Source organism: Hypanus sabinus, chromosome 2 (assembly GCF_030144855.1).
Source record: "Hypanus sabinus isolate sHypSab1 chromosome 2, sHypSab1.hap1, whole genome shotgun sequence".
Classification (NCBI taxonomy): Eukaryota; Metazoa; Chordata; class Chondrichthyes; order Myliobatiformes; family Dasyatidae; genus Hypanus; species Hypanus sabinus.
The window spans coordinates 61,309,320-61,381,408 of NC_082707.1; positions in this window are offsets into that span (position 1 = coordinate 61,309,320).

The following is a 72,089-nucleotide window of genomic DNA, read 5'->3' on the forward strand; positions in this document are numbered from 1 at the left end:
AAGGATGTTTGGTAGCGTCTGCTGAAACTGAACGAAACTGGGATTATCATTGAGTCCACGAGTCCCTATGCATCACCCATAGTGGTGGTGAGGAAGAAGAATGGGAAGGTACAAATGTGTGTTGACTATCGGACTCTGAACTGAAGTACAGTCACTGGCCAGTGTACAGTTTCATGGATTGAGGATGCACTGGTCTGCCTGAGTGGAGCAAAATGGTTCAGTGTGCTAGACCTAAGGAGTGGGTATTATCAGATACCCATGAATGAAGCTGACAAAGAGAAAACAACATTCGTATGTCCACTTGGATTCTTTCAGTTTGAAAGAAAGCCCCAGTGCATATCAGAAGCCCCAGCTACTTTCCAATGTGTCATGGAGAAGACTGTTGTGGACTTGAGGTACTGGTCTACCTAGATTATCTCATAGTGTTCAGGTTCACCCTGGTAGAGCATGAAGCAAGGCTAATGAAGGTGTTAGACCATCTGAAAGCTGAAAGATTAAAACTGTCATTGGATGTGCCAGTTCTGCAAGACGTCTACAAACTGCGTTGGGCACATAGTCTCATAGATGGAATAGCTATAGATCCGTCCAAGATGGGGGCAGTGACCACGTGGCCAAGGCCCAAGGATATAAATGCTCTATGCTTGTTCCTTAGATTCTGTGGGTACTACTGGTGGTTTATGAAGGACTACTCCAAAGTAAGACACCCTTTGAATCAAATTCTGTGTAGGTACCCTCTCTTGGTGCAGAAAGAGAGGAGAAGATGGTAAAAATTAACAGCCATTCAGAGCCTTTTGGAGCAAGATGAGATGCAAAATGTGAAGAGGCCTTCCAGATGTTGAAGGAGCTGCTGACTAAAGCACCAGTGCGGGCCTTTAGGAACCCCAAGTTGCCACAGGTATTGCATACAGACACCAGCTGAGATTGTTCTGTATCACAATCATGGCACAAGGTTGAAACTTGTCACTTCTGTCAGCCAGAGTCTGTCACCCTCTGAGCAAAACTACCCCATGCACAAATTGGAGTTTCTGGCATTGAATGGGCTTTGGTTGGATAAGTAAAATGATTATCTATATAGTGCCAAGTTCAAGGTGAGGCCAGACAACAATCCATTGACTTATACCCTGACCACAGCAAAATTGGATGCCACAGGCTATCATTGGTTGGCGGTGTTGTCTGCCTATGATTTCAGCCTGACGGACCAATAAAGTGGATGCAATGTCCTGACGTTCGCATGAAGGGCTGGAAATGGATGGAGAATTGGAGAGAATTCCTGCATCTGAAGTTAAAACAATGTCCCAGTTTTCTGCTGCAGGGAAATCAGGGGCAAGAACTGTGGATCATTTGGTAGCTTCTGGTTGCACCATTGCACAAGCTTACTGCAACCTGACCGCTGTGAATATGAACCAGTTGCCTGCATTCAGTCCTGGGGAAGTGGCAGCCACTCAGTGAAATGACACTTGAATAGGTACCATTTGGTCAGCTATTACAAAAGGGTATATGACCCAAGTTGAAAAGACAAAGCACACTGCCATAGCTTTACTACTGAAAGAATGCAGCAAACTGGAGTTGAGGGACCAGATTCTGTACAGGGTCACATCTCCTCCTGACAGACCTCGGCATTCTCAGTTGGTTTTGCCTGAGAAACACTGGAGGATTGTGTGGAAGTGACTACATGATGATTGGTTCTACTGGGTCTGAGTGAAGCCTGAGGTTCAAAAATACTGTAAATTGTGCATTCAATGTATTCAGAAGAAGATGCTGCTGATGAGGGTCACTCCCTTACCCCATTTACACTTAATCTAGTATCCTGTCCATAGAAACTGATTCCAGCAATACTGATTACTACACCAGACATGTTAAGCCTTATCTACAAAGGATCAGAGGGTGTCCACCATGGCCAGAGAGATATGGGAAAAAGTATTTTGTTCATGATGTCCTTTCCAGATGGATACACAGTGATCAGGGAAGGGATTTTGAGAGTAGGCTCATACATGAGTTACTGGGCATGCTTGCAGTTGAGAAGTCAGGGACTATACTTTATCAACTTCAGGGTGTTCTCCTGCCTGAGAGGTTCTACTTGACATTGCTAACATGTTTGGAACACTGGATCTCAGTAAGAAGAACAAATGGAGTCAGCATATTGGGTATCTGATCCACTGCTATAACTGTACACAGAATGAAGCTTTTGGATAGTCACCATACTATTTGATTTTCGAGCTCAAAGCAAGTTTGCCTGTAGACCTCTGTTTTGGGACTGATGGGAGAAACTTGCCAAAGAGGACCTATTTATGTATGCATCTGACATGAGGAAGATATTACAAAAGGCTTATGAACTAGCAGAGGTCTCTGCTGCCAAGCAGAGTCAAGAAAACAAGAGGAGATATAATCAAAAGGTTAGGATCTCTCAACAGATGCCTGGAGAAAATCAGTGAGAACGTAGAACATAGAAAACCTACAGCACAATACAGGCCCTTATATCCACAATGCTGTGCCGCACATGTACATACTTTAGACAGTACCTAGGGTTACCCATAGCCCTCTATTTTTCTAAGCTCCATGTACCTATCCAAGAGTCTCTTCAAAGACCCTATTGTATCTGCCTCCACCACAGTCGCCAGCAGACCATTCCACGTACTTACCAATCTCTGCATAAAAAACTTACCCCTGACATCTCCTCTGTAGATACTTCCAAGCACCTTAAAACTGTGGCCTTTTGTGTTATCATTTCAGCCCTGGGAAAAGCCTTTGACTTTCCACACGATCGATGCCTCTCATCATCTTATACAACTCTATCAGGTCACCTCTCATCCTCCGTCGCTCCAAGGAAAAAAGGCCAAGTTCACGCAATCTATTCTCATAAGGGATGCTTACCAATCCAGGCAACATCCTTGTAAATCTCCTCTGCACCCTTTCTATAGTTTCCACATCCCTCTGGTAGTGAGGTGACCAGAACTGAGGACAGTACTCCAATTGGGGTCTGACTAGGGTCCTATATAGCTGTAACATTACCTCTCAGCTATTGAACTCAATCCCACGATTGCCTTCTTAACCCCAAAGCCAACCTGCACAGCAGCTTTGACTGCCCTATGGACTCGAACCCCAAGATCCCTCTGATCCTCCACACTGCCAAGAGTCTTACCATCCATACTATATTCTGCCATCATATTTGACCTACCAAAATGAACCACCTCACACTTATCTGGGCCGAACTCCATCTGTCACTTCTCAGCCCAACTTTGCATCCTATCGATTTCCCTCTGTATCATCTGACAGTCCTCCACACGGTCCACAATTGCCCTAACCTTTGTGTCATCAGCAAATTTATTAACTTATCACTGCACTCCCTCATCCAGGTCATTCATAAAAATCAGGAAGAGAAAGGATTCCAGAACAGATCCCTGAGGCACACCACGGGTCACCGGCCTCCATGCAGAATATGACCTGCCTACAACCACTTTCTGCCTTCTGTTGGCAAACCAGTTCTGAATCCATAAAGCAATGTCCCCTTGGATCCCATGCCTCCTTACTTTCTCCAAAAGCCTTGCATGGGGTACCTTATCAAATGCCTTACTGAAATCCATATACACTACATCTACTGCTCTACCTTCATCAATGGGTTTAGTCATATCCTCAAAAAATTCAATCAGGCTCGTAAGGCATGACCTGTCTTTGACAAACAAATGCCGACTATTCCTAATCATATTATGCATCTCCAAATATTCACAGATCCTGCCTGTCAGGATCTTCTCCATAAGCTTAACAACCACTAAAGTTAGACTTACTGGTCTATACTTTCCTGGGCTATCTCTACTCCATTTCTTGAATAAGGGAACAACATCTGCAACTCTCCAATCCTCTGGAACCTCTCCCGTCCCCATTGCCAGAGGCTCAGCAATCTGCTCCCTCACCTCCCACAGTACACCGTCCGGTCCTGGTGACTTATCCAACTTGATGTTTTCCAAAAGCTCGAGCACATCATCCTTAATGTCTATAGAGTATGATTTTGCTTTTCAGTCCACTGTAAGTCATCCCTACAATTGCCAAGGTCCTTTTCCGTAGTGTATACTGAAGCAAAGTATTCATTAATTACCTCCACTATCTCCTGCTATTCCATACACACTTTTCCAATGTCACACATGGTTGATCCTATTCTCTCACATCTTATCCCCTATTCACTTATTTGTAGAATGCCTTAGGGATTTCCTGCTCGCCAAGGCCTTCTCATGGTTCCTTCTAGCTCTCCTAAAGCTCCTTCCTGCTAGCCTTATAATTATCTAGATTTTTGAACCTTTTGTAAGCTTTTCTTTTCTTCTTGACTAGATTTTCTACAGCCTTCGTATACCATGGTTCCTGTACCCTACCATCCTTCCCCTGTCTCATTGGAATGTACCTCTGCAGAACACCACAGAAATATTCCCTGAACATTTGCCACATTTCTGCTGTATATTTCCCTGAGAACATCTGTTCTCAATTTATGCTTCCAAGTTCCAACCTGATAGCTTCATATTTTTCCTTACTCCAATTAAATTTTTCCTAACTTCTCTGCTCCTAACCCTCTTCAATGCTTTAGTAAATGGGAGAGAATTTTGATCACTATCTCCAAAATGCTTTCCCACTGAGAGACCTGACATCCGACCAGGTTCATTTCCTAATACCAGATCACGTATAGCCCCTAGCTGGTAGGCTTATCCACATATTGAGTTAAAAAACCTTCCTGAATACACCTAACAAACTCCACCCCATCTAAACCCCTCACTCCAGGCAGATGCCAATCAATATTGGAGAAATTTATCTACTCCTCAATATCCCTGTTACTATTGGGTGGTCTATAAAACACACCTGGTAGAGTTATTGACCCCATCCTGTTTCTAACTTCCACCCACAGAGACTCAGTAGACAATCTCTCCATGACATCTTCCTTTTCTGCAGCCATGACACTATCTCTGATCAGCAGAGACCACACTCCACCCCTTTTGCCTCCCTCCCTGTCTTTTCTGAAGCATCTAAAGCCTGGCACTCCAAGTAACCATCCAAGTCTCAGTAATGCCCACAACATCATAGCTCCAAATATTGATCCACACTCTAGGCTCATCCACTTTGTTTTTGATTCTCCTTGTATTAAAATAGACACATCTCAAACCATCAGTCTGAGCACATCCCTTCTCTCTCACCTACCTATCCTCCCTCTCAAACTGCCTACAAGCTTCTTCTATTAGTGAGCTAATTGTCCCTTCCTCCATCTCCTCAGTTTGGTTCCCACCCCCCAGTAATTCTAGTTTAAACACTCCCCAATGGCCTTAGCAAACCTCCCTGCCAGGATATTGGTCCCCCTCGGGTTCAAGTACAACTATCCTTATTGTATAGTTCACACCTGCCCCAAAAGAGGTCCCAATGATCCAGAAATCTGAATCCCTGCCCCCAGCTCCAATCCTTCAGCCACACATTTATTCTTCACCTCACTCTATTCCTACACTCACTGTGGTGTGGCTCAGGCAGTAATTCTGAGATTACTACCCTTGTGGTTCTGCTTCTCAGCTTCTTTCCTAATTCCCCAATAATTGATGAAGGGATTCCCGAACTTCCCAATGCTGACTCAGATGTAAAGGGGGGAACTTGCAGTGGACAGGCAGATTTGCAACTGGACGATGAAGGGAAGCTGGGCCCCAAAGTAACTGGGGATGAAGCTGAGCTCAGTCAAGTGGCAGGGGTATCTGAAGTGCCAGAAGGTATGAGTACTTGAGAGGGGGAGGCATCTCCAAAAAGACAAGAAAGATCCCAAGGAGTGTCTAAAACTGAAGATGCAGAAGGAGGGATAAGGAGGTCTCAAACAGTCAGGAAACCCCCAGATAGGCTGGTCTATGATGCCTCCAGGGAACAGAGTTTTGTGTCTATCCCACTAGTGAGAAATGTCACTACCATATACAAATGGATTGGAGGTCATGGCATCACAAAACGCCTGTGAAAACTGTATTAATGACGTGTTGGTAAATTTCAAAGTCATGAGGACATGCCTATTTTTGGTTGCGGGAAATTTTAATACCCTGGTTAAAATTTTACTGCTAATATTGTAGGGTACTTTACTTAATGGCTTTCCGTAGAAGCAATGTGTTCTGCTGGTAATGTTTGAGCTACCATTAAAGATAAGGGGTTGTGATGTTCATGCCTAGGAAGATAGTGTCATCCAATCAGGGTGGTGAAATTGGGAGAACATTCTAGAGAGTATTGGGTGGAGAGATTTTGTGATGGACACTTAGGTGGGTCGAGGTCTTTTTGCTGGGAAATGGAAAGCAAAGCTTGAGAGAACCAGTCGTAGGATTCAATACAACCGGAATGCGCAATTGGATGGAGTCCAAAAGGGGAAATCCTACCGGTGATCAGTGAATAGGAATTCATGCCGTGGGTGCCTCGTGCACATTAGCTTTTGGAAGATTTGAGCTCCAACCTGTGTACATTTGACTGTTTTAATTATGATGGGCCCTGTTGTTTTTCCTTTTTTTTTCTTTTTCTTCTTTAGTAACGGTTTGCTTAAGCAGCATTCATAAATATAGTTTCTCTATAATTGTGTGCAGTGTATGGTCTGTTATTTCTTGCCGGTGGATGATTGAATGGGGGCAGGAATTACACAGGGTTTGCATAGATCTGGTTTTGGTGGGACCAAAGTCACATCAAGTACAGAGTTTGGAAAGGTGATTTTCTCACTGCTGAGTCCGGTCACTGTGAGGGACTAACAAGCCACAACTCTAGAGTTGCCCGTTAAAATGGGATTTTAATAATGCCATTTGTTTCAAGGTAGTTATGGAAAAGGATTGGTCTGGTCCTTAGGTCGAGATTCTAAACTGGAGGAAGGCCAATTTTGATGATATTAGAAAGGATTTGGCAAATGTGAATTGGAATCAGTTGTTTTCTGCAAAGATATACTTGGTAAGTGAGACTGGAAGAGGGCAAAGAAAATTTACAGAGATGTTGCTGGGACTTAAGGACTTGAGTTATAGGAAAAGATTGAATAGATTAGGACTTCATTTTCTAGAACATAAAGACTGAGAGGAAGTTTAATAGAGGTACACAAAATTATGAGAGGTAAAGATACAACAAATGCAAGCAGGCTTTTTCCACTGAGGTTGACTGAGACTACAACTAGAGTTCATGGGTTAAGGGCGAAAGGTGAAATGGTTCAGGGGAACATAAGCGGGACCTTCTTTATTCCGAGGATGGTGAGAGTGTGGAATGAGCTGCCAGTGCAAGTGATAGATGCAGGGTTGATTTCAACATTTAAGAGACATTTGGATATGTATATGGATGAGAGGGGCATGGAAGACTATAGTCTGTCTGCAGGCTGATGGAACTAGACAGATCAATGCTCTAGCACAGATTAGATGGGCTGAAGGGCCTGTTGCTTTGCTGTAGAATTCTATGACTCTATCACTTTAACTCTGTATAAGAGTTAAATTCACTGCCTTCTCTTTCAACAGAGAGTAGCAAGCAGACCTTGTTTGGGGTTTCATAAACACTGCGGACCCCCTGATGTTTTTGGCAGTGACTGACAGTGACTTTCAGCACACCATCTCAGAAGACAAATCTGTACCAAAATCACCAGGCTTTCACTCATTAAATATTCGAGCAGTCTTCACCCACACACAAAAAATCCTAGACACCTGAGGAGTTCAAATGACACATCAATTTTGTGAAGCTCAGCTGTGTCCTTTATCTTTCAATCAGCACGCCAGAACACCAGGTGGCTACCTGGGGAATTCACTTCTCCACTGAACACCCGACTCCAGATGCCAGTGAGAGCTTCACAGTACATAGCACGTTCAGCTTGTAGTTACAAATCTAATCACACATGATAATATCAAGAACACAATCTTTGTGCTGAAGTGACTCTGTTATCTGGAGAAACATTCCAGTACGGCCACAAGGATCACTCAGTCATGGTGAATTGCTGCATCCTCAGCATGTGGTCATTATATGGACACAGCACTTGCATGCAACTGGAAGAAGAGCATGGAATGCAGGTAAGGGGAGGGCTGTCCAGAGCCAGGGGTCTTCCTTTCTGTGCCAAGCTCAACTTTTTAACATAGCAGCTGTAACTTCTAGAGATCAAAGTGTTTTTGAGTAAGATAAACTTCCAATTAATATTCTTTGTTTAGTTTCTTGTCATAAACAAGAGCCAGTTTTCAATTCTTATTGTAAATGGCAAGCAATAATCAGTCTGAAGTTGAAAGGACAGCTTTTTAAAATAATCACCTGGACTGACTTCTTAAGATTTGCAGTGTAAAACAATGGGGTTATTTAATTGTGCTTGTTTCAAACCAGACAATGTGGCTGAGTTATTTCGTTCAAGGAAGCTCGCAGACCAGATTAATACTATTGATCAGCATATCAAATAGCTGATCTGTTAATATTTGGAAGATTTGTGCACTCAGAGAGTAGATTTCTCAGCATTAATTGTGGGCACCAGGGAACTCTGTCTCCAGGAGCTTTTAGACCACTTGTGTAAAAAGATACCTGAAAAAATATCATATACATATGAGGGCACTCAAGTGGTAGAAATATAGTCTAAATGTTGAGTGCGGTCAGGCTTACTAAAAATTGTAAAGAGACAACAGGACTGATGGAAATATGAGTGACTAGAATCTATTCCTTTACCTTCAAGTTCTGTGACAGACAATATGTTCATTTGCAACTAGTTGGTTTACTGTTTTTACTTATATGCATGAATGGTACCTGTGGTTTGGAAATCCTTTCTGTTTTAAAATTGTTCCTAATCTGGAAATCTCTTTTAACATAGAAAACTTCACTGTTTTAAATATGTTTTAAAAGTTTATCTGGATTTAATCATCTATCACAAATTGTTAGCTGGAAACATCTCCACTTTGGTAGGAAGGAGGGACCCACTGCTCAACTTGTGGTAGAGGATAAACACCAGAGTGAAATACTTTTAAGAATCGGTAGTTACTGTATAACCTCCCTTTAGTGAGGGTACCCATAGCTATCTATGTCGGATAGGACTTAAGGTCTTTGTTTGAGTATAGAATTTTGCAGTCAGTAATCGAGCATCGACACAGAAAGACGGAAAGCAAGGTAGGAAGAAGTTATATGATTCTTACTCAGCCAACACAGTGAGGAAGGAATAGGCCATACAACTCGAGTTTCCAGTGAGAAACAAGATTCAAGCCATTATGTCTCATCTCGTGTGGGAGAGTCAGTAGGTCCAAAGAATACAGGATTTGCCCATCTAATGCATTATCAGGATTGCTTGAGTTGGATTAAACAAATTCCATGTACAAACCCCATTTTCAGAATATACTATGTCAGTTGTATGACTAGAAATATTGGCACATGGTTCACTGCTTGAAGCAGATGAAACATAAAATTCCTGCCGATCTGACTAACACATTTACACTTTAAATTATGTTGAGCTGCATGAACTCATGCTAAACCAGATACTTTCTTTTAAAAAATAACATATTCAAATTATTACACATCTTCATTAATTGGTTATAATTCACTTTAAAAGCACCTGTTCAATAATGAAGAATAAGGTGAAAAATAAAGAAACAGCAAAGAAGTTTCAAACTTAAGAATTTTTAACTGAGTTGTTAAAGTGATAAAAGTCAATGACAACTCTTTATTTGCTAAAGTTCTATTTTAATCTAATTTGAACAAACTTTTAATGAAAATATAATTTAACTTCTACTGTCAATCATGAAGATTTACAGCAATTGTCCCATCTCACTTGGACTATTGATTAAATTCGGATTATAACTATAAAGGAAACTTCAAAAATTGATATTGCAGCAGCCCTGCACAGTAATTAAGGTTTGCTTTTCATCAATAGGTGAAAGAAAATACAATTCATTCAGAATGATTGATGGGACTAGAGTCAGAAGAGCACGCTGTGATCTAATGGTTTTCTAATGCTTTGATCAGGAGTCGAGCTAATGAAGGACTAACAATCAATGGTGTCAAGCAATGAAGAAAGCTTTGAATACTGGTAATTATTCAGAACCAGTGACATAAAATTGAACTTACTCACTAATTTGACTCACAATTTATTTATTCTACATTCTTATAGGTTTATTTTACTTTCTATTAAAAATGCATCTATGCTATAGGGTATTTCTGCAAGACAAATGAAATACCCTAATTTTGAATTTACTGTCCCTTTCCAAGAAAGAATGGCAACAGAAAGCAGGAAGCTATTGGCCAATTTGTTCGATGTCTTTCACTGGGGAGAAACTGTAATCCATTATTAAGGGAATAATATCATGTACAGCACTTAGAAAACTATAACATAAGTAAACAGAGTCAATATGTTTTTTAAAAGGAACTTCTGTTCAGCAATTTTATTAGAGAACGTTGAGGATGTAATGAGCAGGGTCGATAAAAAGGAACAAGTGTATTTCCAGAGTAATTTGATAACCTCAGCATTATTGCTTGAGGTAAGCTCTTTCAATTTGAAAGTAAAATAGCATAGATAGAGGACTGGTTAACTAACAGGAAACAAGATCATACAAATGGATTGTTTTCAGATAGGCATTGTACAATGTTAGAGCTTTCTTTTTCCTGCTTATATCTTTGGCTTGGAAATTACCGCATATTTAAAATTCCTTTTCCACCTCAAAATCTAAAACCTCTTCTATTCTCTTTAGACATCTTTCACGGAAGTTGTTGGCATGGCATCAAGTATCTCAATATGTCCACTCTACTCACTGTAACCTAACCCCGATGAACTTGCAACATCACATTCTCTTGAGTTCAAACCTGAAATTGCTCACGTTGTAACAGGGGAGAAAGCAGAGGGAATCTGATATTTTTTTTAACCTCCCTTATTGAATTCAGTATGGCTTTAGCCAATTCGATCTGTCACTTTGATGTGCAGCATAGAATCACATAAGCATACAGTGTAGGAAAAGGCCATTTGGCTACAAGCCCATACTTTTCAATTATGTCCAACTGTGCCCAAACCAGCTCTTGATGTGTAGCTTAGAAGAATACAGAACATAAATGCTCATTCAAGTATCATGATGATGGATTCTGAAAGGCGGACAATTCCATCGAACAGTGATGGTCTTGCCTTCCACACCATCTCTCATTCATTCTATTTATTCCAGAGGATGCAATGTCTGTGCAGCAGGTTGCACAACACCAATTCCATGTTAAAGAAGTTCACCCACTGGCATCTTCAGTTCCTCAGAGCTGTAAATGAAACAATTCAATCCTGAAGGATTACCAAAGAGAAAAAGAGAAGAAACAGTTTTACTCTGTAAAACAGAGTACAGAAACAGTAAACAAATTTTACTCTGTCTTTGATTGTAGACAGGTTTTAAAAACATGTTTTTACATTACAGCAGACCAACAAGTAATTTGATGGAGTCAATCTGTACTGAAATTAAGTATACTGTATGAATTTTACTCTTTGAGGGTCATTAATTAAATTACGTGTAAACAAATGAAGAATCATACTATTAATAAGAAAGCTCCAAAATGGAGATTGAAAGAATGCCAATTAGACCAATTTCACTTTTAGATAAGCTGACCCTTCAAATGATCAGGATGAGGATAAAATGCTAAAAAGATGAGCATAAGGAATCAGGCTATTTTAGTCATCATGATAAATTTGCTGCCAAAATGCCAAGGAAAATTATCCTTGGCTAATAAACCTGCATTTGGAATATAATCCTTCAGAAAATCAATATTGTGTGTGCCAGCACACAACATTCAGAATCATAATGAAGAGATAATAATTTGTGTGTGATTAAACTAAAATCAGGTTTTCACATACTGTGTAGCAATAACAAATGGCAGTGGACCTTACCACTGGTGAGGAAATGAATCTGTGAACAAGAGAAGTTACAATTTCTTCAGTTGGTAATTTCAACTTACCTACACAGCCATGTCCTCAGAAAATGTGCTACCAGAAAACCCCCAGTTTATCATCACAATAGTCTGTCTGCTTTGTTATTTCAGATAACAGTCTACTAGAACAGGAGCCACTTTTGATTCAATATCTATGATTCCAGAGGCTGCTGGCAGGAGTTGCAAAATATCTCATATACTAAATGTAAAAGAAGTATTAGTTTTACCTTATCCATCAGCAATTTAGGTAAGATGAGTTGAAACTTGTACATATACCAATTATCAATTAGTATAAAGCAATAATTTTAAAATATGCAACAAATGTGAAATAATGACGTTATGGAATGTAATTTTCAATAACTACTGTAATTTGTGTCCAGATTGTAAATAGTGCAAGGTTGCTTAACAATATTTCATTAAATATGTATGTAATATCCTTTAAATAAAAGTGCCAAGCATAAAGAATGCAAACCATTCAAGGCCAATCCTGCCACTAGCTGGATTTTAATCAATCCACCTCTGTGAGCTTGCCTTCAGCAGCCAAAGTGTAATCCACTCCCTATGCTTTTCTGTCATCTACACGCTCTCACATACTCCCTGTTCTTTCCTAATAGTTCTTCCTGTAACTGCTGTCAATTTTAGTTTGATAACATTCCTCTAAAGTGCATGAGATATTTTTTAACTATTTAACACAATTTGCAAATATGAGCCAAATTATGTGGGGGAGAAAAAGACAACTGATAAATAAGAAATTTTGTGAGGTGTCAACAATCATGAGGGAATCATGTGCCAGTAGGAAAGTGCCTAATATTAGAAGCTAAAGTAATAATAATAATCGACTTTAAAAACTAACAAATCACATGCAGAGAAATTACATTATATTCTTAGATTTTGTGAAAGAATGTAGAGATTTGAAATGTTTTGGTAAAGGGATTTCCAACCAAGACAACTTATTGCTGAGTACTGCTGCTGCAGCTGCCCAATTTAATTTCCAGTCAGTCTCAGAGCTTATAGAAGTTCCTGATGCAAGCAAATGACTTAAAGATTAACTTGAAGGTTGAGTCAGTGGTCAGGAAGGCAAATGCAATGTTAGCATTCATTTCAAGGGGACTCAAATATTAAAAACAAGAATTTAATTCTGAGGCTTTATAAGCATTGATTGGGCTGCACTTGAAGTGTTGTGAGCTGTTTTGGGCCTCTTATTTAAGAAAAAAATGTGCTGGCATTGGAGAGGGGCCAGGGAAGGTTTATGAGGATGATTCCAGGGATGAAAGGGTTAATGTATGAGGACCATTTGATGCCTCTGGGCCTGTATTTTCTGGACTTTAGAAGAATGGGGGGGGGGGCCGCAGGGAATCTCATTGTAGTCTGTGGAATATTGAAAGGCTGAGATAGAGGTGATGTGAAGAGGATATTTCCTGTAGTGAGTGAGTCTAGGAGCAGAGGGCAGAGCCTTAGACAAAAGGGTTGTCCTTTTAGAACACAGATGAGGAAAACTTTCTTTAGTGAGGTGGTGAATATCTGGAATTTGTTGTCACAGATATCTGTGGAGGCCAAGTCATTGGGAGATAGATACTGGAGGTTGATAGTAAGGACATCAAAGGTTAGAGGGAGAAGGCAGGAAAATGGAGCTGAGAAGGATAATAACTCAACCACAATGGAATAGTGATGCAGATTCGATGTGCTGGATGGCTTAATTTGCTTCTATGTTTCATGGTCTTTATGGTCTTATGATGTGTTTCCTTCTGAACTTGAGATCAGTCACCACCACTTTAGTAAGGTTCAGTTTCTCAGATCATCAGAATGTTTCCGAGTTTCTGTGAAGCTATTGGAACAGCGGAGGCATTGCAACTATTCTTCCACTCAGGATGCATTCTTCATTTAATTTACTTCATGATAATGATGTAGCCAGGATTTGAGGACCCTGCACTTAGCTCCATGACAAGAATCAAAATTTACAGGAATCAGAGGCAGGAGGAAAAGAGGATCATTGAAATTGGCAAAGAAAGCTGAATAAATCCAAAAGTCAGTTGGTGGACTCAAGTTATGGCAACAAGACCTATCAGTCAGGAAGCAAGCATTTGGCACATTGTATGAAATCTTTCTGAGCAGTTATGTATTAAGTGGCAGCAGCCAGAGCTGTGACCAGGACCCATTGAACTTACAGCGCTTTACTATGTCCAGCTCTACAATGATGTAACACAGACCCATTCCTTAGAAAATAGTATGCCATTTGTTGTAATTGATGTCATCATCAGTGTTCTCTTGTACGTGTCTTGTCAGTACTTTTGAATGCCATCACAGAACCTTCAGGCTCAAAATATTTGAGCTCTCCTGATTGTACCAATGTCATATCAGGTAGCTAAAATGTATAAACCATATTCTATCAACTGAAAATACTTCCAGTTCATTAAAGATTCATCTCATTCACAATAACACTTAATGATTTTGCCGTAAGTTTATTAATAATGTGACTCACTTTTATTTCAAACAAAGGCAAGCTTAGCATATCCTCCACTGATGGTGTCTCTTTGCAGGATCATCATGCTACAGAGGAGTGTTACAATAAAGGAAAAGAGATTTTATTAGCACTTAAATAGTGTCTTTGAAGACTGCAGGAATTAACAAAATATTTACATCCTCACTATGCACATGAAAGCAAAAGTAAAAATTGATCAACCTCTTGGAGTGTTCAAAGGAAAATCTATGTTCAGAATGCCTTACCATATTTGCACACTGCTGCCTTATGAATGATGATAGAATCATTGTGTATTTCATAACTTTAAGGAGCATATCAGCGATTGACCTTCTACAGCTTGTTACTACTGTTGCTATGGTTCTGATCTACAAAAAGCAAGAACTGTTAAACAATACCATTGAAGATTCAAAATTCAAGGCAGATTAATGTCATTTCCAGTACACAAGTGTAAAGGAGAACAAAGTAATTGTTCCATCAGATCTGATGCAGCTTTAAAAAAGCACACCGAGGCAATAAACACAATTACCATTACTCAAGAAGTAATTCAGGTTCAGTATCATCATCGTAGAAATAATTATGAACATAAGCACACATTAAAATCAAAAATAATTGAAAAATCAGCAAAAGAACATAAATTCATAACAGTGACAAAAAGTCTAATTACTATTAAGAGAACTATTTTCCCAGGAATGCCACAACAATAATATAGTTCCTGCCCAGGATGAATGCCAATTGAGGCTTTTTTCCTCAATGGTTGTCCCAAATCACCTTTAACTGGAAACTTATCTTTATACATTTCTTTACTGTGGCTCCCATGGGCAGATAACTGGTAGCCTTTCTCACCAATTCTATCCCTTTCTGATTTTTGCACTCTGAGGGTCAAATGAGATATTCCTTTCTTTTAAGGGCATATTTTTCTTCTCCTGAACATATCAGAGACATCCAGTATAAGAATCTCAAGGTGGAAAGAAAGCTAGATACAGACATTTTGCTATCAAAAGAGATACATAGTTCAGGGATATGTTCAGGATGAGGAGTTCTGTTTTATTTAATCCTTCTTAATTTTTGAGATGAAAATGGAATGGCCTAAATATTAATCCTTCAACAACACTGCAGTAACTGCTCCTTCTTCTCATTATGATCTTAATCTAATATGCGGAACTGATGATTGCACTATTGTTGTGCCTCATATAATTGCTAATAAAATTCCATGAGATAGTTCTACTTTAGCTACCAGATCTCTGCTGGTGCATCTGTTGTCTCAGTGAATCTTGCAAGACTTGATGACTTTCACCGTGATTTCCTTGCTGAACAGCAAATGGTCAAGTCAATGTAACTCCATGAAAATTCAGACCAAAGATCTCTTATTGATCTTTTAATAGTCTAAGTAGATATTTTGTGCTTTACTGGAAGCCCTGACAGTCTCAACCTACGTCTCAATATTATCACATTATGTGTTCATTGCTGTTATACAAGAAAATTAACTCTATGTATCACTTTAAAACCAGCACTAATTTCACAAGTTGAAATCTTCACATAGTTACGTATTACAGCTATTTACAAGTCTGGTTCTATCATCCCATACAAGGTTTTTCTATCATATTGTAACATTGCCTCTATATACATCCTGAGTGTCCATTGAAGCACAAGCCCCACCTTACCAAGAACTTCATGATATCTTGCACCAGTCAAATCTAGATGGCTGATGCAAAATATCAGGAAGTTCTTGGTAAGGTGTTGTGACAGGAGATGTAGGCAAGGATGGTTAGAAGCTAAGTACTGGAGTATCCGATACAAGAGTTGAGACACAATACAAGACTGAAACAAAGACTGGGTTCTAAACTAGACACTAGATGTGAATCCAAAACTGAGCTGACGATTGAGCACCAAACTTCAGTTCAGGTGCTCTTTAAATATTAAATCCTAGTGTGCCAAAACATGACCGGCGATTAGCAGGGTGGGCTTGAATATTTAAAGGGGCTGTGCCAGCTCTCCATATTGTGGAGAGTTATAGCACCTAAGCCCCAGAGGCTAGAACAGTTGGGTGAATGCCGTCACATGTATGGTTCCTGCTCAAAGACCCAGGTTGGACTCGGGAAGAACTGGCTGTGGGCTCTGATATTTCTGTCAATATGAAGACTTCCACAGGGAGTTAATTGAAAGCTCTCCTTGCTTCCTACACAGTGACAAGTAGGCACTGAGACATTACCTCCAGATTTTCTGTTGATGTGGGAAAAGGATTCAAGTGAAACAGGCTTTATGGAAAGGAGCTGATTGTTTATATTTGGGGGAAAAATCCAACCAAAAGCCAACTTAAATATTAGCATACAATAAGAATATGGAGTCTAAAATACTTTCAGCTATTTTCTGTTCACCTTGGGGGGAGTTGCACCGAAACTCACTTCGTAGGAAACAATACACTAAAGAATATTTTCATTGTGGTTCTCCTGAGATATCACCACAGTGGGCTGCAGTGAACATGTTTAATGGCTTTTATTTTCAACTCCATTAAACTCAACTTCCACAAATTACATTTGACTCTTTTACAGTCTGTGTCTCATCATATGTAAATTCTTGCCTATATTTATGTGAATCCTTTTCAGTAGCTATATTTGGGCAGTTGAATCCAAGGAACTGGGTGTATGACAGGCTGGGTGAGTGGTTTCTAGAGATTTAGGCAGCTGTTTCTGCTAAAATCAAATTTACGTACAACCTCAGGGAAAAATATCTCTGTTCATGATGATCTGATTGAACAGTATTTTGTCTCAGATACTTTATGGGATTCTAATGAATTGATGCATTTAATAAGATGCTAGATAATGCAAAAGGGGAAAATGAAAAAAAAATAGAAGAATATATTCACAAACACGAGGAAATCTGCAGAAGCTGAAAATTCAAGCAACACACACACAAAACGTTGGTGGAACGACGAAGGGTCTCGGCTCGAAACGTCGACAGCTCTTCTCCCTATAGACGCTGCCTGGCTTGCTGCGTTCCACCACCATTCTGTGTGTGTTGCTAGAACAATATATTGAGAGTTTGAGGTGAAATAAAGTCAAAGTGAAAGGGCTCATTAAATACATTAACATTAGCACAGATCTCTCGACCCACTTCCATACTATAAATGTCTATGTGATTTTGTGTGAATATGAGAAAACTCAGAATCAGAATCAAAATCAGGTATTATCACTGACATATATCGTGAAATTTGTTGTTTTTTTTAGCAGCAGTACAGTGCTATACATAAAATTAACTAAGTTGCAATAAGAAATATCAAAATAAATAAACAAATTGTGCCAAAAGACAGCAAAATAATGAGGTAGTGTTCATAGTATCATGGTCCTCCAGGTTTGGGGGGATCAGCTCAGGGCTAGCAACCCTGACCGGTAAAACAAAATTGTTACGGATACAACAATCAAGAATCCTTCTACATTTGAGTGCAATGGCATTCCTGAGTCTCCACCTAGAACTTGTGTGACTGACAGCAGTGAAAATCAAGCTGCTGACACATTGAAAGAAACCCTGAGATGAAGGAGCCTAAACACCAGGGGGGTAACAGGCAGCAGATAGGTCATAGGTTCATGGATTGTTCAGAAATCTGTTGGCACAGGTGAAGAACTGTTGCTGTAATGTTGAGTATACATCTTCAGGTGCCTGTACATCCTTTCTGATAGTAGTAATGAGAAAAGTGCATGCTCCTGGATGGTGAAGATCCTTAACTTTGAATGCTGCTTTCTGGAGGTACCTCGTTCTGAAGATGTCCTTGATGGTGGGGAGGCTAGTGGCCATGATAGAACTGGCTGAATCTACACCCCTCTGCAATCCTATGCATTGAAGCCTCCATACCAGAAGTTGATGTAACCATTCAGAATGCTCTCCATGATGCATCTATAGAAAGTTGCTGGGATCTTTGCTGACATACTAGATCTCTTCCAACTCCTATGAAATATAGCTATTACTGACCCTTCATGATAGATCCTTTGAGATGTTAATGCCTGGGAAGCAGAAGCTGCTCAACCTTTCCATTCCTGACCCCTCGGTGAGGATTGATGTTTTATCCTCCTGACTTCCCCTTCTTGAAGTTCAAGATCAATTCCTTGATGTTACTGATGTTGAGTGCAAGGTTGTTGTTGCAAACTGTGTGAATATGAGAAACTATAGCCAATGAAAGGACCGATCATTTAAGAGAAAAATGTACGTCTGCTCATTGTCTCATAATGATTTACACATCACCATTATCAGGCTGCACTACAAGACAATTTCCACTTCATCAACTTGAATATTGGTACATTAGTCTCCAGGATGTCTGACATTCCCTGCCAAAGTCCACTCCTGCAGGAGAACGGTATAAAGTTAATTGGTTGCAGCATTTTTCAGAACCTGCAGTCATAATAGAGCATGTTTTATAGAATCAATGGCAATAATGATGGATGTCAGAGAGCAGCAACCTAGGGTAGAGGCTGCTGTATGCTTGCACATGTTACCAGATATGAGACATTTCATTCAAGTACATTGCTTCTGCTGCTGGAATCTGCTGTCATGTAATACCTTTCATGTGGAGTTAAATACTGGGTATTGGCAGATTTTCTTGTCTGCGATTCAGTGAAGTATTCCCAGTCATGGCAGTAAATGTAATTTTCTTGCCTCGGGGTCTTGCTTTCAGATTAAGTGTGAAGCACCCAATAAGGGAGATCTTACATTAAACTTAATTGGCTTTTGTAATACTATGATTATAAATCACCCTAAAGGGCAATCCTTGAATATTTTCCAAGGGACTACGAAGGTGGTTTTCTGTGATTAATTTTTCTCCCTGATCTTTTAAAAATGTTCTTATTTTCTTCTGACAGCATAAAGGTCTCTCTGAGGGCATGGATCACTTCGTGCTCCAGAATCCCTGGAACTAACCATTAATTTCCAATATTCACTAATTTGGGCCAGGCTTGTTTCCATATTATACTTCAGAAAAATTAGAAGCTAATCTATTTTAACGTATTTCAGCTCCAAACTCTGGACATTATTCCATCTCAGCTCTTTAAATAAAACAGCTACAACCTTAGTATATATGAAGCCAGAATGTCCGGTCTTTTTTTCAGGTATATTCCCTTTCCTGCTGATAGTAATTACTCCCTTAGTCTAGCAGAAGTTTTTGAACTATTTAATTCAGAAATTCTAGTCAGGATAATTTCTCCCTGAATTCAGACAGCATAGTGCTGTTCATCGTCAGTAGAACAATAGAAACTCCATATGGGCTCAGCCTTTACCTCTCTCTTTCTTTGATACATGGAAGAACCCTTGGTCCATTTCTGTTTAGATGCTTTCCACAATACTTCTGTTACAGTGATTACTGTTTTGGATCTGTTTCCTGCATTCCTTCAGAAATCAAGCATTTGATTAAATTGTTGTCATGTTCCACCCTGCATTCACGTGGTTGATCATTGACTCTAACTTTCCTGTCTCAGATGTCTAACTTGACATCTCAGGGGACAGGTTAGCTACCAGTATACATTGTAAGTCCATTGTCTCTCACAGCTGGTTCTCCCACATCTCCTCTCAGCTTGCTTCTTGTAAGGACTCTGTTCCATTCTTCCATTTTCTCCATCTTTCATTTCTGTTCTGGTAACACTAACTTCACATGTCCTGTTTTGTTTATCTGTGGTTTCCTTTCTGCTATAAACAACAGGGCTCCCAACTATAGCTCCTCTACCTCCTATATTTCCGTTCTCACCCCAGTTTCTCTCACAGTCCCCCATATAAATAAGTAAAGGGTGCCCCTAGTCCACACCAGACAATTGCCCATTCAAGCATATGAGATACAACCTTTCCCTTCCTGAAGGAAAGAAAGATACACTTTCATCTCATCCTTTTCCACTTAATGCTGTTTCACTTGAAAACCTGGAACAGTAATACCAGTGAAGAAACAATTCCTTTCAGTTCTTCCAATTTAACATATTGCATTTCGTCCACACAATCTGGTTTCCTTTACATTGGAGAAACCAAACATAGATCAGGTGACTTCTTTGAAATCATCGCTCTTTGCTTGGAATTTGTGACTTCAAGCTTGCAATCACTTGTTACTTTACATATCTGTCCCACTCCCACATTGACCTCTCTATTCTCGTCCTCCCGTATTGCTTTGAGAATTATTTTGATCCCACATGTCTTGCACTTTTCCCTCACTGTTAATTCTTCCCAACATGTGTTCATATGATGAAATCTTAACAATTTCCTCAGTCCATTCCCTCAGAGTAGGACATCTGTTTTTTTCCAGATGTAACCCTGCAATACGCATTGGGAAAAGAATGGTGTATTGGAAAGAATGGAAGATTAGGGGTGGTAATACAGTAGGTGATCTCTTTGAGAATGGGATTTTTATGTTGTATGTGGATTTGCAGAGGAAATATAACTTCGTAGATAAAGGGAATTTCTGGAAATATTTACAAATAAGACATTGTGTTAGTAGCATATTCAAGAATGGTGACCCACAAAGTAACCCTTTAACTGAATACTTTACATTACCACAGGAAGTTCATAAATCATCAGTGTTTTGTAAAATGTTCAAGCACTCTGTGGGCGAATTGTGTAACAATCTCAAAGCAGTATGGCAGAAGGATCTTGGAAGCAATATTGAAGATAATGACTGGTCAAATATTTTAGCAAGTGTGGGTAGACATATTAGGGTACCGAAATGGAAGCTTATTCAGTATAAGATAGTACACAGATATTATTGGACACCAACTAGACTCTATAAAATGGGGACTGTTGATAATTTATGCTGGAAATGTTAAAATGAGGTGGGTACATATTTTCACATGATTTGGGAGTGTTCCATGGTTCATCCATTTTGGTGTAAAGTTCTTGATTTGTTGGGGAATTGGTTGGGTCCTATACTGCCCTTGTGCCCACGGTTTTGTTTCCTTGGTGATAGGACAGTGATACCTAATGTAAACAATGACAAATTTACTATTTTAAAGGTGGGTCTCATCACAGCTGCAAAAGCATACATTTTTCTTTACCAGCTTTGATGGCGTCATCAGACTGAAACATTAACTCTTTCTTTCTCCACTGATGTTGTTTGACCTTCTGAGGGCATTCTTTGTTTGCATCCCTCAGCTATTATACTGGCTGAGCAACATCCCAGAATTTTTAAGCCATCCTCAATATTATTTTCCAAATTTCATTTTCTATCATACTGTAAATATCAAGAAAAAGTATAAAAATAAATTCATGAAGAGCAGTGTTCGTGAGTGGATTCATTTCGCTTATAAGTTTGACCAGGTCCTCCATCTCCGACAGCTGACATGCTCAGACCAGTGCAGAGGGGCTTGTTCACATCCCAAATTCCAATGGCATATTATCAAAATTAACAGAGGCTTGGTAAGAGCAGGAAAGAGAGTCTGTTTAGAAGCACCCTTAAGATATAGCCGTGGGCTTTCCCAAGTGTAATAATCGTTGATTTCAATTAGTTTTAAAGAACTCTATATTTTTAAATGAAAGAAGTTTAACTAAAAGCACAAAAAATGTAAAAGGATAGTTTTATAATTAATATGCCTTCCAACTCTTTGTTTTCTAAGCTTTTGTCCTAATTCCTTGGTGGAATCAATGCAGTTTTGGTTGCTACAATAGGCGTGATTTTGCAGGATTCAAGCAGCAAATCCCAATAATCATGTCAGGTAACATGAGTAAGACTGGATTCTATATGGAGAGGAGAAGGGGTTAAAAAAAACTAAGACTCTTAAATCTTCCAAGTCCATAAGGGGGTTCAAAAGTCTGTGTCTGAAGTGTGGGAGCCTGGAATATAGAAACATAGAAACATAGAAAACATACAGCACAATACAGGCCCTTTGGCCCACAAAGCTGTGCTGAACTTGTCCGTACCTTAGAACTACCAAGGCTTTACCCAGAGCCCTCTATTTTCCTAAGCTCCATGTAGGCATCCAGGAGTCTCTTAAAATACCCTATCATTTCTGCCTCCACCACTGCCGTCGGCAGCCCATTCCATGCACTCACCACTCCCTGCGTAAAAAAACCTACCCCGACATCTCCTCTGCACCTTCTTCCCAGCACCTTAAACCTCTGTCCTCATGTGGCAACCATTTCAGCTCTGGGAAAAAGCCTCTGACTATCCACATGATCAATGGCTCTCATTATCTTGTACACCTCTATCAAATCACCTCTCATCCTCCGAAACTCCAAGGAGAAAAGGCTGAGTTCATTCAGCCTTTTCTCATGAGGCATGTTCCCCAATCCAGGCAACATCCTTGTAAATTTCCTCTTCACCCTTTCTATGGTTTTCATGTCCTTCCTCTAGTGAGGCAACCAGAATTCAGCACAGTACTCCAAGTGGGGTCTGACCAGGGTCCGATGTAGCTGCAATATTACCTCTCGGCTCCTAAATTCAACTCCACGATTGATGAAGGCCAATGCACTGTATGCCTTCTTAACCACAGAGTCAACCTTTACAGCAGCTTTGAGTGTCCTATGGACTTGGAACCCAAGATCCCTCTGATCCTCCACACTGCCAAGAGTCTTACCATTAATGCTATATTTTGCTATCATATTTGACCTACCAAAATGAACCACCTCACACTTATCTGTGTTGAACTCCATTTGCCATTTCTCAGCCCAGTTTTGCATCCTATCAATGTCCCATTGTAACCTCTGACAGTCCTCCACGCTATCCACAACACGCCCAACCTTTGTGTCATCAGCAAATTTACTAACCCATCCCTCCACTTCCTCGTCCAGGTCATTTATAAAAATCACAAAGAGTAGAGGTTCCAGAACAGATCTCTGAGGCACACCACTGGTCACTGGCCTCCATACAGAATATGACCCAACTACAACCATTCTTTGCCTTCTGTGGTCAAGCCAGTTCTGGATCCACAATGCAATGTCCCCTTGGATCCTATGCTTCCTTACTTTCTCAATAAGCCATGCATGGGGTATCTTATCAAATGCCTTGCTAAAATCCATTACATCTATGGATCTACCTTCATCAATGTGTTTAGTCACATCCTCAAAAAATTCAATCAGGCTCGTAAGGCACTGCCTGCCTTTGACAAAGCCATACTGGCTATTCCTAATCATATTATGCCTCTCCAAATGTTCATAAATCCTGCCTCTCAGGATCTTCTCCATCAGCTTACCAACCACTGAAGTAAGACTCACTGGCCTATAATTTCCTGGGCTATCTCTACTCCCTTTCTTAATAAGGGAACAACATTCACAACTCTCCAATCCTCCGGAACCTCTCCCATTCTCATTGATGATGCAATGATCATTGCCAGAGGCTCATCCAATGCCTCCCTTGCCTCTCACAGTAGCCTGGGGTACTCCCCATCTGCTCCCAGTGACCTACCCAGCTTGATGCTTTCCAAAAGCTCCAGCACATCCTCTTCCTTAATATCTACATGCTCAAGCTTTTCAGTCCACTGCCAGTCATCCCTACAAGCGCCAAGATCCTTTTCTGTAGTGAATACTGAAGCATCATATTCATTAAGTACCTTCACTATTTCCTCCGGTTCCATACACATTTTTCCACTGTCACACTTGAACGAAAAACTCAGAGCAATCCAGCACATTACAGTCCCTTAGGCTTTCGATATTGTGCCGAACTATATAAAATATACTTAATGATCAATCTAACCCTTTCTTCTTGCACAGCCCATAATCCTCGGTTTTTCCTCACATCCATGTACCTGTCTAAGAGTCTCTTAAGTGACTGTATTGTGTCAGACTGACCACCACTCTTGGCAGTGCCTTCCATGGATGCATCATAGCTTCAAAAGCTGGATGTTGGTTGTTGTGGATTTAATATTTTAGTAGCATTTGAGTAATCCTGTAAATATATTGTAAATTGAGCATACTTGTTCATTTAACATAATAAAATACATTAATTTCTTACATCATTGCACAACTACTTGACACCTGCATGCCTCAGTTAAAATAAATTTAAAGCCAGGCCTGCATTGTCAAATTCCTGTGACTTTCTTTAAGGTTTTGAAATTACAAAACATAACATTGATGATGAGGTATTTTTAGAATGGACCCAAGATGGCTACCAACCTGTTAAATTGAAGAGAGATGTTCGAACTAAAATTAAAAGTGCTGCAAGAGGAACGGTCAGACTAAAAGAAACAGCTCAGGCCATAGAGAGCCAGAGTTAAAAGGCTGTAAACAAAAGAATTCAGGGTTCATAATTTGTGAATACTTGGTGATAAGAATCATAAAAAAAATCAGAAATGACTGGATACATCGGAAAGATAGACAGGTTTGATTACACAGTGGGTAATTGGCTTATGTATACTGCTCTATTGGAACAGTACTTTGAAACATTTGAAACAACCAACGAGAAATGAGTTTCAATTCTGTTAAGTGTATTAGGGTTAAAGACATACAGTTTGCTTCAACCTTTGACTGCCTCAACCAAACCATCAGAAATGAGCTTTGCTACTATAGTAAAAGTGATGCAGGAACACTTCAAACTAAAGCCATTGCTAATTTCAGAACACTTTAGGTTTCATAAGTGGAATCAAAAAGAAGGGGAGTCCATTTCAGCATAAGTGGCTGAATTGAAGTGATTGTCTGAGCATTGTCAGTTTGGTCACCAGCTTAATAATACACTGAATGGTCATTTAGTTTGTGGAATCTTTACAAAAAAAAACACTCAAAAGTGGTTCCTAACTGAAGCACAAATTACATTTAAAAGAGCAGTTGAAATTGCTGTATCAATGGAAACAGCAGACAGGGATTCAATTGAATGGCAGTCAAGAATGAAAGTGAGCATAAATAAAATTGCAGCATTTCTGTCTAAAACAAATTGTGGCACTGTTGTGGAATGGGCTCATGTACACAAACAATTGCAGGTTTAAAGTCAAAACTTGCAGAAAATGAAACAAAATAGGACACATACAAAGAACATTTGAGCAGGCAAAAGTAAAGGGACTGCACAGGGAACAGAAAAAGATAAAAGTCAAGTTGCAATTTCAAAAAGAGCACTGATCTGCATGCTCTAGATTAAAAATTTGATAATGATGAATGTGACACAGGACTATGTAGCCTTAAAATTTACCGTGGTGAAAATTAACAATAGACAAGCAATATGGCTTACAGCAAATTAATTAAAATGGAATTAGATACTGGTTCGGCTGTTTCTGCCATTCCACAAAATTAGTTTGAACAGCATCTCAAAGATACTAAGTCTGCATTTATCCGACTAAGAACTTACTGTATACTGGAGAAAAGATAATTCTTATGCAATTGAAATTCATGACAGTCAAATCCAACAACCAACATGCCATGTTGAGCTTGTATGTGGTAAAAACAGAAGGACCAGTATTGTGGGGGTGTGACTGGCTGGGAGAACTACATCTTGATTGGAGATCCATCCATTTGCATGCCGCACCCTCTATGATGAAGCTGCATGAAAGCAAATTAAGAAATATACTGAATGATACCACAGCAGGGTTCAAGGATGATATTGGAAAACTCAAACATATCAAGGGTAAAATAAAGTTAAATGAAAATGCCGCACCCAAGTTTTGCAAAGTCTATCCGGTTCCTTATATCATTTGGGATAAAGTAGTCAGTGAAGTAAATTGCATGGAGGCTAAAGGAATTCTTTCCAAGGATAAGGGAAGCACATGAGCAACAACAACGGTCTCAATAGAAGAACAGGTCTATTGGGATCGGTGGTGATTTTAATGTTACCAACAATCTGGTACTGAAAGTAAATTCAGAAATAGAATACAATGTTAATGGTAAGACTCTTGGCAGTATGGAGGATCTGAGAGATCTTGGGGTCCAAGTCCATAGGACACTCAAAGCTGCTGCGCAGGTTGATAGTGTTGTTAAGAAGGCATATGGAGTGTTGGCATTCATCAGCCATGGGACTGAGTTCAAGAGCCTTGAGGTAATGTTACAGCTATATAAGACCTTCGTCAGACCCCACTTGGAATATTGTGTTCAATTCTGGTCACCTCACTACAGGAAGGATGTGGATACTATAGAAAGGATGCAGAGGCGATTTACAAGGATGTTGCCTGGATTGGAGGATGTACCCTATGAGAATAGGTTGAGTGAACCTGTCCTTTTCTTTCTGGAGTGATGGAGGATAAGAGATGACCTGATAAAGGTGTATAAGATGATGAGGGGCATTGATACATGGAAAACCAAAGGCTTTTTTCCCAGGGCTGAAATGGCTAACACAAGGGGGCATAGGTGCTTGGAAATAGATACCAAGGGGATGTCAGGGGTAAGTTTTTCACACAGAGAATGGTGGGTACGTGGAATGCATTGCCAGCAGTGGTGGTGGAAGTGGATACATTAGGGTCTTTTAAGAGCCTCTTAGATAAGTCATGGAACTTAAAAAATAGAGGGCTATGAGCTAGGGAAATTCTAGGCGTTCTGGAGTAGGTTACATGGTCCGCACAACATTGTAGACTGAAGGGCCTTTAAAGTGCTGTTGGTTTCTATGTTTTTAAATTAATAACCTCTGCTCAGGATAGAGGATGGTTCTGCAAACCTTTCTGAAGAAAAACACTTCAGCAAAGTGGACTTAACTGAGGCCGACTTGCAGATGGAGATGGAGGAAGAATCCAACGTGTTTCTCAGTATAAACACTCAGACAGTGCTTTATCAATATAATCAGCTTATTTCTAGAGTGGTACCTGCACCTGTGCTCTGGCAGTGTGCTTTGCACCTGGTGTATTCTCTTGGATGCAAATCAAAAGTCTCCCTATTATGGCAGAGATAATGCAAAGGGAAACCAGAAAAGACCCCACGCTATCTCAGGTCTACATGGTCACCTAAAGTGGCTGGACTGTGCAATAGAAATCCCATTTTCTCCAGTTTTACCAGCACTCAGATGAACTTGCCCTTGATGGGGGTTGCCTTGTCTGGGGATTGTGAGTTGTTGTACCATCAAAGCTGCATGTCACTTATTTAGGTGGTTAAAATGAAAATGTTGTCTCAAAGCTTTGTCTGGTGGCCTGGGATGGATCAGCCAATTGAGAAGCTTGCCATTTATTGTATGGGAAGCCAACATGTCTAGAAGATGACAAGAACTACCACCTCTCCATCCATGCGAATAGCCCACGGTGCCCTGACATAGGATTTGTGTGACTTTTGCCAGATTGTTTATGGGCACAGATTTCTTGGTAGTAGCGGACACAACTACAAGAGGTCAGAAGTATTCCCCAACGGACTCCACTACAACCTCCACACTGTTGTTCTATTGAGAAGCCTTTTCAGAAGAACCATGCTTCAGGACACTGAGTCAGTGACAATGGACTACAGTCTGTGGTGCAACAGTTTCAATCATTCCTAAAAATAAATGGAATAAGACATATTACATCTGCACTGTACCACCCAGCTACAAATGACTTGGTGGAAAGGTTTGTCCAAAGAATGCACTGCAAGCAATGTCAGAACACGCTACACTGACACTGAATCAGAAGCTCACCAATTTCCTCCTTGCATATTGCAATGCAACATAGTCCACGATCAACAACTCACCAGCTGTGCTGTTCCTGAGTTGTCCTTTGTGTTCACCTTGGATCTCTTCGAACCTCAGAAGGAGGATGCAGGCCAAACAGCTGAGAGAAATTGAAGGCCCCTCAAACAAGAAGGTTTGATATTTCACTCCTGGACAAGTAATCCTGGCGGGGAACTACAGAATCGATCAAGTGTGGATACTTGGAAAGATTTTGGACAGAACTGGACTACTCTCCTCCACAGTAGAGAATGAGTCTGACATCACCTGGACACAACATGTCAATCGGTTAAGGGGAGCACAGCCATTTCCAGCAGTCTCAGAGCCAGCTCCTACAATCACCACAGCGGAAGCCGCAGATCCCGAGATTGCGTCACAGCCACAAGTCTCACCTCCCTAGTGGAGTGATAGCCCTCGTCAGGAAAGATAATATCCGACTAGACTAAGAAATCTTCCACATCAGTTAAATGTTTAGGCTGAAAGGGACAATTTTAAATTTACTATGCTGTAGATGTCCATATATAGTAGTTAAATTATATAATATACTGTGTATATAATTGAGATGCATTCTCTATTGAGTTGGAGTTTGCAGCTAAACAGGGAGGTGTTGTATTTAATATTTCAGTAACATTTGAGTAAGCTTGTAAATGTATTGATGATTAAGTATTCTTGTTCATTTAAAATAATTCATTCTGAGTTTTATGTGAAATGCATTAATTGCATACGCTATCACACTACCACATAATATGACCGCACCTCACCTAAAGTAAACTCAAAGCCAGACCCGCATTCACAGACTCCTGTGTCTTTCTTCAAATTAATTTGGTGTTTTGAAGTTACAAAACATAACATTGGTAATTTTGATCAGAGCCAATAGTAATTGCTATTAAAATGTGGCAACTCACTACTTTCTTGTTAGGGCATCTCATCCACTCAAAACAAAACTATAAAGACAGTTGGTGCCTGCTTTTTTTCTATAATTTATACATAGGACGTGGATGTTATTGGCAATGTCCACATTTATAAACAACCCACAGTTGCCCTTGGGATGGTGCTTGTGAGCTAGCTTCTTGAGTCACAGCACATTGTGTAATAAAGTCGGAGGGAATTTGAGACTTTGGCCCCATGGTGATGGAAAAACAGCAAATCAAGTCGGGTTTGTGTATTATTTAAACAAAACAGAGATGGGTGATATTTACAGGTGCTATTCCATTAAGCTCATGCTTTGTTGATGAGGGAAATGTTTGGGAAATCAGAGCCATTTGTTGTGTATTTAATATTTCATTAATATTTGAGTAATATTGTAAATATATTGATTAAACATTGTTGTTTACATAATTCATTATAGTTTATATGTAAAAGCACATGAACAACATACCATAGTACACAAAAGTCTAAAAGTCTTAGGTATATATATATAAAACTGTGGTGCCTTGGATTTTAGACTCTTGCACAGTACTTTAGTGATTTTATGTGTTGGACTGTGCTGATGCCTCAAAAAGCACATATTTCATGACATCTGTGAGTGATAATAAACTTGATTCTGATATGGGTTTCTATTGTGGACTGAGAGTGGGAAGAGGGCAGGGAGGAGGGAATCATGGGAAAAGGGGAAAGAAGAGAGCAGGGTGCAGGAAGCATGAGAGAGACACTCTGTAGCGATCAATAAACTAATTGTTCTGAATCAAATCAATGCCTGCTGTCTCAGGGCTGGGTGTGGCTGTACCTGCGCTACCTCCCACCCCGTCACTCCTTCTCTCCCACACTGTCCCACACCCCTCCCTGGCACTCCACCCTCACCATTCCCAACATCCTTTGCTCCCGGCAGATTTACAAATTCACTCTCCACGTTGACAACTACAGTGCTGAGTATAAGTCTTAGGTACCCTTTATATATATAAAATATATAAATTTTTAAAAAATAATATATATATATGTGTGTGTGTGTTCCTAAGACTTCTGTACAGCACTGTACATCATTATGCCACCATATCATATATGTATGCCTTACTAAAGTAAAACTAATCAAGTTATCCCCAGCTCCCGTAATTTTCTCTCTATTAGTTTTATGTTTTGGAGCTTGAAAACATAACACAATTAACATCATACTTATTATTTACCTTTTGTGAGGGACTTGTAGGTGTCAACTGGCATTCATAATGCCTAAGTATATCCCGGAATGAAGTCCAGGTCTTGACATAGACGGACACAGTCTGCGTCATTACTTCAACAGTTACTGAATACTTTACTATTATCAGTGATCATCATGAATCCTGCCCCTATGTTGGAACAAAAGCCATAGATGAAGTATTTGAAGCTTCTGGGCCCAGAGGGACACATTAATACATTCCAGTGGTGATGCTTCTGGGCTAAGATGATAGGCTACAACCATCATCCATTGTGCAAGGTCTGGGAAATTCTAAGTTCGCTAAGTCTGTTTGATCTTCATTTGATCAAATGCTGCTTGATGTGTAATTCAGCTTATTTGTTCACGAGCCAAGAGGTCCTTACAGAACCCAAATAGAACATCAATGCACAAATTATTGTAAGCAAAGGTAACACTAGTTATCATCACTTACTTGAAATTGTCTGTTGGAACAGTGAGTGACTGGATTGGACAGTATTTTTGTTTGTTTCCCTGGACAGGACATCTTTATTTTTCAGGGAGATGCTAGGAATATAGCTTCTCTGAAAATGTGATGGTATTGGGTGCCCTGGCCACAGAGCTCTTAACTCAAAAGGAGATTTTAAGCCCTATCTATATAGATATTATGCTATGCTCACTATAGAGGTTATACTGTATCCACCTACTCTCCAATGACTAGTTTGCTTCCCTGTCCAGCCTCTACAGTAAAGTTTAGCTGCCAATACACACTGCTTGATTTGTGGTCCATACTCCTTCCCACAGAGTCATATTTCCCACAAATAAATTAGTTTAAACATGTTTTTAAATGATACATGTTTAAATTTTAAAGATTTCCAAATTATAAAAGATTTACAAACTACAGAGGATTTCCAAACACAGGTACAATTCTAATGAACTAGAAGAACATACCAATGAGTTGTAAAATCTCAGATCCATCACAGAAACTGAATGTTAAGAACTACTTCATTATGTCTCTCTGCGTTTCTATCATTCTCCTTATCATTTCTAATGCTTCAAATGCTTATACTACAGTCAGCTCTCCTTAGCCGCAGGTTCCATATCCGCGGATTCAACCAACCGTGGATCGGGAAAACCTGAAAGTTCTCTCTCCAGCACTCATCGTTTGAGCATGTACAGACTTTATTTTCTTGTCATTATTCCCTAAGCAATACAGTATAACAACTATTTACATAGTTCTCACATTGTATTGGGTATTATAAGTAATCTAGAGATGATTTAAAGCATACGGGAGGATGTGCATAGGTTGTCATGGATCAGGATAGAAAAAAAACCCGGAAGTTCTCTCTCCAGCACTCGTTGTTTGAGCATGTACAGACTTTATTTTCTTGTCATTATTCCCTAAACAATATAGTGTAACAACTATTTACATAGCATATACATTGTATTAGGTACTACAGTATAAGTAATCTAGAGATGATTTAAACTACAGGTAGTCTTTAAGTTGGATTTGTACATAAGTCGGAACAGGTACATCCTGTATTATTTAGCATCAGTTTGTCAAATGTTTGTCAGTATATAGTATTTATTTTACTTTTCTATGATAGAAAACATTTAAGAAACATATGTATTTCAATAATTAAACCACTGTATTGTACAATTGTATTACTACATTTGAATTACTACAATTAGTAATAATTGTAGCTTTCATTGGGGCAGTGCCTTTCACATGCTTCATTATTCTCACTTTATCCTTGAAAATTGTTCCCATCGTTGATCGACTGTAGCCTAACGCTTTTCCAATGACTGATGGTGTTTCACCTCTTTCTGATCGCTTTATTATTTCCACTTTATTTTCAATCGTGATTATTTTCCATCAATGGAACAGAAACACTGAGAATTCAGCAGCAGCCACGGGCAGAGGGTCCAAAGCTCCCCCAGGTCCTTACAATAAATGTGAAGTTATCCACTTTGGAAGCAGGAACAAGAGGGCAGAGTATTGTCTGAACCGTGTAGAGTTAGGTAAGGGAGAATTGCAAAGAGACCTAGGAGTCCTAGTTCACCAGTCAATGAAGGTGAATGAGCAAGTGCAACAGGCAATGAAGAGGGCAAATGGAATGCTGGCCTTTATTACAAGGGGAATTGAGTACAAGAGCAAGGATGTCCTTTTGCATTTGTACAGGGCCCTGGTGAGACCACACCTGGAATATTGTGTACAGTTTTGGTCTCCAGGTTTAAGGAAGGACATTCTGGCAATTGAGGAAGTGCAGCGTAGATTCATTAGGTTGATTCCTGGGATGGCAGGGCTGTCTTATGCAGAGAGATTGGAGAGATTGGGCTTGTACACGCTGGAATTGAGGAGATTGAGAGGGGATCTGATTGAAACGTTTAAGATAATTAAAGGATTTGATAGGATTGAGGCAGGAAATATGTTCCAGATGTTGGGAGAGTCCAGTACCAGAGGGCATGGATTGAGAATAAGAGGTCAGTTATTTAAAACAGAGTTGAGGAAGAGCTTCTTCTCCCAGAGAGTTGTGGAGGTGTGGAATGCACTGCCTCGGAAGACGGTGGAGGCCAATTCTCTGGATGCTTTCAAGAAGGAGCTAGATAGATATCTGACGGATAGGGGAATCAAGGGATATGGGGACAAGGCAGGGACTGGGTATTGATAGTGAATGATCAGCCATGATCTCAGAATGGCGGTGCAGACTCGAGGGGCCGAATGGTCTACTTCTGCACCTATTGTCTATTGTCTATTGTCCTAAAGTCCACCCACACTGAGACAGGTTAAATAAGGGACTTGAGCATTCGTTTTTTTTGGTATCCATGGGGGGTCCCGGAACCAATCTCCTGTGGATAAGGAGGGTCAACTGTATTTTCTACTAGGTAACATCAGCTGCACATGATATTTTCCAGATACCTGTGCTGGTACAACATAACTCACACAGGTGGTCTGTCATGATCTGGATTGGGTTCCCTTAAAATTTACCTTGTTTGTGTTATGATCTGGACCAGTGCCTCCTTGTTTCCCTTTAATTCCCAGTTTTCCCGTGTCTGTCAGGCTTGGTGATTAAAGGCAATTTACTCTTGACCAAACCAGCAGTTTATAAGTCTCCTGCTTCAGCCATTCGGGGTGAGAGCGTTATGGAGCATTAACGAAGTCACCGAAGCTAGTGCAAGCCAAAGTCATCTAGCCAGAGCAAGCCAAGACGCCTCTCGAAGCAAGTGCCAGCAAGGAGCTTTCCCTTGCCAGAACGGCACCGGCAAGGTTAACCCGCCAGGGTGAGTTAGGAGCTCACCGCTGCTTGGAGCAAACTTGTGCCCAGTTATAGTACCATCTATCATTGTGTGGTCTCCGTATCCGTGTCCTGTGTTTAAAAGGGGTCCCAGCCCTTTACCCTAGAAGGGTCCTGATCCTGTGTCTAGAAGAGTCTTGACTCCGTCCTGTGTCTAAGGAGGATTCCTGGATTAGTGTTTGATGTCCTGTGTCTGAGTCTGTCTCGTGAATAAGAAGAGTCTCGGTTCCGTGTCCTGTGTCTAAGCAGGAGTCCCAGCTCAGTGTTCTATGTCCGGTGTTTGAGTATCAAGTCCTTGCTCTGGTGTTCAAATATCAAGTCCAGACTCCGAGGTCCATGTTCTGAGTTCTGGCTCCAATCCTCAAGCTCCAAGTCCTAGCCCAGACCCTGAGTCCCGGCCTAGTCCAGAGCCTGAGTCCTTGTCTATTACACATATTCCCATTTCCACTTTGCTCTCCTTGATTTCTCTCTGTTCTATCCTTGCTTCATGGCTCTCCTTGTAACTAGTAATAAACTCTATTTAGTTAATCCCACAAAACAGAGTTTTGTGTCCTGCATTTGGGTCTTCCCCCAGCATCCTTGCCCCTACACTGTGACATGGTTTTAAAAGCTTCCTGCAACAGAGATCCCAAACATCCACAATTAATGCTGTGAGGACTGACACTCCACATACACAAACATCCCAGCTAGTAACCATGTTTGGTAACCTAGGCAACATAACTTCAATGTCTTGTATTTGGCTAAAACAGACAAAATGTCTGCTGGTCACTTCACTTTGAAAAGCAGACCTCTTAGCAGCCAGCCACCTACAGTGGGCTAGCATCCTAAGCTTTAACTTTAAACTTGCAACCTACATTGAAAACTAGAGACTGGTTCTTGTTTGCAACAAAAAGCTGAACAAAGAATATTTGATAGAAGTTTAACTTTATCACCAATAACCATGACCCTTTGGAAAGGTTATGCCACTGTTCAAAGATCAAGTTCAAAGTAAATTTATCATCGAAGTATGTATAATTAACCATATATTACACTAAGATGCATTTTCTTGTGGACATTTATAGCATTTATTAAAAAAATGAAAATCTACACACAAATATACTGAGACAGACAAAGCAGTTGATGTAAGTCTGTGATTTAAGTATGGACTGGAATTGACATTTCATATGTGAGATGGCCTTTCAGAGGTAATAACTAGACCTCCTGTATCTTCCTTGGTCACCTGATCTAGCCCTCAGCAGGTTGCAAATCTTTAAATTAATCCAGGGCTCAATCGAAAGTTAACAATAAGCCTCAGGCCCAGAAAGTGAATATTTATCACAAAAATAAAATTGGTGCAAGACTTCAAAAACTGAGCTGTTTACTAATTTGGGCATCTGAGATAGTAAAAAAAAAGTCATAAAACATAGTTAAGTTCAAAGTAAATTTATTATCATCGTATTTGTAATATATACTGCCATATACAAACTTGAGATTCATTTTCTTGAAGGCAATTACAAGAAAAAAGAAATACAATAAAATGTTATGAAAAATCGCACATAAACAAAGATTGACAAAACTGCAGTGAAAAAGAAACGAGCTGTGTAAATAGAAATAATTAGGATCCATTGAGGTATTATGTTCTAGCCTCACCAGGTTGGTACCTCATTATTGCATCCATATCAGGCTAGAAATGGAACCATGTGCTTCTCATTTACAGTCTGCACTAAACTAAAATTGATTACCTTGTTTCACAATGGTACTTGTAAGGACATGAGATTATGAATGTGGTATAAAATACAGTTCTACTTCTGCCATTGGCCCAGACCATCTTGTGTATGCTGAATCAGTTTTCAGTCTGTTGCATTTAACATAGTGGCTCTGACAACTAGACCTCATGATAGGTTAAATGTGAAGATAACACCTGATCTGTAGGAGAACTGTCAAATCCTGTTGTGGCCTGATGAATTAACAGCAGGTAAACTAGTGAGGATGAGTTCAGGTATGTTACACAAAACGTTGGATTGTGCCTGAGTGTTGCTAGCTTAGTCAGGAAAATGATTTTTTAAGAACTTAATCAATGTTCTTGGAAAGAGGTTCTATAAAGTCATTTTTGAAGATGGCTGTGAACTTCCCACTAACTGTGCATTCCGTGCTCTCATTACACTCAGTGCCTCTTCTAAAAAATACTCAACACTGAATATTGGCTCAGCTGCTGAGGAAGGGAGGTAAGTGAAAATCAGCCGTCCATGTTTGACTTATTGCAATATATTTTCAGGACATAACTCCCAGGCTATTCCTTTCTAACTATACACCACTATACTTCCACCTATGAGTGATCTATCCACTTCAATGTTTTTTAAATTGTTTTCATGTGTTGGTTATAACCTGAGCAGATAAATTGGCTATTTTATTTGGAAGCTAAGAGAGCCTGTTGTGCTGTGGCACCGGAGTCTTATTTCATTTATACAAGATAAGGACTCAGGAAGTTTCTCAACTCAAAATATTTATTCCTCTTCATTGATGCTGCCTGACTTGCTGAGTTTCTCCAGCATTTGGTCTGTGTTGCTAAAGATTTCCAGCACCTGCAGACTCTGTTATGAATAATAGTGCTGCAATTTTACCAAAATGTCATCCAATTTTTAACATAGGTGGTCCGAAAATCATAAAAGTCATTTCAACTTTTTTTGGCTGTATACCATTTACTAATCAGTGACATAAGTTGGGAGAATTATCTCTTAGTTATCCTTCTCTTCATCCAGAGAAACATTTGGTTCCATTTGTTTCAAATGAAGCCCTTCAGTAGAGGAAATCTGCCATCTGTACCTGATAGTGACTGCTGAGCCACCCTACGTGATTGTGTTCTCAAATGCCATCTGAAATAACCTTACATTTCTGTTATGCCATTAATATTAAGAGCAATTATCGTTATTTGTTACAAGTACATTGAAACGTACAGAGAATTGCACTGCTTGCATCAAAGCAAATCAGCGAGAATTGCATTGGGTGCAATCTGCAAGTGTCACCACTCTTCCAGCACCAACATAGCATGCCCACAACTCACTAGCTCTAAACCCTACATTTGTGGTCAATGGGAGGGCATACAAAACTCTTTACAAACGGCAACGGGAATTGAACCTCGATCTTAAAGCTGGCTGCGGTAAAACATTGCACTAACTGCTGCACTATTAGACCAAAGCATAAAATTGGTTTAGTGAAATAGAGTCAGAGAGGAATAGGCTGGGAGTTTTGCCCTAGAGATGCATGGCACAAAGAGAGAGAATCGGCACCAGGGATAAATTTAATACAGTGGGGACAGTTAAGAGAGGATGTGATTTAGGCCAAGTGGTGGAAGGTGGAATTCACATAGATACATATCACTGGTAGGCATGGACATGGTGGGTGAAATGTAGATTAAGATCATGCCTAGAAACAGAAAAAAAATACTTAACTGTCGAAGGATGACAGTGGTGATAAGAAAGGTATAAAGCATATGAAATTATGATTTGATATTTGTTGCTTAATAGATTGGTAGGACCTGATTCAAAAGTAGCTTTGAAAATCAAGTTGCACAAGTATTGAAACAAGTACATTGCAGAGACTTGGAAAAGGATCTTTTCAAAAGAGTTAGTGATCTCAAGATCACCAGACAAAGCAGCAGAAGCAGGCCATTCAGCCCATCAAGTCTGCTCTGCTACTCCACCATGAGCTAAACTATTCTCCTGTCTAGTTCCAGTTTCCGTCTTCTCCCCCATATCCCTTGATACCCTGGCTAATCAGATACCTGTCAATCTCCTCCTTAAAAACCCTCAATGATTTGGCCTCCACAGCTCTATGTGGCAATGAATTCCATAAATCCACGACCCTCTATCTAAAAAAAAAAATCCCCTCCTCCCTGTTTTAAATGGGTACTCTCTAATTCTAAGATTGTGACCTCTTGGCCTGGACTCACCCACCAAGGGAAACAGACTTTCCACATCACCTCTGTCCAACCCTTTCAACAGTCAAAATATTTCTATGAGATCCCCTCTCATTCTTTTATACTCAAATGAATACAATCCAAGAGCTGAAAAACGCTCCTCATATGTTAGTCCCTGCATTCCAGGAATCATCCTCGTGAATCTTCTCTGAACTCTCTCCAACATCAGCACATCCTTTCTAAGATAGGGGGCCCAAAACTGCACACAGTATTCCAAATGGGGTCTCACCAGTGCCCCATAGAGCCTCATCAACACCCCCTTACTCTTATACACTATTCCTCTTGAAATGAATGCCAACATAGATCCAATGCTGATGGTTTTGGTTTTGCTGACCACAAAGTTCTAAACTTAAATGAAGTCATTAAGCCTCCCTAAATGGGAATTATACTGTAACTACATAACCTTCAAATGCTAGTTTACCCTCCTGTTTATTCTCCATGGCAAGTTAAGCTGCCAATGCCCACTTTTTGAGTGGTGGTTCTCCTCTTCCTACCAAGGAGAAGATGCTTCCATCTGACAAAGTAGTTTAAAACACGGTTTATTTTCAGGGATAGATGTTTAAATCCACAGATTCTTAAAACACATTTAAAACTCAGGGGGTTTCCATCTCAAACATTTCCAAGTGACAAGCCATTTCTAAAACACAAAGCATAAAACATGAAGGATAAAGGAAATCTAAAACACAAGTACAGTTCCTATCAACTTGAAAGGTATAACAAAGATGCAGATGAACAATTTAGCCATCGCAGAAACCAAAACAAGAGGAATGGATTCTAATTCACCCTGTGCTTCTTCCACATTTTTGATATTCCTTGCTCCATTTCTAATAAGCCTCTTCATTTATACCCTCTTCTTCCATTCAGGTGACTTTAAAAATATGATATTTCCTCAGACACCCTTTAAACAGAAATGATCTAGAAGTATCTTGGAGACATGGTTCCACAATTAATGTTGTGAAGCTATCCTATCACAAGTGAATACCCAGAGTTTCTTCAGATACATAAAGTGTGAAAGCGTTGCTGGAGAGGTAGTAATGGGGACTAGGAGATAGTGGATGAACTGACTAAGTAAGATTTACACACAATACATTGAGATTAGGGATGCAAGAGTCAAATTACAATCGATTTGGCACTCTACTTGTTTCATAGAAAAAATGTTGTTTCAGGGCAGTTATTCTGGGTGTACAATACTTCCTCACACTTATAATGTGCATCTTTTCCCGAAACAATAATATCATTTCACACATCACAAATTTATCAGTGGCTTGTCAGGTCTCAACAGAAGGCAAATCCAATAAAACACAAGACAAGCATTAATACAGAACAATGCAACCTTCCAGCAGGAAGCTTTAATAACAAAAGTGCAGAGATAGTTAGAAATGTTTTCATTCTCTCTTAGTCAGTTTACCCTGTCCCACATACACAGAATGGGTCTGTCCTCATACCATCACCCAATATGGATTTCATTGTGCGTTGACAATAATTTCACTCTTCACTGGAGGGAAAACGGCTATGTCACAAATTTTAACCCCCTAACCCCTTGCAGAATTGAATCAGCTCATTATCAGCACATTCAATTGTGCCATCAGGATCAAAAGGAATAGATTGCCCTGTCAATAATGAAAAGGGGGCACCTCCTTTCAAGGGAGCGGTTGTTCAAATTATACAAAGCACAAGGAAGGACAGGTAACCATCCAGATACGGTATGGGCAGGTGTAAGTAAATAAATTTGCTGTTTTAATAGACCATTCATTTGTTCAATCAGACCATTGGGCTGAAGATAATTGGAGACATCGAAGACCCACTTTACACCATTAGAGACAGCCCACTCTTGTACGATAGGACTTGAAATGTGCAAACCATTATCAGATAGAATTTCAAGGGGATTGCTGCATGCAGAAGCAAGACGTTCTAATCTTGGAAGGGTACCATCCTGATTAGATTTGACAATAGAGATTGCCAGCAAAGGACCAGCATAAGGTACTGCAGTGAGGACGTACTGCAGTCGCTTCTGAAAAGGAATAGGACTAACAAAATCTATTTGCCAAACCTGAGCAGAGGCATGCCCATGGCAAAACTGGGGTTATTTTAAAAGCTGTCAGTGCTTAATTTCTAAACATAGCCCACAATTCCCTGCCACTGTATGAAGCATATCAATGGGAAGAAATAATTCGCGCTACCTAGACTACTGTATGGTACCTTGCCCCAAATAATCAGAAGGTTCATGGACAACTGAGCAAGTGGTAATAACGATATTCAAGGCTGAGGTCTAGATATCACCATATCACCACTAGCGAGTTTGTCAGCAATGTTGTTAGATATTGTCATCGGTGAATTATCTTTCAATTGGGCGTCGGCATGGTAAACTGTAATTTTAGCATGCAATGATCCATTCCAAACACCCTTCCATCACTCTGCACCCCATAATGGACATCCCATAACAGTTGAACATTGCCGGTTCCATCGGGCCATCCAGACACCAAGTCCATTAGCAACAGCCGAAGATTCGGTATAAATATGGGCTTCTTCGGTTTCACGCATAATGACAGTATGCTCTGCTGCAAGCTGTGCAATTTGACTTTACCCATCAGGGCCTTTCTTCTTCAGAACTTGATGTGTGAAAGGGTTAAAGGCAACAGCCTTCCAACAAATATGACCATTCTTCTATATGACAGAGGCATTGGTGAACCGTGTGTGCTGATGCTGATCGGGTGTCAGAAGATCAAAGGAAACACCCTGCACAACAGGTGAGGTTTCAACTAAGGTAGCTTCAGGCATGAGTGACATAGCTTCAGGGGATTCAGCAACCAGTTCATGCATTTTATTAATTCTATCAGGTCTCCTTGACATTTGTTCAGAAATATACCATTTCCACTTGACAAGTGAAGTGTGTTGCACACATCCTACCTTATGGGTGAGTGTGTCAGAGAATATCCATCCCATAATGGGAAGGTCGGTGGAGAGAGATATGAGAGAATCTCCTGTCTGTGTTTCAGTCTCTATCAAAGCCCAGTAGAAGGCAAGAAGTTGTTTCTCAAACGCAATATATTTTGTAGCAGCATTAGGAAGCTTTTGGGACCAGAAACTCAGATGCATATTTCTTCCTCCATACTTCAGGCTCCAGACAGTCACCCCATCTTTACCAGAATATTGTCATTTGAAGGGGAGGCCTTCTTGATGAGGATACTGGGATAAGGCCATGGTAATGGCTTCCTTTGCAGGCTCAAATGTTGAGTGTTGCTCAGGACCCCGTACAAAACTAAGTTTCTTTCTGGCCACAGCATACAAGGGTCAGAAGTGCATAGTCATCTGGGCATTTGGTACTGCCAATATCCTAAAGCGTTTTGCTTCATGCTTTGCTGTAGGAGGCGCTATGTCTAGGATCTTATTTCTGATCTTATTGGGAATTATACTATCATCCTTAGTCCACCGTATTCCATAATTAATTTCCCATCCCCTCGATTGCATGTGATCAATCAAAGTATAAATAGATTTGGAAAAATTCTTCTTCAGAGGATCCCCACAAGAGCAACTATATAGCAAGCTACTTCAATGCTGGGGGATAGGACACAGTCTCACAAATCCCATGCCACCACACTATGGCAAATAGTAGGATTATGGACATATCTCTGTGGAGGCCATGTAAAGGTATACGAGGGCTGTTCCATGTAAAAGCAAACTGATCTTGGGATGGGCAACACACATAAAATGCTGGTGGAACACAGCAGGCCAGGCAGCATCTATAGGAAGAAGCACTGTCAATGTTTCGGACTGAGCCTCAGCCTGAAACGTCAACAGTGCTTCTTCCCATAGATGCTGCCTGGCCTGCTGTGTTCCACCAGCATTTTGTGTGTGTTGCTTGAATTTCCAGCATCTGTAGATTTCCTCATGTAATCTTGGGACAGCTCAGCAACAGGGACAGAGAAGAAAGCATTCGCCAAATCAATAACCACATAATAACTGTCGGTTTCACCGGAACAGTCCTCAGTCAGGTTCGCAATGTCTGGAACACCTGTGGCCAGCAGAGGGGCAAACCCATTTAACTGACAATAATCAATGGTCATACGCCATGAACCTTCAAGTTTCCGAGCTGGTCAAACAGGGTTACTATAAGGGGATGAGGCGGGGAAGAACCTCCAGCAGTAAGGAGGATCTCAAATGTCTCATCTATTTCTTTATGCCCTCCCAGCAGACGATATTGCTTGGCAAATACTTTTTGTGATGGCAAGGGTATGAAGCCATTCCCATTTTGCCTTTCCAACTGGAAAAGGCACCTTCCTAATATCAAAAGCAAATTTGCCAAAGGGTGTCATTAACATTTTCCATGAACAAATCAATTCCCAAAATGTTTTTGGATACCTGGGAGATGAGCTTGGGTCAGACCAAGGAGGTTCTGCACCAATAACGAGACAAACCTTTGTTTGAACAGCATCTGTGTGTCTGCTATTCAGTAATGTTTGTAAAATTCTTCCAGTGTTGTACAAAATTTAATACAACACAAGCTAATTGCTGTTTTCTGTTTACATTTTAAAAACTGAAGACTGGCCTCCATTTAGGACCAGAAACTAAACAAAGTGATATTAGTTGGAAGTTTACTTATATCTGTTTGTGATCTTACAAATGGCAGTTGCTGCATTTAGAAAGCAAGCTTAAAAGTCATGAGAGTGAAGCGAATATCATTCACACCCGCCTCCCCTGCAAAGTGAAGATTTTTTAACCCAGCTTCTTCCTATGGACATCAGCTTCAAGATAAAGATTCCTGCCAGACTCCTCTTGGGAACAGCCTATCACTCCAGCAGTCATTCCAGTAGGTTACCAATGCTAGAAAGGCCCTCTTCACTTCGATATTCAAAGAACTTATTGAGCACTTCCTAATATAGGGGTTTCAGTGTGATTTTCTCATTAGAGTATTGACTTTCTTAATCTCAGCTGACATATTTCCAAACCTCAGAGGAACGTTGACATTATATTTTCCATTAACACATGACAACCACGCATCAATGTCCATACTATGTCTACTTTAGTCCATCTTTAAGATCTTTTCCTCATAAACATTTCTTACCATTTCCATGATCGAATCACTGTCTCTCCCATTCTTAGTTCAGCAGGTCAGCAGGCAATGTCTCTCAATAAGCAGATAAGCAGACAGTAGTTCATTTCTTTTACAGGGCTGTTACATTGCTTTTGGTGAAGTGCACACTTTACTCAGGTTTCCTGAAAACAAGTTGTAGTGTTTTCGTGCAGCGTGTTGAAAATCTGACAAAACACCAAGTTAAACTGGAGCCAATGAAGACAGAGTTGCAGCAACGTTAACCTTTTACTGTTCTCTCTTCCACATTAACATCGTATGGTGAAAACTGTTGATAAAATAATACAAAACATATCGAGTGTCTGTTTCCTTCTTGACACATTTGCATCATGAATATTTGTAAAAATAAAACTATACAAACTGTATTACATTAAAGTCTCATTAAAGTACAACATACAGGCAGAATCTGCTTAAGCCGTCAACAGTTTTAGGTAGACTCCAACATAATTTTTCCAACAATACTTTCAATGACACAAGAAGATAAACCTCATCAACTGTCATTTCTTTTAAAAGAATCAGCATTAATATTTTTTACTTCAACATATCAACTGTCATACGAACTTAAGGCGTTGCTTCTATGATGTTTCTTTGTGGGAAGAAATGGAGCTTCTCGTGTTGGTCCTGCACGTGTGGGCCCCCACCTTTCTGTTTCTCCGCACCAGAACTTACCCACAAGATGAGGCGAAACCGGGGGTGATGTCATCACATGCCGCAACATTTCATAGACAATGAATTTTACCTTCGTTAAACTGTAACGTAGTTATCAACCTTTAACTTTAACTAGAAACAGTTACAAACAAATTATTTAAAGCAGAAGTTTAATAAAGTTAAATAAATGCCTTAAGGGCAACACACAAGTCTTGTAAACATGTTGCTGACCATGTACTGCTGTCCTTTTGGCCCAAGGGTTGGTAATCTCAAATTTTGGTGATAGAAAATTATTTTTATTTTATCTTATTTTTATTTAGAGATACAGCAAGGAATAGGCCTTTCTAGCCCTATGAGTCATACCACCCAGCAACCCCTAATTTAACCCTAGCCAATTTACAATTAACCAATTAATCTACTGATTGATATGTTTTTTGACTGAGAGGAAACCAGAGGACTGGGAGAAAACCAAAGCTTTCCATGTGGAGGATGTTCAGACTTCTTACAATGACATTGGAATTGAATTCCATACTCCGATGGTCTGAGCTGTATGATCGACTTGATTTTACAATATAATAATAGACATATATTTGAAACATTTTCAAAAGTAAGGAAGAGTACAGTTCCTCTGTTAAGAATTCTGTCTTTCCCTTTAATTCTAAGATCGCAGAAACAAAGGTGCCACAGCATAATGATTGGTTATGTCTCTCCCATGGGAGTGAGCACCCATTGGTGTTGGTATCAGCATTCTGATACCAATCATATCATCTGCATAAGTTTCTTCCCAAGCGCATGATTCTGGACTCTGGGTATAATTGTCCAGCTCTTCCCCTTTACTTTGTTAAAGATTGCACCAAAATGAGAAGAGTTGACACATCTTCCTAACATTCTTTCCCCCAGAAAACATTAACTAAGCAAGGGTTCTTAGTCTGGTCTGTCAGACCAAATATTTTTGCATTATTCACTAGGGTGCTCTCTTCAGTTACCTGATGCAGTAATCGTAGACTTTGGCTGGGGCAGATGTTGTCTGGTGGTGCCCAACCTTCATAGAGTGTTTCAACCCTTAACCACTACAGTACCCAGCTGGTGGGTCAGTTACTGCCATCTGCTCCTGACTCCCAGCTCAAACCCTTTCACCTGCTCCATATACACCAAGAGGCTCTTTCTGCTTGTGGTTTCTGCCTTTCGTCCTTGTAGTTTCGTATCTCTAGTAAATATAAATATTACATGACGAACAGTATTATAGGCCTAATTGTCCCATTTGTTGCATTGTAGGAGTACCACATACGCAATAAATGCTTATACACAAATAGTAAGCAACACACATTCAAACAGTTCTTTGTGACTAGATAACACTTTGTAAACCTAGGGGGCTCTAGCGTGTCTGAAGAAATCACAATAGAATAGGCAAAAAATTTTATCAGGAGCATAATATTACTCAGGGGTAGATATCATTCTCCTCCTGGTAAGTCCTTTACCATTGTCCACTGCTGTTCACTCTGCTGACCTACTACTGTGCTGCAACACACAGCTCGAATCACATCATCAAGTTCGCTGATGACACAACCGTGGTGGGTCTCATCAGCAAGAATGACAAATCAGCATACAGAGAGGAGGTTCAGTGGCTAACGAACTGGTACAGAGCCAACAACCTGTCTCTGAATGTGAAAAAGACAAAAGAGGTGGTAGTTGACTTCAGGAGGGCACAGAGTGACCACTCTCCGCTGAATATCGACAGCTCCTTGGCAGAGAGCATTAAGAGCACCAAATTTCTTGGTGTTCACCTGGTAGAGAATCTCACCTGGTCCCGCGATACCAGCTCTATAGCAAAGAAAGCCCAGCAGCGTATCTACTTTCTGCAAAGGCTGAGGAAAGTCCATCTCCCACCCCTATCCTCAGCACATTCGACAAATGTTGTATTGAGAACATCCTGAGCAGCTGCATCACTGTCTGGTTTTGAAATTTCACCATCTCGGATTGCAAGACCCTGCAGTGGATAGTGAGGTCAGCTGAGAAGATTATTGGGTTCTCTCTTCCCGCCATTACAGACATTTAAACCACATGCTGCATCCGCAAAGCAAACAGCATTATGAAGGACCCCACACACCTCTCATACAAACTCTTCTACCTCCTACCATCTGGCAAAAGGTACCGAAGCATTCAAGCTCTCACGACACGAGTTTGTAGCAGTTTCTTCCCCCAAGCCATCAGACTCCTCAATACCCAGAAGTCTGGACTGACACCAACCTACTGCCCTCCACTGTGCCTATTGTCTTGTTTATTATTTATTGTAAATAATAAATAATTATTAATTTACTGTTTTGTGCACTTTATGCAGTCCTGGTTAGTTCTGTAGTCTAGCATATTTTTTGTGTTATTTTATGTATTTCAGTGTAGTTTTTGTATTGATTCATGTAGCACCATGGTCCTGAAAAACACTGTCTTGTTTTTACTGTGTACTGTGCCGGCAGTTATGATCGAAATGACAATAAAAAATGACTTGAACTTGAATTACATACAAAACACACAAAATATAGTAAGACAGATGCTTCTAAAATTCAAAAATATAAATTATGATAGCATGATGCTATTATTAGCAATGAACAACACATTTACAAAATATATATTTTGTAGCCTCGAAAAATACACACTTAGGACAACAAATAATTTTTCAGGTCTCTAATTCCTTTATCTATTTTAGATGTTTTAATGCAGAAAGAGGGTATCAAAATAAAAACAGCAAAGTGAGTTAAAAAAACACAAGTTCCTGCTGTTACATTCTCAGCAAATTTTGGCCCGCATGCTTGTGTATCAACTTGTTATGTGTGCAGGATGAAAATAAATTTTAAAAAAACGCAATATGGTAGTGGCAATTCTAAAAAAAATAATACAAACAACATAAGAATCCCACCAACCCTGTACCTTATGCACAAGATCAAAAATAAATACATTTCATCTTCTGTCGGACTGCATTATTAGACCCATTTTCATGACAGACACATTCCAATTCCCTCTTCAAAATGAGGATGCATCAGAGTAATACGTAAAGAGGTGAGTACGAGGCAGTATATAGCAAAGCAGACATACAAGAGGTAACCCATCATAGTGCAGATTAGGTACGGAAGTTAACAGAGTCTTAAGAGTGGAGATATCATACAAAAAGCAGAAACTAAACCCTTGCAGGCCTCAATGCCTCAACAAAATGAGAGCTACGAAACAATAATTCCCACGGGGAGTGGAATTGTCCATTGGAAAACTGCAAAAAAATCTTCATCCCAATTTAATGTAGTGCCAATCCACTCAGAAACTGTATTTGCTGTTGTAGTATCTAAACTTGCAATAGCTGGAAAGGTTCTAACTATTGTTTCAGCCAGAATGTTAAGCCAATCAGGGACCTAGTACGAGCCTGCAAAGGAAAATGATGAAAGAAGATGCCTCACTGCTCTGATTGAGTCAGTTTAATTACACTCACCGTGTTGCCTTTATGGCAGTTATTTAGTTTATAATATTTTGCTTAGTAATTCATTTGTTAGTATTTTCTAGTTAGAATTAGAAGTGTTTAAAGTATATTCATTGCCTGTAAAATATATTGGCATGCGATGACGTCACATCCGGTTTTGCCACGTCTTGTGGGAAAATACCGGTTTGGGATCGACACAAGGGCGGGGGCTCGCACGAGGCAGACCCGAGCAAGAAGTTGTTTGCAAGCATTAGAAATCACAGTGAGAGCAACGCTGTAAGTTAATAGATAATCGATATGTTGAATTAAAATGTTAACGCCGATCCTGTTAAAAGTAACGATGGTCGATAATGTTTATGTTTTCGTTAGTTAAAGAGTTGCGGATAGTTTGCATTGAAGTGTATTTAAAGCAGTCAATGGCGTAGGTAAATTCTGGCTGTATGCTGCACTTTAATGTAATGTAGTTATAGTTTACTTTTACAAGTATTTAGAATGTTAATGTGATAGCAAGAAGGGAACAAATATTGTATCAATCTTGTATTGTTTTATCAACAGTCTTCACCATATGTTAATGTGAAGAGTGAACAGTAAATGGTTAATCTTACTGCGACCTTGTTTCATTGACTGCGGTTTATCTTGGCGTTTAATTCGGCGTTTCATTACACCCGAGAGAGAACGCTACACTCACTGTATAGAGAAATATTCTTTCCATTTGCCTGAGTTTCTTATAACATTTGTTAGCAAATTATCAAGTCATTCTAGAACATTCTTTTTTGCATCCGTCATAAACTGTTCCTTAAAACTGGACTTGCGTGTCTTGAGATACTAGATTAAATCATTAGATTACTCCAGAAACCATTGTCTCTGTGGTGAACTACATATACCTGTCTGGACATGCCCCCTGCTGACTGCTCCTGTGGCTCCTCCCACAGACCCCTGTATAACGGCGATCAAGGCCTGAGCCCGGCCTCTCAGTCTCCAGGATGTAGTATGGTGGTCACTCACTGCTTGTTCCTTCTTCCAGTCAATAAAAGCCGATATCTCGCCTTACGTCTCAGAGTAAGTTATTGATGATGCATCAGTCTCTATAAACTTTAAAAATTGATAGCAGTATGTTTGAATAACTTTTGTCATCAGAAATTCCCACCTTCCAAGTGTTACTATGAGAGTGAGTGCTGTCAAGGCAAGGCTGTGCAGTCAGTTTTACTCTGATATATATGCACGCATCTTAAAATTCATGAAAATTGTTTAGGGCCGAATCAATTTTTTCCTACCTGCTGAGACTAACACCTTGTGACTCAACACACAACAATAATTGAAGGCTTGTCTGTTTATGCAACATCATCTACTTGGGAAGTAATGTTAACAAAGTAACCCAGAATTTTAACATAATTAATTGGCCTCCAACAGTAAAAATTGTTATAGACATGAGAAAGTCCACAGATGCTAGAAATCCAAAGCAACCCACACAAAATGCTAGAGGAACTCAGCGGGTCAGGCAGCATTTACGGAATTGTATAAATAATCCATGTTTCTGGGCTGAGACCTTCTTCAGGGCTGGGGATGAAGAGAGAGGAAAGCAGGATAAAAAGCTAGGGGGAGGGGAAGGAGGCTAGCTGGAAGGTGTTAGGTGAAACCAGGTGCGTGGGAAAGGTCGAAGGCTGGAGAAGAAGGAATCTGATAGAAGAGAGTGGACCATAGCAGAAAGGGAAAGAAGAGGGTAAACAGGGAAGTGAGAGGCAGGTGAGAAGATGTAAAAGGCCTGAATGGGTAATAGAGGAAGAGAGGTGAGGGGACTTGTTTTAGAATTGCTTTATTGCTCTATTGCTTTATCCTCTGCAAATTGAGCTGTATGATTCCTAAAGGATGAGTTTGCAACTCATGTGGTTCAAATTCAGTTTCTGATTTTAAAAAAATCTATTAATATTCAAGAGCAGGGATTATAATTGAGTGGATCCTTCTTTCTGGATTTTCATTGCTGATCCATCGCAATACCATACTTGAGAATAATACTCTAAAGGATTTTGTGTTCCATTTCTACATCCTCCATGACAAGTAAGGATTGTAAGTCATGGCTCTCAGGAATGTATTCCCACTTTAAGGTGTCATTTTGTAAAGGTGTTTGCCATTTCCCATATCCAGTTATGATGGCTCCCCATTCATTTGTTGGTAATGCGCTATTATTTTTCAAAACTGCAAACTCAGTTTGTACAATAATTAGTTGCCCCTTACTGCAGTATGTGTATAGAATACCATAGTGAGACATTGTTGAAAGACAGCTAAATTCTGTTCTGTTAGGGCGAAGTTTTATGAGGGATAGTGTATGGAAGCTTGTGGTTCTTCTCCCTCAATATAGCAGGTGACTACAGCGGTTTTCAGAGAAGCAGCGAATTTGCAGAACAAAAGATTTTGATAGGTTTCTTGCTTGGAGGTTAACCGCTTGTTGAAGTGCATTCATCGGTTTCTTTAAGTGCTAATCTAGAAAATAAATCTCTGGGTGAAACAAAAGGCTTTTCATTTTTTATTTACATCTGTCTCATTAAATATGTCTAGGAATGATTGTAAGGCTTTTAGGTTCTTTGGGTATCCTACTCAAATGACTTTTTGCTGAAATTCATGGGTTAAATTATGTTCCTGATTGGTAATTGTCATACCAAAGAAATTTACTGAGATTTTTTAATGATATCTTACATGGGTCTGTTGGTCATTTTAAAGATGTGAATGTGATCTGAAGCCATTGACCAGATCAATACCAGGTTTATTCATTTTTATGAGTTAATCTTCACTGCATTTGCTGTAATGTATGTTGCTGTATCAAAACAGCCTGGTCAAATTTTGCAAAAAATACAAGCCTTGACATATGAAAATGTGAAACTACGAATGCCTCTAACCTACTCATAATTTTGAGTATAGTTGTTGCTGAAATTCTACTGTGCAGATTCTTTTACATTAGCATTGGCCCCCGTCTTCTTTACATTTTTTCCCTGAGTTGCAGGGGAGGGAGATGATGTTTGGGACCAGTTCCTTCATATATCTAAAGGGTGACGGATGAGGCGGGCTTCCTGGCGTGTGCTCAGTTTTATACTCTTCTTTCATAATATTGACACAGTCCCTGTGTCTAGCCTGAATATCTTAGTCTGAGATTTTCTTCTGCAAATAAAGCGTGTGGAGCTAAATGTCATGGCCTATAGCTAATGTTTAGCCATCTAGGTTCTGGATGAATGTTACTTCATTAGGCAGGTGGTCTCTGGGGAGTTGTTTGATTTGTTGATTACATCTTCCCTGCTGAAGGACTGGTGTAGGAGAATGCTGTCTACCTGAGAATTACATTAGTTGGTGACTTTTTTACTGACCCGGTAGTCCCTTCGGAGGGAGAAGGGACCCTGTGCCAGCACCTCATTGCCCTTGTGTGGGAATCCTGTAACCACCACAACCTGAAATCAATCATGTATCAGATATTGATTAAGGGCTATTCTACACGTGGTGCAGCAGTTTTCTCTGGGATCAAAGGTAATATTATAATCTGAGCCAGATCACTTGTCCTCTTATCTTTATTAAGCCCTGGTCAAATCTGACTATTTTACTCAACACTGTACTGAACTCTTCCCATCCATCTCCACCGTTTATTTGTTTATAGATCCATGGGTATATCTGATATAGATTTGCACACTCAGGTGGAACTGGTAGCAAGCATTGATAAGAATTGCTGAATATATTGAGGAATATGGCTGGCCCAGAAGCTCTGTAACCTCCCAGCATTCTGAAGTAGACACTTTAGAATTATTTCAGCTACAGCTAGAGGCGTGGTGCATACATCCTTCAAACTCTGAATAGTCAAAGGTCCAAAATCTTGATGGGAAGCTGCAACAGTTCCTTATGTAAGAACCTGTTGCCATGTTTTACTGGTTATAGTAACTCCATTTTATAATTCGAGTGTATGTTCTCAAGCATCTGTTCCCCAAGCTTCATGAGAACTTCTAGGGTTTACTGGTGTGGACACGATCTCACGTGTGCCTGTATGGAATACACAACATCCCCATGCGTCGAATTAAATTAAGGGTCACCAAGTTCTATCACATACTTTGAGCACGTGGTCCCCACCCAGGTTACTTGGTTTCCATCTCAAAAAAAAGTCAATTTGTTGTCTCCAGGCATGAATTATTGCTACAACACTGGGATCTATTACAAAGTGTGATGATCTGAGTCCAGCAGGGGTTTGGTCTGTCTAATTTGTATCTTACCCTATGTTCTACCCCTTCACCAAGCCGGACTCGACTTAAACGATAAAATATTGATCATATTCAACCTGAGCAGCAGTCAGAGTATTATCCTATATTTCTGATCTATTATTAACACATTCAGAATTTGTCTGTGATTGTCTACGCAACTGCTGGATACCAGATGTCCACTATTTTATAGTACTAGGTGGGGTGCTGTAGCACTTCTCAAGAACTCTGAGTTAGTTGGACTACTGCTAAATAATAATTTTTTCTAAAATAAATCTTTTGGTATAACATGACCACACTGAGAACCAAATGTGATTGTCTTGAGTTTGCTGATCACAAAGTTATAAACTCAAAGACCTCGTCTTATCAGATATAAATAACCATGTGTACACTCACTACAGGGAGATTATACTGTGACTACCCTATCTTCAAAGACTAGTTCACTTCCCTGTTTACTCTCCACAGTAAGTGTAGCTGCCAATGCCCACTATTCAACTGATGGGTCCCCTTTTCCTACTAAGGAGAAGATGCTTCCTAGAACTACAAAGTAGTTTATCTATTTTCAGTGATACACATTTAAATCCACACCTTATTAAAACATATTTAAAACTCAGGATTTTCAACTTAAATATTCCCAAATTATGCATGTTCAAAGAGTCAAAGCACAGAGAACAAAAGATTTGCAAAGCACCTGCACATTTCCTATAAACTAAAATGACATACCAAAAATGCAAATGATTCAATCATCCATCGCAGAAACCAAAATCAGAGGAATAGTTTCTTGTTCACCTGTGTTTCTTCCATGTTTCCTGATGTTCTTAACCCCATTCTTAATAAGCCTGAACTGCTCTCTGCATTTATACTCTCTTTTTCCTCTTGAGTTGCTTTGCATATATATGATATGATATTTCCTCAGATATCACTTAAACACAAATAGTCTAAACGCATCTTGGAGACACAGTTCCACAATTAATGTTGTGAAGCTAACCTCCTTAAGCACATAAAACTTCCATCATAAACATACCAGTTATTTGATATGCTAAGTGATATTATCTATCTGGTCTGCAAATTTCCTTAAACTGAGCAACTTGGAATCAACTTGACTGTTTGAACCAAGCTAAATTAAACAACCCAATGTCTTCTACTACACTTCAAGCAGCAATAAAGAAAGTGCAGTTACTTAATTACATTCAGAATGTGTGGAAAACTGCATTCTTAATTTCAAGCTGATTACTGTTTTCCATTTACATCTTAAGAACTATGACTGACTTCCATTTATGACCAGAAACCAAATAAAGAAATATTAGCTGGAAGTTTACTTATATCTGTTGTGAACTTACAAGCGGTAGCTGCTGTGCTCAGAAAGAAGTTTAGCAATCAAGAGACAGAACCAAATATTATTCAGCATACTCCCGCACCACCCCCCCCCCCCACCCAGCTTGGTAAATGACCTCCTTCTGTGCTATCCAATTTTTATCACAGAACATCTACAGTAAAGAAATTTGCAATTTCAGCCCATCATATCTAGTGACATATTTCAAAACCCTCACCCTCACCATCAAGTGCCATGATCACTTAAAAAAAACATTTTAGCATAATTTTCTGTTTTGTCTGCCATGGTTGATATCCCTGTTTAAAATTGAACTAAGATAGCATCATATTCTGCAATGGCTAATGAACATGATAGTATCTGAGAGCAGGAAGAAACCATATGAATACACTGCTAATGCTGAAGCAGAGCAGCTTAATAACTAAGCCTGATCTAGGTTCTAGTGGTTTCAGCACTGTGTATGTTTAAATACAATTAACATATGTATTCCCACAAAACAAAAGAAGGTCATGACCCTATGTAAGTTTTGAAACGTGCTAATAATAAGGTTCTCTTTTTAAGGACTAATTATAGGGCACTGGATTTAGGGGATAAATCAATGTTATTATTATGGAGGACAGGCCAATTGAAAGATAGAAGACAGCTAACAAAATAAGGATTATTATAAGTTCAGGCATTAGCATTTAGATTAATCATGTTTTCCATGTATTGATTTTATTTTAATAGCTAACAATTAGGCATCCATCATTCAGCTTATTGAAAATAATGTTAAGAGAATGGAATTATAAAGTTAATAGGTTATTTGAAATTTGATGGATCTTTTGATTAAATTACTTATATTAATTTGTGTTTATTTGTGCTTCAGAAGGTATGACTTAACTAAAATGTCAGTTGATATCAAATTATTTATTCAAATAAAATTTAATAATTATTGATTTCATTACATTAAATGGATTGCATGGAGCATGAGAGTAAAGATTGTAATAAAAGTTAGCATATACCTGTAAATTTAAAATTAAATATAAATGTAAATAAAATTATATATAAATTAAAATTACACCATATTAAATTTGCAAATTGAATTAGAACCTGTTTTAAAGGAAATAAAGGTTTCCCCTAATTTATGTTGGCTGAACAGTAGTTGGATTTCACTTTACATTGCAATGAGTTGTAAACTTAATTAATTTATGACATATTATAATTAGTTTCCTAAGTAGGGTATTAGTGATAACATTCAACTGGGACTGGACTTTTAATTCAAGTAATAAATTATGTTGATTTATTGGTATTGCATAATTAATTCCTTAAAGTGACCAGTTGTAATTTTAATGAACTAATACACTTGTGCTATTACCTGGCTCTAATGAATTGGGATAAAAAAATCAGATGCTAATGTCAGCTACTTTAGAGCACAGAAGGAGCAAATATTACTGAAAGGGAACAACAAATACACAAGCCCAAACTTCCACAAGGCACTCAAACTTGTAGTGGGATTAGCAATCAGTTGAACCAGTTTGGTATTTTACTCTAGATCTTTATATAGGAAAGTGCAAGCAATCCCATGCATAATCAACAGTTTTTAATGGGTGATTCTGGTCACAGACTGATTCACAGTCACCAGTAAACCAAAAACTTCATATGAGGAAATTGTGAGAAAACAGGCTTCAAGTAGCAAACACAACATTTCAGTCACTTTAAGAAACTTGTTTCTGGTGTTCAATTTTGGCAGCAGTCCAGTGCAACACTCCTTGTGGTTCAAAATAGAAAATCATGGTGGCTAAATAACTCATGAGCCTTCAAGACAACAGAATAATTCATCTTTTTTATTATTTCATTTTTCTGAATCCAGTTAACTGATTTATATTCGAGGGTAGACTTTTAAAATATAACTGCTGATTTTTATCCACCATAGTAGCAAAGCTGATATCCCCAGCATTCAGCAATGTATACAAGAATTATGATGGATTCTATGAAATATAACCATGTTCCTGTATTAGATCAGCATTTGTTGATAATAATATTTACTTTTCAAGCCTCTGTTAACCAGTGAATTAATCTTTAATGGTGAGTTGCAGGGAGCTTGAGATAATGTAGAGCTGTAGAGTCAAAGGGCAAATTACTAGTGACCTTGCAGTTAGCATAAGAGATTGCCAACCTGCCTGTGAGTATTTCTTGGTTACAACTAGACATCTTCAAATACATTAGCCAATGAGTTAGAGCTGGATTTCAAACATGATATCACACATATAGTGTATTGAATTTTCCCAGTCACCCCATCCATTAACTCCAAAGCATACAACACTTCAGGAGTTAAAATCAACTAGCCCCCTCACCCACAATCTCTCTGTCTAAGTGGACCTAGCCATTTTTTAAAATCTCAAATATCGAAAGCACTGAACCAAAAATGTTCACCCAACCGTTAGATCTGTTGTTGAAATGTCTATGAATAAATGATGTACTGTTACTGCCGAAGCAATTTTGAAATTACATTTAGTGTTGGTTTTTCATTTGGAATTGCATACAAGATGAGATTTTTCTACATTTTTCAAGGCACAATATAATAGAATGTTCTAAGTGGAAACAGAGCTTCTGTTTCTTCAATACAACCTTGTTAATTTGTCCCCTTTATCATATCCTTTGGTTTGTTTCCTCTGTTAACACTTCCTATTTTACATTAGCTGGAATTCTGAAGGTTACCCAAAATAAATCCATATAAAATTAACTGGAAACAGCATCTACTTTTAAATGTTCATTTACTAAAATCGATCTGATTCTCACTCTTACTAAATTGATATTAACAGGTAATAGCACAATTGATATTAGTAGTTAAAGAAGAGGTGGCAATTAATTTTTTTGCCATATTAAACCTCTGTTTGTTATGCTCAGTATGTGAATCACCTTTATGAATTGTGCTTTTCAATATTTTGCATGCTGTTTAATTTCAATTGATGTGAATATCTTGTCTCCAGAAAATTTCTTTTCATAGCAAAAAATTGCCCTGGTAGATAAGGATAACCCTAGACCTATTTTATTCTCAAGCTCCTTTTTCCTTCTACTCCAATTGACCTATAATGATGATTGATTTGAATGTATCGATTTCTTTACTTCAGTACTGAGTCAATATATCTGCTGCCATAAATTCCAATATAACCCTTTCAGCATGCCTGCCTCAGACTTGACCTTAATTGCACCGTATGTGTGACTTTTCCTTCATCTCACCTTTTTCTTTCATCACTTTATCTCCGTAAGATCCAGCATCTGCTATCTCAAACAGCAAGTAATCTGTTGGAGGAACAACATCAGATTGTTTGTTGCTCCAGATTCCTGAATCTGCAGTCCTTTGTGAGTTTACCTGCTGTTTCAATTTCCTCTTGAAAGATTTAAAGGAACTTTAAATGATTGCTGTTAACTTCAGCAGCCCCTTTTCTGGAAGTTCTTTCACCTTGTCAAAAATTGTGGGGTTTCAGGAAGTAATCTCCAGTTTAAATGGTGCTGCTGAGGGTGACAACTTATTGGTGGTTAACGAAACAAGCTTTTCCATTCAGAACAAAGGAGATGTCCACCTGTTTCAAATAATCCTTCATCAATGCTGCCCTCAACTGTATCGCATCCATTTCATGCACATCTGTCTGCCTACCAGGGATCAGGTTCCTCTTGTCCTCATCTACCACCCGACCAGCCTCTGCATCCAGCACACAAGTCTCCACAAGTCGAGGCATATTCAAGGAGAAGTTCAGGCAAAGTCAAAGCATATTTGAGACAAAGTCAGGGTGAGCAGAGGTGAGAAAAGTTGGAGCGGAAATTCAGGGCCTGTTTCCTAAATCGTGAAAGAGTTTTAATTTATCTATTTGGAGGAGTTGGACACTGGTAGAAACACAGCAGCAGGGTCAAGGCCCAGTGTGTATCGATGCAATGGGGCTCGGGTTTAGAATGAGAAATGACCCAATGTTTGGATGATAAAAATGCCAGGCCAGTTCTACTCCTCGCTCCATGACATTTACTCTGCTCCTCACTGTACTGAAGCTGAGGCCGTGGCCTGCTCTAGCTGCTCTGGGCTTTGTGTCTGAGGAGACACTTTAATTCTAAATGCTATTTGCTTACTTCTATTGCGTGCCCAATTTGTGTTTTTTGCTCTCTCTGCACATTGGGTGTCAGTCTTTTTTTAATGTTGTTCTTGTTTTGTGGCTGTATAATGTATAAATACTTTGAAATGATCTTGAGAGTTTCCTGCTTCTTTCCCACTTTGATTCAGTCAACTACAAATATTAGTGAATTGTGAAAGGAAGGAAATATTTAAAGAATTAACTGTCAGTATACCTAACAGATGAGTTCTAGGAAGAATGGTAATGAGCAAGGACAAGGAAATTTTTAAGGGAATTCTGAAGTATTCATACTGCATTGAGATATCCTATGGTTCAACTACCTTGAGTGGGAAACTTGTAAGGTGTACATGGTTACAGATAGTGAAACTGGAAACCATCAAAGAATTAAAGACCAGGGTGAGAGTTTAAATTTTTTAACCAATTGAGAAGTAGGATAATGCAAAAAAGTGCAACAACTGAAGGAACATGTGGGATGGGAAGCGGACAGCATAATTCAGAAAGCATTGAAAGTCCTAATGAAAAGGAAAACATGAAATTTGGAAAGAAGTAGAAGAAGGAAAGCCACAGGTACACTTGAGCAGTCTACTGAGAACAGCAATAAGGAAAATTCTAAGATTTGGCATAAGTGATATGGGATCCACCACCCTTCATCACCAGATGCACACTATGACTGAAGAATATTCCGATTGAGTGTAATATCACTGTGTTGATGTTTGTAACAGTGGCTACATATATTCACAACTGAATGAAGTGTAAAGAAACAAATATAAAAGAATCCATAAAAACTGCACTAGCTCCATCATTGTCACTATACTTGCTGCTATGCAGTCCATTCCAGTATGTATAGTGCCAAAGAGCAAAGTCTAAAGAGCCTCTCGAACCACCAAAATGCTTTTAGTGTGCTTAATGCACCACAGGCACAGCTTTGACTCTCAAATCTAAACAATTATATACTAAATAAACAGCTAAAAAAGATTTAAAATGATTTAAGGTAACTTAACAAATTCAAGCAAATGTATATAGAATGAAAATTATCTGCTGTACCCCTCCATTGAAATGAATGGAAATGTAAACTTTGCTCTGGGTCTGATCTGGCAAAGCTTCAGTAGGCAGATTTCCCATTGTCACATGAAAATTTGCAGATGCTGGAAATCCATAGCAACACACACAAAATGCTGGAGGAACTCAGCAGATGAAGGGTCTTGGCCTGTAATGTTGGCTATTTGCTCCTTACATAGGTGTTACCTGGCTTGCTGAGTTCCTCCAGCAATTTGAGAGATTTCCCATTGTAACTGAAAGGAAGGTTTCTAATTTGCTAAAGGATTCATCCAATATGTAAATCAGTCATTATTGACCTTTGATATTATCTCTGACTTTATCATGTCCATACACATGCATGGAGTGCTAATCTGCAGAATGAAATGCTGGCAGTTCCACTCAGAACTGTTGGCACATTGCAAAAAATAAAAATAAAAAAATTGCTGCAGTTCTTTGTCAATGCATTAACTATCCCAAAAATATAAACTAGTTTATCTTTCTACAGTGGTTCCTTCAGTTTAAAATTTCATATAAAAGATGGCAATACACAATTCAATATTTCATGTTCGCTGTTATGGTATCACAGTCTTATAGTCTCAAACCATGGAGTTGTTCTTTTAACACAGAAGTAACTGTATGGAAACTTATTCCACCTTGCAAATATTAGGTGTTCCTTTAAAGTGTTCTTTTAAAGGTAAAAAAAAAATCAAAGCAACCCTGTAGCACAAGTCTAAGCCATTGCCAATCTTGAAATTAAGTTCTAAATTAGTTCACATCATGATTTTAGAGGACTGCCCCAGATTCAGTATAAATAGTGTATTCAATGATTGTGGTATGAATTTAATTATTCATCCTTTTTTGCTTCTACTACAATTTTTGTGCTTCCATTGAAAGAGATAAGTAATAAAATATCAATGGATTATATGAGATCAAGTGGACCAAAGAAAATGCACTATTACCTGGAGCAATGGCATTTAAGAAAGAAGAAGAAAACAGGGAAAAGACGAGTAAATGGGATAGAATAGAATCAACAATGTGAAAATAAAGATGGATTAAAGTGAAACGACAGTCAGAAAAATAAGAAAACAGAAAATTTAAATCTAATAAACCTCACAGAATAATTTAATGACAGCAAGAATGCAGTTTTAGGTATTATTTTCTGGATTTCCAAGACATAATATCATGTCAGGTCTGTGAATAATCTCACATAACTCTTTGTTTGCAGTAGTGAATGTTACTGGAACTCCAGAGAGTTTGGAGTAAACCCTAAATAAATGCATTCTGTAAGATTTGCATTTCCAACACACATGAGAATCTGACATTATAGGTTGTATTTGAACAACAGGTTCGTTCTTACTGGAGCTTTCAATTTTACTTTGTTGCCTCACTTCAAAAGTTCCTAGCTGTGCCCTTTAATAAGGTCCTCAGCCATGAACTAGCAGCCTTAACATTTTATGGTAAGCACAATACATGCTTAAGATGCAAATCCTGTAATGTCTTGAATCACATTGAGATAACTGTAGCAAGTTCCCCTTTTTATAAAGTTAATAACAGAATAACAGAAATCATTTAGCAACATGACAATATGAAACTTGCAGAATATCTTGTCATTTTTAGAAATTATTGGAAGTTATTTCTGAACACACAAATGATGTTCATTTTGCAGAACTTGCATTATTTTCTATTTCATAAAAGAAAAAAAATAAATAATGTTGTTGTAAGTTTAGATAGTAAGATATTCTTAATCAAAACAAAACTTGAAACAAAATAGCCCTGATACCCAGCATCTGGACAATGCTGAAATACTCTGAATATATTGGCAGTAGACCAACTAATTTCGAGGAAAACATATTGTATATTGTCAATCCACCAAGCTAATATTAATCATACTTGCTCATAAATCATACATAACGAGGTTTAAAAAGAGCACTGCTGCATTTGACTCTGCATCGTGCTGCAATCAGCATGAGAATCTGTTAGTGGGTGACAAAGCACGAGGTTTAAAAAGAGCTCCAGTGCTTTTGGCTATTTTTGGTAAGCTGCAATCAGTGCAGAGCCACTAGAAAGAAGGGCGTTATAGGTGGAGCAGCCATTGTTGGAGTGGTGCCGTGTTAGAGTGGTCAGGCGTTGGCTCCAAGGGCTTGGGTGAGAATATCTTGAGCAAGCACAGGCAGAAGTTCTAAGTAAGAAAGAAGTTTCTAGTAAGTGTTGTTTGTTAGTACATAGACAGTGCACTGAGAAAGGATTCAGTGGTATGTTCTTTGTGTGAGATGTGGGAACTCTGGAAGACCTCCGGTATCCCTGACAACTACATTTGCACGAAGTGTATTGAGCTGTAGCTCCTTCGAGATTGTGTTAAGGAAATAGAGCTGGAGCTCGATGACTTACCTTATGAGCTGATAAATAGGAGCTGCAAGGATGTAGTCACCCCTAAGTTGCAGGAGGAAGTTATCTGGGTGACTGTAAGGAGAGGGAAAGGGGATAAGCACCCTGTGCAGAGTACCCCAGTGGTCATTCCCCTCAATGATAAGTTTACAGCTTTGGATACTGTTGGAGTGAATGTCCTACCAGGGAGAAACTGCAACAACAAGATTTCTACCACTGATTCTGGTTCTGTGCCTCAGAAGGGAAGGGGGGAGAAGATGAGTGCAGCAGTGACAGGGAATTCCATAGTTAGAGAAGCAGAAAGCAGATTCTGTGGAGTTAAATGAGAAGCACAGATAGGTGTTGCTTCCCTGGTGCCAGAGTCAGATGTCCACAGCTTCTAAAGGGGAATGGTGAACAGCTAGATGTTGTGATACATATTGCAACAATGACATAGGTAGAAAAAAGAAGGATGTTCTGATTAGAGGCATAGGGAGTTTGGCAGAAAGCTGAAAATCAGGACTTTCAGAGAAATAATCTCTGGATTGTTGTCTGTGCCACATGCTAGTGAGGGTAGGAATAAAATGATAAATGCATGGCTGAAGAATTGGTGTAGGGGGCAGGTTTTCAGATTTCTGAATCTTTAGGTTTACTTCTGGGGAAAGTAAGAACTGTACAAAAAGGACAAGTTACACCTGTACCCGTGGGGGACCAATACCTTTGTGGGCAGGTTTGGTAGAGCTCTTGGGGAGGGTTTTTAATTACTTTGCCAGTGGAATGGGAACCAGAAAGATAGGACTGAGGATGGGATAGTTTGTATACACTAGAATGTGTTGTATACACATTGTGTAGTGAGACTATGAGGAAGGACTGTGAGGTGTCATTTTAGAATGGAGCTGAGGAGGAATTTCTATCAGCAGAGAGTGATGAATCTGTGGAATTCTCTGCCACAGGCACTGTGGATAGATTCTTGATTGGTCAGGGCATGGAGGGATAAAGGAGAAGGCCAGATATTGGGGCTGAGAGGAAAATAGGATCACCTATGATGAAATGGCAGAGCGGACTTGATGGGCCAAATGGCTGAATTCTGCTCCTATATCTTAAGGTCTTATGATGAGGCAAAATTGCAGTCAGTTGGATGAGTTGAAGTGCAACAGGGAACCAAAATTAAAAAGGGTGATGAATACAGGATTGAAGATGTTATATTTGAATGCACACAGTTTACAGAACAAGGTAAATGATCTAGCAGCACAGTTAGAGATTGGCAGGTAGGATGTTATTGGCATCACTGAGTCCTGGCTGAAAAAATAGTTGGGAGCTTAACATCCAAGGATACACATTGTATCAAAAGGACAGGCAGGTAGTCAGAGGGGTAAGGTTGGACTGTTGGTTAAAAAAAACAATATCTTTGGAAAGTGGTGATATAAGATTGGAAGACATAAAATTCTTATGGGTAGATTTAAGAAATTACAAAGACTCTGATGGGAGTTATATACAGGCTTCTAAACAGTAGCCAGGATGTGGGGTACAAATTACAATGGATGATAGAAAAAGCTTTTAAAAGGGTAATATTGCAATAATCATGGAGACTTCACTATGCAGGTAGATTGGGAAAGACATTTTGGAGCTGGATCCCGAGAGAGGGAATTTGTAGAATGCGTATGACATGGTTTTGTAGAGTAGCTTGTGGTTGAGCCCACTGAGAGAATGGCAATTTTGAATCGGGTGTTATGTAATGACCCACATTTGATTAAGGAGGTTAAGGTAAAGGAACACTTATGAGACGGTGATCACAAAACGATACAATCCACCCTGCAGTTTGAGAGAGAGAAGCAAAAATCAGATGATTCAGTATTGCAGTAGAGTAAAGGAGATCACAGAGAGGAGCTGACCAAAGTTGTTTGGAAAGGGATACTAGCAGGGATGATGGCAGAACAGAAATGTTTAATGCTTCTGGGGAAATTCAGATGGTGCAGGAAAAATATATCCCAGAGATGAAGAAAGGATTATAAAGGGAGAATGATGCAACTGTAGCTGACAAGGGAAGTCAAAGGCAGCATAAAAGCAAAAGAGAGAGCATATAATATTGCAAACATTAGAGGAACGATAAAGGCTTGGGCAGCTTTAAAAAACCAACAGAAACAACACAAAAGCCATAAAGACACAAGGCATTAAATGTGAAATTAATCGAGCCAGTAATATAAAAGAGGATATAAAAAGTTCTTTTTTTAAATCAAATATAAAAAGAGTAAAAGAGAGACAAGAGTGGATATCAGACCACTGGAAAATGATGCTGGAGACTTGTAATGGGGGACAAAAAAATTACAGATGAACTTATTAAGTATTTTTTGTCAGTCTTCATTGTGGAAGACACTGGCAGAACACTCGAAATGTGAGAGCATCAGGGAGGGAAAGCGAGTACCTTTGTTTTCATTTAGGAGAAGAGGCTTGGCAAGCTGAAAAGTCTGAAGGTAGGTAAGTCAGCTGGACCAGATGGACTACACTGCATGGTTCTGAAAGAGGTGTCTAAAGAGATTGTAGTGCCTTTAATAATGATCTTTGAAGAATCACTAGATGATGGAATGGTTCTGAAGGACTGGAACATTGCAAATTTCACTCCACTATTTAAGAAGGTAGGGAGGCAGATGAAATAAAATAATAGGCCAGTTAGTCTGACCTCAGAGGTTGGGTCAATATTGGATTCTATTATTAAGGATGATGTTTTGCAGTCACAGGGGGACATGGAATGGACCCAAGTGCAGGACGCAGGCACTGAAGTACTAGGGGCAGGACAGGAATAACTAGAGGATAGAACAAGATGGGGAGACCATGGTGTGCAAGGGGAACATGGCATGCAGGGGTAACACTGGGGTTCAGGCTGGCAAGGCAGGATCCCGAAGTTCGAGGCAAGGCAGGTTCTTGAAGTTCGAGGCAAGGCAGGTTCTTGAAGTTCGAGGCAAGGCAGGTTCTTGAAGTTCGAGGCAAGGCAGGTTCTTGAAGTTCGAGGCAAGGCAGGTTCTTGAAGTTCGAGGCAAGGCAGGTTCTTGAAGTTCGAGGCAAGGCAGGTTCTTGAAGTTCGAGGCAAGGCAGGTTCTTGAAGTTCGAGGCAAGGCAGGGTCCTCCACCAGGTAACAGCAATCTGGCCTGAACTACCTGACGGAGTCAAGGGGTAGGAAACAGGCAGAGTCCTTTGGGCAGGCCACATGACTCCTTGGCAGGGCCACCTTCCAGGCATGAACACAGAGGCCTGGGCAAGACACTAGAAACCTGGGCAGGTGCAGGGTACCACCCATCAGAAGCAAGGGGTAGGAAAAGGGGCAGTCCCCCCTGCCAGGCAACAGCAATCTGGCCTGACCTGCCCAAGAGGGGCAAGGGATAGGAAAGGGACTAGGCCCAGGGTGACTCCAAGACTGACTCACAGAACTCATTGATTAGCAGCAGGTACTCCAAGCCAGGGCAAACAGGAATGAAGACCAGGCAAACGGCACCAGCAGGACAAACATGACACATAGGTCAGAACAGGGAAGACAGGGCAACCAACACAACACAGGACAACAAGGTCAAAACAGGATAGACAGTCAGACAGCACAACCAAGGCAAACCAGACAGAACCACAGGACCAGCCCCTACCAGGGAAACAGGTTCAAACCCAGACAGACAGACAGACAGACAGACAACCAACCAACCAACCAACCAACCAACCAACCAACCAACCAACCAACCAACCAACCAACCAACCAACCAACCAACCAACCAACCAACCAACCAACCAACCAACCAACCAACCAACCAACCAACCAACCAACCAACCAACCAACCAACCAACCAACCAACCACCCACCCCAATTAGGCTCAGTCCCAGGACCCCTTATAAACACCTGCCAGCTGAATAGGCAACAGGTGTGCCTCCTTAAGCCGAGGATCTTAATTGGCTTAAGGGTGACGGGAGGGACGGCTGCAAGATCCAGACTCCAGAGTCGGCGGACCGGATCAAGACCCGGAATGCGGGCTCCGGACCGGACCGGACTATGACATTCGGGGAATGTGGAGGTACAAGATAATGCCAGATCCAGCACGGTTTTCTCAAGGAGAAATCTTGCCTAACAAATCTGTAGGAGTTTTTTGAGGAAATAACAGCCAGGATAGACAAAGGAGATTCAATGGATGTTGTTCATTGGATTTTCAGATGACCGTTGACAAGGTGCTGCACATGAGGCTGCTCAACAAGATAGGATCCCATGGTACTACAGGCGATGTACTAGCATGGATACAAAGTTGTCTGATTGGCAGGAAGCAAAGTATGGGAATAAAGGAAGCTCTTTCTGGTTACCTGGCTGTGACTAGTGGTGTGCTGCAGGGGTCAGTGTTGGAACTGCTTCTTTTCATGTTATATGTCATTGATTTAGATGAAGGAATTGTTGCCTTTGTGGACAATATAAAGATAGGTGGAGGGGCAAGTAGTGTTAAGGAAGCAGGGTGCTTACAGAAGGTCCTAGACAGATTGGGGGTAATTGGTAAAGAAGTGGCAGATGAACAATAGTGTAGGGAAATGCCTGGTCATGCACTTCAGCAGAGGGAATAACAGCATTGACTCTTTTCTAAATAGGGAAAAATCCAATAATCCAAAAAGGGACCTGGTGCAGAATTCCCTGAAAGTTTACTTGCAGCTTGAGTTAATGGTAAGGAAGGCAAATGTAATGTTAGTATTCATTTCAAGAGGACTTTTAGACCAAAGCAAGGAAGTAATGCTGAGTCTTTACAAGGTATTGTCAGACTACACTTAGAGTATTGAGATTAGTTGTGGACTCCTTATTTACGAAAAGATATTGCAGAGGGTCCAGAGCAGGTTCAGAGGAATGATCCCAAGAATGAAAGGGTTAATGTGTGAGGAACATGAGATGGCTATGGGTCTGTACTTGTTGGTGTTTAGAAGAATGAGGGGCAATCTAACTGAAACCTATTGAATATTGAAAGGCCTAGATAGAGTGGATACAGAGAGGACGTTTCCTATAATGGGATAGTCTAGGACCAGGGGACACAGCCTCTGAATAGTGAGACATCCATTTAGAACAGAGAGTAGGAAAGATTTCTTTAGCTAGAGGTTGGTGAATCTGTGGAATTCAGTGCCACAGACTGCTGTGCACTGTTCATTGTATATACTTAAGGCAGAGGCTGATAGGTTCTTCATCAATCAGAGTGCCAAAGGTTTTGGAGAAAAGGCATGAGGTTGAGAGGGATAATAAATCAGCCATGATCGAAAAGCGGAACAGATTCAATGCGCCAAAAATCCCAATTCTCCTCCGATGCCTTATGGTCTCATGTTTTGGTGATACATTAATAATTTCATTCTTAATTTTACATAAATTATCTTAATTTCATTTGCAAATATAAAATGCATTCTGCGCTGGAAGGCATGGGTAACTTAAGGGATGAAGTCTTTGAAGCTGAATATCAGAAGATATATTGAAAAGCAGAGCTTTAAAAAGTAGTGTGAAGCCAAGCTCTGTGAAAGATGCAAACAGAACATGGAGAGAGATATTGATATATTAATTATGCAGGCTAAATTTGGCAAACAGTAGAGTGCAGGAAAATTTGAAGTTGCTACATTTCAGAAGGAAAAATGATAGAACTGATTCTAACTTAATGAAGTAAACCTGCAGAAAGCAGCAGTACAAAAGAATTTAGATGCCTTCATACATGAAACACTAAAAACCAACATCTAGGTGCAGCAACTTATTGGAAAGGGTAATGGAATATTTATTTTTATTTCAAGGGTGTTGCACTATAAAAGTAATGAAGGCTTACAACATTTGTACAAGGCATTTGTGAGACTTCATTTTGAGTGCTGTCTATAATTTGCTCCACTCATTTAAGGAAAGATTTATTGGCATTAGAGACAATTCAAAGAAGGTTCACTGGGGCGGCATGGTAACATAATGGTTAGAACAACACTTTACAGTATCAGTGACCGGGGTTCAATTCCTGCCTTTGCCTATAAGGAGTTTGAGTTTCCTCCTGTGACCATGTGGATTTCCTCCGGGTGCTCTGGTTTCCCCCCACAGTCCGATGTTTTACCAGCTGGTAGGTTAACAGGACAGTGTACATCATCCCATGATTAGGCTAGGATTAAACTGGGGTTTGCTGGGTAGCACAGCTCAAAGGGCCGGAAGGGCCTGTTCTGTTCTGTATCTCAATCAGTAAATAAATGAAAATCTGGAGTGCTGTGTATAGTTTGGTCCACATATTGAAAGAAAGATAGATTGTCACTGGAGACCAGTCAAAGAAAGTTCGCTGGAATGATCTCAGGTGTAATGTCTTATGATAAAAGGTTCTGCCTGTGCTCACTGGAGTACAGAATAATGAAAGGTGATCTTATTGAAATATATACTGTATGATTGTGAGCAGAATGAAAATTTAAAAAAAATTTAATGCTTTAAATCAAGAATGTTTCTCACCCTTTGCAGGCCACGTTGACTGTACAAAGGAACACTTTTAGCAATAGACAAGGACAACTGTGCTGCTCCAAAGAGCACAAGATGAGGTCATTATTACACTTGGCCATTAGGCTCTATAATGTCTCAATCTTTTGCCAGGGAAGTGATGATGTTCTCCTGTTAGATTGTTGAGATAAATGATTGTTTATTGTGTTATGAAGGTACCACAGCTCTGAGGGGCCGAAGGGGAAGGAGCAGCCCCCTCCTTCCGGAGAATCGCAAGATCACTATTAATTCGGGTCTCGGACCCAGGAAATGAGAGACAATGCAACGGTTTTGACCATTGTTCTTAGAGACACCTGTGCGAATTGCAACTCCCTGCTACGTGCCAGCTACCAGGGACATGGACACCCTCGGGCAATGTGGGGGTGGGGATTGCATCACCCTACTTTGATGGACATCTACAACTCTGCAAGTCAAGATAAAAGGCGACTGCAGGAGGCGGTACCCCAGCGACACACCATCGCTCAGCGGTCCCGTGCTAGCGGGAAGCCATTTAAAGTCACGTGCGTCCCGTTCTCCTTTGCCTAGGGAGCAGGTGGCTGATAACACCGAAAAGGACTTCGAACTAACAATGGGGAACCAACGTTCCCGATTCAATGGATTTGCTTCATAAACGACTGGGCAAGTTTCCTTTTTCACAAGTCTCTCTAACAAGTGAAACCCAGCGGTCCCCAAAAGGCTGAAGCCTGCAGACTTCTGAGTGACTTTTATATTTCCATCGGACTCAGTATTACCCCCTAGACAAACGATAGAACTATTTCTTATTGATGATTATTACTATACCCGCGCTTTAGATGGAGCATTGACGACATATATTATCTGAATGTTTGCATTAACCTTACTTTTGCGTCCCTTTATAAAATAAAGACTTTTAAAAATAGTACCATCAGACTTCAACGGACCTCTCTATCTTTGCTGGTAAGTGATCCAGTTACGGGGTACATAACAACTGTTTCTTGCTTCTCCTCTAATATTTGTATATTGTATATCTGTGCACTTGTAATGCTACTGTGACACTAATTTCCTTTGGGATCAATAAAGTATCTATCTATTGGTCCATCTATTTAAATAACTAGAGAAAATGCTGGAAAAATTCAACATATCAAGCCGCTTCTATGGATGGAGAAAAATATTTCTGGTTGAAAACACTTCATCGGATTTGAGAAAGAGAGAATAATAATTTATTCAGGGTAACAGACAAAATAGGAGAGGAAAATGGGTGGAATGAAAGAAATTTCTGTGATAGGCTGAAAATGCAGTCATAAATGGACAGTTAAGGACCAACCTCATAATATGTACATGAGTAACCCATGCTGTTGTCAATATCATAAAATCTACATTGGTAAGACGGGATGTAGATTGGGTGACTGCTTCATCGAGCAACTTCATTCCAGTGATCTCTTGATGACCACAATTTTGATACTACTTCCTTTTCCCATTCTCACATGATAGTCCATGGCCTCCTCTATTGCCACGATGAGGTCACTCTCAAGTTGGAGGAATAACCTCTCATGTTCCATCTGGGTAGCCTCCAACCTGACAGTATGAACCTTGAAATCGCTAACTTCCAATAATTTATCCCTTCTCACACTTCTCTCTTTTTCCAGTCCCCATTCTGGCTCCCCAGGTTACCCCTTCCCTTCTCTTCCTTTTGGTACCCTTCCTCCTTCCCCTTTTCCCATCATCCATGGTCTTCCTATAGATTGTTTCTTCTTCAGTACTTTATCTTTTACACCTATCCCCTCCCAGGTTCTGAATTCACCACCCCTTCATCCACCTACCTTCGCCTACATCTGACTTCACCTATCTCCTTCTAGATTGTACTCCTTCCCTTCCTCCCATTCTGGCTTCTCATTCTGGCTTCTTTCCCCTTCCTTTCCAGTCCTGATGAAGGTTCTCGAGCCAAAACGTTGACAGTTTATTCCCATCCAAAGGTGCTACCTTCGCTGATGAGTTCATCCAGTATTCTGTACGTTCAATTTTCAGCATCAGGAGAAGATCTTGTGTTTATATCAACAATGGAGCTTAACTCACCACACTCAGTTCAATTATGCAGAATAGGTTTGGGAATGTTTCATAGTAGGGCTATGGTGCAGTTCAGCCCAGGGTAGAAACCCATGTATTTTATCCATGGACTGTTCTCATGGCTACCGTCAGGCAGGGAATACAAAAGCCTGAAATCCCAAACCACAAGGTTTGGGATTAGCCACTTTCCTACATCAGTGAGTTCTTTAACCGACGTGTACAGCCCTAATCCTACCTCAACTATGGTACACTATTGACCTCCTACACTGCCATAGATTTGACCCTAGCTGTGTTGTGTTGCCCTAACATCTTGTTCTGCAGACTTTTCTTCACTGCTTTGAAGAATTTACATGTGATCTATGTATAATTTATATGTTGTATGCTGTGTGTGCCTATGTGCCTGTGATGCCCTTGCAGATTTTCATTGTACTTGTGCAGATGACAATAAATTTTACTTGACTTGACTTCATAAGAGAAGCAGGCTCCAATGACATCTTCAAAAACAACTTCCCTTTATAAAGCAAAAAACTGTTGTTTCCAGAGATCATGCTAAAGTAGAAGGGGACTAGGTTGTTTACATGGATGGTTGATGGTTGGGATGAACCTGTTAAATTCAAGGGCTTGTTGCCCTGCTCTGTGATATTATAAGTCTCTCACCAAATAAGAATGGAGATCAAGATTCAAGATTCAAGATTGTTTAATGTCACTTCCTGTACATAAGTGTAAAGGAGAATAAAATACCTGTTACTCCTGATCCAATGCAGCATAAGTAAAAACTCAGTTAGATAATGAACACAACAATAAAACATGCAATAAAGATAAATAAGTAAGTTTGTTCATATACATACGTATTTATCTTTATTGCATGTTTTATTATTGCAAGTTTGTTCATATACATAGATTGTATGTCCATAAAGTGACACTAGGTACAAAAGTGTCTGTACATAAGGTAACTCTGACAGGAAGTCATAAAGCAGTGGTGATGATGGGTGTGGATGGGTAAGTTAGTAGGTGGAGCAGTTGATCAGCCTTACTGCTTGTGGAAAGTAACTGTATTGAGTCAGCCAGCCTTAGTGTGGATGCTACTTAGCCCCCTTCCTGATGGGAGTGGGACAACCAGTCCATGAGCAGGGTGGGTGGAATCCTTCATGATGTTACGGGCCCTTTTCTGGCTCCTTTCTGTATATGTGTCCTTGATGGTGGTTAGGCTGGTGTCAGTGATACACTAGGCATTTTGACTACCCATTGTAGAGCCCTCCTATCGGCTGTTGTGCAGTTTCCATACCATGCGGTTATGCAGCAAGTTAGGATGTTCTCTCCTGCGCACCTGTAGAAGGACCTGAGTATAGATGTGCATCATCCAGCTCTCTTCAGCCTCCAGAAAAACTAGAAGCATTGGTGAGCTTTCCTGATTTTGTGGGATGTGTTCTGGGATCATGAGAGGTTGCGCAAGATGCGCACTTCTGAGAATTTGAAACTGCTTGCAGTTACCACTGCTGTGCTGTCAATATAGAGGAGTGTGAGGGGTGTAAATTCTCCTGATGTTGATATCCTTCTCCTTTGCCTTGTTAACACAGATGCAAAGGTTATTTCTCTGACACCAGGCCCTGGGTTCTTCCATCTCCTCGCCTCTCATTGTTGTTGGTGATGAGCACCACCCCCGCTCCCCCCCCCCCCCCAAGTGGTGGCATCAGCGAACTTGAAAAAGAGCTTATTTGGGTGACTGGACACGCAGTCATGTGTGAGCAGAGTGTACAGCAATTGGCTCAGCACAGAGCCGTGGTGGGCACCCATATTGAGGATGATAGAGAGGGAGGAGCAGTTGTGCTATCCTGACTACCAGAGGTATATGGATGGGAAGGGACTGGAAGGATATGGTTTGGGTATAAGTAGATGGTATTAGGCAGAAGATCAGGGGAGCATGGACTAAAAGGGCTATAGGGCCTGTTTCTGTGCAGTGGCACTATATGAGCATATGAATTTAGATGGCTTTCATAAGATCTATCTAGGGGCAAGTTCCACACATGGATTACTCAAGGTAGTAGTAAATTGTCAAAGTTTCATACTCTGTCACAATATGGCAGTGCAGTCTCACTGCACATTCAAACAATCAATTTTCAGACTTTAATGCTGGCACTGCCATAGATAATAATGGAAACTTGCTGTCAGCTACATAGGAAACAACTGATGGCTACATAGAACTGCCAATATCTAATGGAGAATTAACCCAGGCAACTTGTTCATATTCTATACCTTCACAGTATGGTCCAGATCAATTTTGACCCGGCCCAAGAATCCCCTCATAACAAGTGTCTGTACCAAATTTTGAACCACAGATCTATTTAGAATGTATAAGTAGCCTATCTGACATTAATAAATGGGTGATTAATCCTTAATTAATATTTCAGAGATCTAAAATCCATTTCAATAGATACAGATCAAATTTGATCTGGACCAGCCTCAATATACAAAAATTTGTAGCACCTGTACAATAGTATAAAATTATTAAGTACTTTTATGTTTGCACATTTTGGGTCACTTTAGGAAAAGGCATCAAATTTTGGCTAAAAAAATGACATTTAGGGTGTTTTTACTGCAGTCAAATGTCAAAACGGGTCAAATTTGACCCGAACAGTATGTAAGGGTTATCAGGTACCTCCTAAATTTGATTTTTTGTCCTGAAGTATATGCTTGAAATGAAAATAAGCAATATAACAGGCAGGAAGCTAAGGGGGTGGGCTTCAATCCATTTTGCCATTTGGTAAGATAACTTTAAGCTTTCCTTGGTGTCCAAATATCCATCAGTTCTCGTGTTGATTTTGGTATTCAGTGACAAAGCATTGTCAGTGCTCCAGGACAGAGAATTTCAGAAGTGATTCTGATAGCTTGATGGTCTTTCAGAAGACCCTCTAACTGAAACAAAAAGATCTCTCAACTAACAGCAGATCCTCATGTGACTACAAATGGATGTTTCAATCAAGGTCACAGTCTTCCAGCATCAATGTTGTCACCCACTCACAAAATATTTTACTCCAATAAGACGAACTCTCATTCTTTTAATCATTGGTAAGCCTAGACCAAAGTAAATCTGATCACTCATTGATTGAACTTTCACTGGGATCAAGCCAGGCAGAGCAATATTTTCCAAAAAGAAATACTGAATTCTTTAACTGGCAGCTGTACATTTACTGGCTGTGCAAATTAATTTTCCTTTTTCTTGCTCCTTTTTGTTGCCTATTTGATTTGAAGCATGTCTGCAATATTTCAACATGAAAAGTTTACCTTCTGCTATACTGCAATATATAATATTGTATCTTTGCAGAATCACTTCAGGGTATTATGATCAATTATGGCTACAATTCTTCCTTCTGTGAAATATTGCCTGAAACTTCATGTGGCTTAGATAATTGCTTTAGAGTTCTAGACACTTTTGTTTATTCTTCCTTCTCATACAATATTCCATCAGCCCTTCAGTATACGTGTGCCCTCAAGTCCTTCACTATTTTGTAATACTACAATACATTTTGCTTGAATAAAAGGAAGAATTACATTCAATACTTCCAACAAACTCTTGAAGATACCATTACACATTTCAAATTTCATCGCTTTGGATAACACACATTTTATAACATTTTGCCTTTCTTTCTTGTAGCTTTTTCATTCTGGAACCGTTATTTAATAAACAGTAAATTGTTCCATGAATTTTAAAAGAAGAATGAGAAATGATTGATATTATTTAAAAATTATATACTTAAATATATAGTATTTAAGCAAATCCAGATGATTAGCAATATTATTACTGTAATGACTTCAAAATCCTCATCAGATACAAATCTTACTTCCTTTTAGTTGAATTAAGGTAAGACAAATTAATTATGAGTTACAACATACACAAAATGCTGAAGGAACTCAGCAGGGCAAGCAACATCTATGGAAAAGAATACAGCTGACATTTCAGGCCGAGACCCTTCAGCAGGACTAATGAATTGTTGCGTATTTAAAACTGTCTCAAAAATTGTGTGCTAACAAATTCAGAAATAGATAGGCCTGTTCCTTTCAGAGTAGAGATGTCATTGGTTAAAGATGTGCTAGAAATGGCAGAGGCTGATATTATTGTGTAAAGG